General features: G+C 46.2%; 3 protein-coding genes across 10 annotated transcripts in view; 1 reads left to right on the top strand and 2 right to left on the bottom strand.

Moving 5' to 3' along the window:
* LOC131808568 (tyrosine-protein kinase ZAP-70) overlaps window positions 1-12,777 on the bottom strand; it is a 19,391-nt gene extending 6,614 nt beyond the window's left edge. The window contains exons 1-4 of one of the 5 annotated variants that reach the window (XM_059134674.1): window positions 12,622-12,777; window positions 12,328-12,401; window positions 2,799-3,234; window positions 1,926-2,086 (exon numbers count right to left, since the gene is read on the bottom strand). In XM_059134674.1, coding sequence (XP_058990657.1) covers window positions 1,926-2,086; window positions 2,799-3,200 — 563 coding nt within the window. In that variant the 5' untranslated portion in view covers window positions 3,201-3,234; window positions 12,328-12,401; window positions 12,622-12,777. Of the gene's footprint in view, window positions 1-1,925; window positions 2,087-2,341; window positions 2,423-2,490; window positions 2,511-2,735; window positions 2,755-2,798; window positions 3,235-12,327; window positions 12,402-12,524 lie in introns of those variants that run through there. The other 4 variants (XM_059134675.1, XM_059134678.1, XM_059134676.1 and 1 more) reach the window with 4 other exon arrangements.
* Window positions 12,778-19,512: 6,735 nt separating this feature from the next.
* Window positions 19,513-60,827, bottom strand: C9H2orf92 (chromosome 9 C2orf92 homolog). Of its 3 annotated transcripts, none has more exons than XM_059134667.1 (11): window positions 60,091-60,827; window positions 59,096-59,208; window positions 52,974-53,038; window positions 50,652-50,783; window positions 47,511-47,658; window positions 47,334-47,396; window positions 29,517-29,621; window positions 28,520-28,603; window positions 22,831-22,938; window positions 21,355-21,505; window positions 19,513-19,934 (listed from the first exon to the last, which is right to left on the bottom strand). In XM_059134667.1, exons 3-11 carry the CDS (start codon window positions 53,004-53,006, stop codon window positions 19,799-19,801), a joined length of 960 nt encoding a protein of 319 aa, XP_058990650.1. In that variant the 5' UTR covers window positions 53,007-53,038; window positions 59,096-59,208; window positions 60,091-60,827; the 3' UTR covers window positions 19,513-19,798. The 3 variants fall into 3 exon arrangements, with proteins under 3 accessions (XP_058990650.1, XP_058990652.1, XP_058990651.1); XM_059134669.1 differs by having other exon boundaries at window positions 47,511-47,645; XM_059134668.1 differs by lacking the exon at window positions 59,096-59,208.
* A 166-nt stretch (window positions 60,828-60,993) lies between these two features.
* On the top strand, window positions 60,994-69,792 carry ACTR1B (actin related protein 1B). Of its 2 annotated transcripts, XM_059134665.1 has the most exons (11): window positions 60,994-61,237; window positions 63,263-63,327; window positions 64,584-64,659; window positions 65,706-65,831; window positions 66,177-66,301; window positions 66,533-66,749; window positions 66,888-66,980; window positions 67,072-67,246; window positions 68,245-68,306; window positions 68,549-68,589; window positions 68,757-69,792. In XM_059134665.1, exons 1-11 carry the CDS (start codon window positions 61,190-61,192, stop codon window positions 68,857-68,859), a joined length of 1,131 nt encoding a protein of 376 aa, XP_058990648.1. In that variant the 5' UTR covers window positions 60,994-61,189; the 3' UTR covers window positions 68,860-69,792. The 2 variants fall into 2 exon arrangements, with proteins under 2 accessions (XP_058990648.1, XP_058990649.1); XM_059134666.1 differs by lacking the exon at window positions 64,584-64,659.
* The last annotated feature ends 528 nt before the right edge of the window (window positions 69,793-70,320 follow it).

The raw sequence follows: 70,320 nt of genomic DNA, 5'->3' as shown, positions 1-70,320 counted from the left end.
GAGGTCAGGCTGGTGGAGTGGGGTGGGGGAGGGGAATGAGAGGAGATGCAGTGTCTACAGGGAGACACAGTTGTCCAAGAGCCAACATGTGACCATCCACAGGGGAATACTGGCCCTCCCACAGTGGACACTCAGCCCCAAATAGCCTGATACTCAGCCCCACAGCTGAACCCTTGGCCATCTAGGGGAGAACACTGAGCCACCCTCAAGCATACACCTGGTCCTCCATGGCTAAATATGTGGCCTTCCCCAGGGGACACTCAGCCACCCACAGGGGCTACTTGGTCATCCACGAAGGGATATTTGGCCATCTATGGTGAACACACAGCCATTTAAAATATTCTCTTGGGAAGGGCACCTGGGTGCCTCAGTGGGTTAAGCCTCTGCCTTCAGCTCAGGTCATGATCCCAGGGTCCTGGGATGAAGTCCCACATCCTTGCTCCTTGCTCTGGGGGGAGCCGGCTTCTCCCTCTGCCTGCTGCTCCCCCTGCTTGTGCTCTCTCACTCACACACAAATAAATAAATAAAATCTTTAAAAAGAGAGAAAGAGGTTCAGCTTCTGTAAGATTCCCAAAGGGGTCTGTGATCCAGAAGAGGTTAGGAAATACTTAAAAATATCTTCTTATAGACCCTTTGCAGGGGTCAGGTTTCTTTTCAAACTCAACAAGTACCACAAATTCTGCAATAATTCAGAAAGCTTTGGTAGCAAAAAGCATGAGGAACAATTCCAACCGCTTTTCAGCAGCTCTAAACTGTGGTCAAGAACAAGCCTGGCCCTGGTCTTAATTCCAGGCCTGGGTGGCATGCATCTTTCTATCACACCCTACACCCTCATCTTAGAACTGGACCTGTTCCGGCTTGTGACAAGCATCAGGATCCCACAGGGGTCTTTCCCTCCCCACTGTCCCATGCAAGTTTCTATGCCTATAGCTTTGACCTTTAGACCCCTATTTCCATACTGAGAAAGCAGTTCTTGACTACAGGAACTGAAAGAAGATTCTACAACAGCCTCTGTCCAAAGCATGCTTTGCCTAGTTTTCCAGTGGTCTCGCTCAAAGTAGCTGATCTGGTCTCTTCACATTGTTCAGTGTGAGTCACTGTCCCTGATAATATTAGTGCTCCAACTGCTTCGGAACCTGTGTCAGCTGAGGTTGGAAGGTTCTTTCATCTTCTGGACCTGCCATGCTATACCCAATGCTAGCTCCCTCAGCCTCAGCCTCAGCCTCCTATGGCTCATGCTGGTCCTCCCTTCCTCTGTGACTTCAAGCTTGACATCCAAGACACCCACAGGTGGTCAAAGCCGTTGGCCCTGTCTCTCCTGACATTCCTCTTACCTCAGTTGACCAGTTAACTGTCATACACTCTACAGAAAGTTTGCAAAATTTTCCTTGGGGCATGGAATCTTCCATGGAAGCTTAAGACATGAAAGAGCTCAAAGTTGAGGTAGGAAGAGGACAGCAACTGGTAAGTAGCAGAGTCTGGATTCCCACCCATACTCTATTTTCATTGTGATTTATCATTTTTGTCTTCCTGCTCCACAAGGACAGGGAATTGTGTCTGTTTCATTCCCTGCCATGTCCTCAGTGCCTGAAACAACAGTACGTGGCACATAGAAGATGTTCAGTAAATATTGGTTGAATGGAGGAGAGGAAATTGAAGCAGGCAGAAGTTCAGCTTCTCACCCAGCATCCCCAGCTGGGAAGTAGCAGGGCCTGGATTTCCACCCAGGCAGCCCAGCTCTGGAGTCCCCCATCTGCAGATCCCTTTCCATATAATGTCCATGTGCACACTCAGAAACACAATACCGCCTTGCTCATGTTAGCACAGGCCCATCTGTACGCTGAGGTCTGCCCCAGCCTCCAGGATTTCCGCCAACAAGCCCCAGCCTCACCACCTCAAACCCCCAAGCCTCAAGCCCCACATACAGAAACTTGCCGTCTGTCTGCGAGCCGGAATAGAGTTTGCGCTCTGCCTCCTCGCGGGTCAGGCTGCTGTGGTACCAGGGCATCCGCTCGTGAGCTGTTGTGGCAATGAGCTTCTCCACCTGGGGAGCCTGGCTGATGATGGCCTGTTCCAGGGCCTCGCCCTAAGGAAGGGAGGATGGAGGAGACTTGTAACTGTGACCATGTGTCACCAAGGGGCCAAGTGCATGGCCACAGGAAGGTTCTTTCATCTTTTGGACCTTCCTAATTGCCTCTGTTCCCGTGAGACCCTTAACCCTAGGCGGACCTAAGGTGAGTCCTTTGAGCTGTTGAGGACAGCTTCCCCCCTCCAATCCCCAACTCCAGGGTACCTCTCCAATCCCGCACCCATCCAGGACACGTCCCAGGCCCCTTCTTACAGACAGCCCCAAACTCATCTCCAGCTTGACGATCTGGTTCACTGGTTGCCGTGTACTGCAGGCTGTCAAAGACCACCACCCACCACCCCCGCTGGCAGCGCCCCCAGCATCCTCTCAGGCCCAGCCCCCCAGGCCCGGCCCAGCGTCACCTCCACAAGCTGGTCTGGGCAAGGACGTGCACCAAGGAGGGGCATGAGGCCCCTCCCTCTGAAGCCTTGTCCGAGATCCCGTCCCCACCCACCCCTCCAGCTTCCAAATCTGGCGAAGCACACCAAAGCACAGGCTAGCAAAGAGGACAGCTCTCCACGGTGCCCGCCCCTCGCCCCCGCCCGCCAACACGGCTCTCCAGGCTCTTGAGGCCAGCTGGGCCCGGGCCAGCTATCCCCAGGCCCACCTCCTGGCCCCGCCTCCAGGGCCCTCCCACTCCGGCCCCGCCCCCGAGGGCCCGCGCTCTCACCTCCAGCTTCCATGTCTGGCGCACGTAGTCGCGCACCATGGCGTCGCGCAGGCAGTCGAAAACGCCGGGCTGCGGCTCGAGGCCCGACGGCCGGTTGCACGGCTTGCGCAGGTTGCAGGGCAGCCCGTCGGGATCGCGCGAGTAGAACTCGCACAGCTCCGCGGGGCCACAGTGCGCCTTACCGCCGGCGATGGCGTAAGTGCCGTTGAGCTGGCGCTCAATGGGGAAGTGGTGGAAGCGCACGTCGTGCACGAGCGACAGCACATAGCCTCCCAGCGAGCGCAGGCACTGGCGCAGCAGGAAGAGCCCGTCGGCCATGCCCGCCAGCTTCAGGTGCTCCTCGGCCTCGGCGCGCGAGATGCTGCCGTAGAAGAAGGGCAGGTGCGCCGCGGGGTCCGGCATCGCCGCCGCCGCTGTGCCTCGCCAGGCCCTGCGCCTACAGAGGGAGGTAGAGGGCACGTCAGGGTCTCAGCTTGCCTTCTTCAACAGCGCGCGTTGGGCCCAGAGATAGTGGGAGAGAGGCCGCATTGAGGGGCGTCCGCGCCAGTCGTGCAGAGCCTGCTTTATGCCAGAATCAACTGGGAGAGGAGTCCCAGCCTGCTGGGCTGAGCCCGGAGAGTCCCCAACCCTCTCCTGACTTTCAGACTTTGTGCGGAGCGCCCAGACAGCCCCAGCGGGCCCCCCACACCAGCACCTGGAAGCGTTCATTCATTTCCCAAACACATGTTGAATTACTGTGTTTCAGGCCGGTGTTGGAGATAAGTGTGAATAAGATAGGATCCTGCCCTCCTGAAGACAACAGTCTGGGGGACGTGGGGGATACAGTAAACAAGAGGCAGAAATAATTACAGACTGAGGTCCATGTCGTAAAGGAAATAAATGAGTGATACTACGAGAAAAGGCCAGTGTCGCTGGGATGGTCAACTTCTCTGAGAAGGGAGCATCTGAACTGAGATCTGAAGGATGAGGAGGAGCCAGCTTTTCAAAAGTCATGGAAGAACACATCACGCAGAGGGACAATAAGTACAAAGGTTCTGAAGCTAGAACCAGCTTTGTTCTTCAAAAGAACCTTACTCCATTGACCTTACCTAGAAGTCCCCTGGCCTTAGAAATTCCCCTTTGCCCTGTCCCCTTCAGCCTTCATGGACAGATTTCTAGAAAGCATAAACTAATCTGAATATCCATCAATAAGAGACTGGTTAAATACATTAGGGTTTAATTCCAGTGTGAACGATACAATCACTAAATAAAATAAAATGCATGACTAAAAAGTACGATCCAATGTGGGGAGAAGGAATTAAAGTTATTTAGATAAATATCTAGTAAGGCAGATAACCTAAAATTATCTTTTTTTTTTAGCTTTCTGGGGTTATAGTATAATGACTGATATCTTGATAAGCACTAGGTTTACAGGTGTCTGAATTTCTCAGAATGTACTAAAATTTGTTCATTGCAGTGTATTTGGACCCTTAAGTTAAAAAAAGAAGAAGAACCATAAAATATTGAATGCTGTTAACAATCTGTATGCAGAAATATTTAGTCTGGTGGCTACTGATGATTGTAATTTACTTCAAAAAGCACCCAAAAAATAACATCAACTGATGGATGGACAGATAGGTAGACAGAAACAGTCAAGTCTTATAATTCAGAGTAATTCTATAAAGTTATTGCAAACACCGAATTAACAAAACTAAATGATTGCTGCTAGAGGAAATCCAGCGTTAGGTGTCTAAAGTCCCTGCTCACAACATTTTCATCAACTGATCAGTACATAGCCCTGTTTCTGCTTAAAGACACTTTTTGATATGTATTGTTGACTCATGAACACGGAATGCTCAGCCAACAGCAGTACAACTATAAGATTATCTAACACATACTTTTCCTGGAAGGCACATCACAGCCTTCTTGCACTTAGGAACACAAGACTGCACATCAGCACTAGACTGCCATCAGTGAAATTGCCAACAAAATGCACAAAAATGTGGCACCAAACAGAGGACACTTGTTTCCAGCACGGGAATTAAAACAAAAAGCAGAGGAGTATCCTCTTGTTTGACCTCCATGGGAATGTGCACATCAGTTAACTCAAATTTCTTGCTTCTCTGCGTGTGTTCCTGAGTGACTATGAAATGCCTCAAGTGTCTGGGGGTTACAAGTAAAGATTTGTGTGTAGGCTAAATATAGAATCTGCTAATGTAATCAACTGTATGTGATAAAGTAAATATAACAATATTGTTGACTCTATGGGGTGGCTAATGGATATACAACTACTTCTTCCCATTTTGCTGTATATTTGTAAGTTTTTATATAATACTGAAAAAACTTATCTCCCCATAACAACTTCTAGACATTTCTCTAAGGTGGGCCCAGCAAGACCACTCAGGCACAGACTGTGTTGAGGGGAAGATCCTTGAGTGCCTTTCTTAATTAAGCAAATATAAGCAGGGGGTGCAAAGAAGGCTTTTGTGGCTTGAAAAAGGCTGCCGTTCCTTCCGGGTGTCCAGGGACAGGCAATGACAGGCACAGGGACTGAGAGAAAGATACTGGAATGGGAATCAGGTGATGTTTGGGTTGGGGTAGCCAGAGGAGTAAAAGAATCTGTACTCTAACCTGATGGCTCCTGACACTGGGGTTGGGAAGGCCAAGCTAAAGGGAGTTCCTGGATGTCCCAACAGTTACAGGCAAGAGATTAATCAGGGACCACATTTGTGTCCCCACCTGGAGATGCAGATCACCAATTCCATCAGAGCACTGAAGAGTCAAAAAGTTTCCTAGGCAGTTACCTTAGAGAAATGGAAACTTGCATTCACAGAAAAACCTACACAGGAAATGTTTATAGCCACTCTGTTCACAACTGTCAGATTTTGGAAACAAATGTTATCTCCGCAGATGAATAGATAAACTGTGGTACATCCCAACCATGACCATGGGATACCACTCAGCAATAAAATGGGAGGAAATGCTAAGACCCACAACACATGGATGAATCTTAAAGGCATCATGCTGAGTGAAAGATGCCAAACTCAAAAGGCCACAAACTGTATAATTCCATTAAAAACTGTATCAGTGGAGAACAATGCATCAGTGGTTGCCAAAGGCTGGGAGCCAGGGGAAAGGGTTGACTAGAAGGGGCATGAAGGGATTTGGGAGAATAATCAATATTTTGATGGAAATGGTAGTGCTCAGCTATAGGCATGTGTCAAATCTCACAGAAGTTTTCACTAAAATGAGTGAATTTTATTGTATGTAAATTATACCATAATTTTTTTTAACTAAAGAAACTGGATCGGGGCGCCTGGGTGGCTCAGTGGGTTGGGGCCTCTGCCTTCGGCTTGGGTCATGATCCCAGGGTCCTGGGATCAAGCCCCGCATCGGGCTCCCTGCTCAGCGGGGAGCCTGCTTCCTCCTCTCTCTTTGCCTGCCTCTCTGCCTACTTGTGATCTCTGTCTGTCAAGTGAATAAATAAAATATTTTTTAAAAAAAAGAAACTGGAAAGTATAGACAAACCAGACACTAAAAATAACTTATATAGGAAAGAAAGTGCTGTTTATGCTCCTGCTCTACTTTCTTGACTTCCACCCCCTCACCAGCCTTACAGTCTGCTCTCCACCCCCACCAGGATGCTCTCCAGGCTAGAGAGGAAGCACTGGTATCTCCACCTGGTGGGCACAAAGCAAGAACCTAATGCCCTTCTCAATGCTGGGTTCCTTGAGTGATGGACATTAGGGACCCTCCCTCCTGCTTGAGTCTCTTGGCTCTCCCCAGTCCTTCACAGGCTCCTTGATGTGTCTCCTCCCTCTCTGACAGTTCCTGGTCTGTCTCTTTCCCCAGCCCTGGTCCCCTTACTTGGGACATTCTGTCTGTGGCTATAAACAAACCACCATGCCAACCTGCCTGGTCCAGATCTCTCTTCTGACGTCTGATTGTACTGGCATCACCTCCTTTGATCTCCACCTGCTGTGTCTATTAATAAAACCTGAGATCCAGATCTAACTCACATGGTGTTTGTGGTTGGCTAAACCCCACAGTTTGTTTCGCATGAGCTGAGACCCAGGGTCTGCAAGTTGCTTCTCGGCAATTTATCTCTGAGGCCTCCCTTGCTCAAGAACTTACTGTGGCTCCCTCCACTTCATTGAATCTAACTAAACTCTTCAACCTTCCCTTTGTTCCAACTGGGCTGTGCTATTCTCCTTCTTTTAAATGCACTTCCATACTTTTATCCATGCAGTGGCCTCTACTGAGTACACCTTCCCTACTCCTCTCCATCCTCCCACATCCAGCCATCATCCCTGCCTCACAGACTCATATCACTCATATCACTGCTCCTTATACACAGGACAGAGGACCAGGCAGCAAGATGGGGGCTTGTCCAGGGGCTGTGGGTAGGGGTGGGGGTAGTGAAGCTGGTCTCCGGGGCAGGAAGCTGTGGCAGGAAATTGTCGGCAACACAGTTTGAGAAGATCCGCCCCACAGTGGCCACAGGTGCAACCTGGGTAGCCAGAGACGGGTTAGTGCAGAAGTGGGGGTGGGGAGAGACTGGCCCTTGGGGCCCGGTTCAGGGCCATAAGCCATGACTGACCATCTCAGACCAAAGGCCGAAGCATCCCAGAGGCAGGAGCCTTACCTGTACATTCTAAGCTTTATCACAGCCTCCCTGTCTCACTGCCAATAGCGACAATGATAATAATAACACGACACTGCACGGCCTGTGGGTCCGGGGGTTAGCCAGCCCTCTGTATGCTTTTGCCTTCCTATGCTTTTCTGAACTGTCCTCACTAGTAAGCCAGGGGGATAAAACCCAGAGTGACTAACTTTCCAGTTCCCAGAGATGCTGGGGAGGCCAGAGGAAGTAGACAGGAAGAAGTAGAAGATAGAGAGCCGGGGAGACAAGAGGCTGGACCAGGCATGGACCCTTTGCTTTCAGAGGAGCTGGGCCTGTGTGCAGCCTCCTGATGGGGCCCTAGATGTGGTTGGGAAGATGACATGTTTCTATCCTGAATCATGACTCCACGGCTTTCCAAGGAGACAGGCCCACCATGACACTTCCCTACCCTATTCCTGCCTGGACTGACCCCATCCAGCCTCCCCATGAACTGTGAGTTCAGAGATCCTAATTTGACCTTGCCAGAGTTTGAAGCTCCACTGAGAGATAATGGGACAGCAGCCTTGTTTTCACAGCCCAGGCCATGGGAGGAAAAAGAAGAAACCTGTGGTCCTCTGCCAGAAGGATCTCCCCGAAATTCCACCATTCAGGCATCCTCCCTGGGTAAAGGTAGGGTTCAGAGAGACCTGATAGCCCAAACATACTTCAAAGGAAAAAAGGCTCAGGTGGTCAAACACATTTTCAAAAGCTGTGGAAAGCATATTAGCATAGTAAAGGCTCTGAGAAGTGCCTGGGTGGCTCAGTCAGTTAAGTGTCCAACTCTTGGTTCCAGCTCAGGTCCTGATCTCAGGGTGATGAGATGGAGCCCTGAGTGGGGGCTCTGTGCACAGCAGGGAGTCTGCTTGAGAGTCTTTCTCTCCCATTCCCTCTGCCCCTCACCCCCCACTCCCCTAAAATAAATAAATAAGCCTTAAAAAAAAAAAAAAAAAGGCTCAGGGTGCCTGAGTGGCTCAATCACTTAAGCGTCTGCCTTCAGCTCAGGTCGTGATCTCACGTCCTAAGATTAGCCCATGTCAGGCTCCCTGCTCAGTAGGAAGTCTGCTTCTCCCTCTCCCTCCATCCCTTCTGCCACCGCTCATGCTCTCTCAAATAAATAAATAGAAAACTTACCTAGAAAATTGAATTAAAGGCTCTGAGAAGACCTGCATGGCAGGACCATTTTAACTTTGTCTTAGCCCCACTCCTATGTAGCAGAGCCTTAAGGATCTACTATTCCACAGAACATGCTCTGAGCATCAAAAGCCCCAATTAGATGTCCACTGTTAGAGCCCAGAGGGGAGATTGAGGCAGTCAGGCTGTAGAGGGAATGAGCCTATCCAACTGGACTTGGTGGGAGGGGAAGGGAGTTGCACCAGCCAAGCTTAGAGGCTTAGTCTTCAGCCACTGACTCCACCAAAGGCAATGCTGGAATGGGGGCCCAGCCCCTCTCTGCCCATCCCTCCTCTCACTGACCCCTAGACTTCTGCCTGAGACCTGAAATCCCCCCTAAAGCCACACTTCCTGCTCTCTAGTCCAGAATCATCATGGGGACTCCTCTGCCCACCAGGAGAGGCAACACAGGCAATATCAGCCAATAAAATGCCACCTTGCTTACGTTCTAAGTCACAATGACAGCAGTTGGCATTGGGCCAGGGGTGGCGATCAGCTCCTTCATGTCTTCTTCCTGACACCAAGGAATCAGATTTCAACCATAGAGTCAGGAATCCACTGTGCAGTAGTACTGTGGTCCTGGGCAGTGAGTTAAGTTCACCAGACCCCACCTAGAAAACAGTGCAAGCAAAGGTGCCTGGCACAGGGAGATGATGAGGATCCCATGAGCTAAGACTCACCAAGCACCAAGCACAGCACCTAACCTTCCATTGTGCTATCCTGTCCTTCGCTGCTCTCAGTCCTCTAGGAGACTTCCACCTCACTCAGGGGTAAAGCCCAAGTCTTTACAGCAGTCCCCACGTCCTTATGCAAGCTGCTGAATCCCTTCTTTGTCCTCATTCACGCCCTACCAGCCACATGGGCCTCCTTATGTCACTTGTTCAGGTCACTTGATCAAATCAGGCATGGTCCAACTGCGGGGCATTTGCACAGTCTGTTCCCTCTGCCTGGACGCTCTTCCCTCAAAATCGCTCACTTCATTCAAGTCTCTGCTTAAGTACCACCACCTCCTCCAAGAGTTCTTTTCTGACCTCCCTCTCTAAAATCACCTCTCCTTCTTCAGGATAGAGATGTCCCTGTCCCAACTTTATGATTCTTCATCACCAAAAATATGATTTATCCACCAAGTTTTTGACATAAGACCTTTGCTCCCTGCGTGAGAGTGGAGATTCTGTCTTGTTCCCTAACCCAGACCACAAGGCACATAGTAGGTGCCCACACCCTTCTCCTGGCTATATGCTTCAGTCCCCTCTGTTGTTCCCTCCTCCTGAAAGTATGCCATGATTTCCACCTCTCATGGCTGAGTCAGGCATCTCCTCTCTCAGGGCCTGTCCTCCCCCATCACAGCCCTGGTGGCCATGTGTGACCCCTGTCTTTTGGCTCCTCTGTCTGTGACCAGGCTGAGCACCCCCCCACCCCGGTAGAGCCTATGGCTGTCTTATTTTCTATGGGAGCCCCTGTTTCCTCCCTATAAGTACGTGTCGAACAGGTAACAACAACAGCCGCCTCTGTGCCAGGGACTTTAGCAGGAGCATGGCCCACTTAATCTAAACCTCACCTCAGGGAGGTGGGAACAGTTAGCCCCATTCCTCAGCTAAAGCAGCTGAAGCTCAGAGAGGTTAATGTCAAGTTCAAAATCATGCAACCTGCGAGGGGCAGTCCCGATTTGAATGCAGGTCTCTGACCCAGCAGCCTGCACTCACCACTCTGGAGAATGTCCTTTAGGAGTCGGAATTCCTTGTTCTGAGCTGGATCCCTTGGAGCTCTCACCCCAGGCTGGCAGGTGTCCCTGTACTTCAAGCTTCCTTCGACTGTCAGGGCCCAGGATACTGGGCCTTTGTGGGGTTGGGGATAGGTCCCTGCATCCAGCAGACTTGCTAGGTGTTCACTGATCCACTGGACAATTCTGTGACAGCAGTCCACCCACCCCAACCTCTGCCGCCTTGGTTTTAAGGGCTGTGTGACCTCAACAGGAGCTTTCCCTTTCTGGGTGTCAGGCTCTGTGACTGTAACATGGAGATGAGAAGAGTTTTAGGGGGCGGGAAACGTGGGAGGGTGAGTTGGGAGGACAGCAGGGTGCTGTCCTGTGCATTGTGCATTGTGTTTAGCATCCTTCCTGGCCTGGATCTACTAGATGCCAACAAGACCCCCTGAGACCTGATCAAAATGGTTGACACATTATCAAATGTCCCTGGGGGCAGGGAGGGTCGTGGAGGGGCCACAATTGGCTACAGTTGAGAACCACAGCCTTAGGGTGCTGTAGATCTACGGGTGACCTCAGAACAACACGGGTTCGAATGGCTCAGGTCCAATACAGTGAATGTCTTTTCTCTTAGAATTTTCTTTATGCTATTTTGTGTTGTCTGGATTCCTTTATTGTAAGAATACAGGATATAACACATATGACATACAAAATATGTATTAGACTCTGTTTTCAGAAGGCTTCCGGTCAACAGGAGGCTCTTGGCAGTTACATATTTGGGGCAAGTCAAAAGTTATATGCCGGTTTTCAACTTCATGGGGTTTCGGCACCCCCTAAGCCCCCTGTAGCTCAGGGGTCAACTCTGTCCATTCACCTAATCCTGACAAGAGCCCCAGGAGTGAAGGATTTATGGACCCAGGACCTGACATACAGAAAAGTGCGGGGACCTGCCTAGGGGACCTGCCTAGGGGACCTGCCCAGGGGACCTGCCTAGGGGCCACACAGCACACGTAGTAAGTAGATGGCAGAGCCAAGACTTGAATCAAGGCTGCCTGGCTCCACAGTACATGCTTAGCATCATCCAGACTGCCTGCCGGCTCTGTGTCCCTGCCAGGGCTGCGTGCGGGAGACAGGAGGACAGGCACAAAAAGGAAAGGAAGTACCACACTGAAGGAGAAAAGCCTTCCAAGGTGTCATCCAAAGATTGTTCATGCCAGGAGTCCCTGGTCCTAAGCTCTTAGCAAAACCCACTGTGCCACACTCACCACCCTGAGTGAGGCAGGAGAATTGTTGAATTCTCCTGAGAATTGGTGAACTTGAATTGTTCACCACAGGACACCTGGTCCCTCCTCCGGAGACTCTCTCCTGCCTGGGACATTTTTCCCAAACTCTTACCCAAGAGTCAAGAGTCAGGCACCAACAAGGTGCCAGTACTTGCCTCTGCATTTAACAGACGCACAACAAACTGAGGCTCAGAGACAGAAAGCAACCTGCCAAGGACACACAGCAGTTGAGCAGGACTCAGACTGTTTTCTCTTTCACCTCTCCAGGTCCCCCTTGAACCTGACCTCCCTTACAAGTGGCTCAAGCCTGTCCTGGGCCCTGTGAAAGGAATTATCTCTGTTTGTTCTAGTTCACAGTCTTGTTGAGCCACCCTCCTCTTCACAAAGCTGGTGAGGGTGGGGGCCCGAGCACATGTTTGCTCTCTCTGGAAGATTCTATGCTTCCTGGAGCTAAGGGTGTCACCCTGATGGGGCTCAGCAGGAAGGAGGGGACTGAACAGGCATCGCTGTGTCCCCCAGACATGAGCACTCAGCTGACCCTCTGGCAGGGAATCTTCTTCCCTCAGGGTGGCCGCAAGTGGTGTCTGTTTCCTTTTCCAGCTGGACACCACCCATGCCAGGCTTACGGCCCTTCACGGTCCTTCCCAGTGGCCTCCTACCTCTTCCCCCACCACCAGACCCAGGCTACCCATGGAAATGGCGGCCAGGTGCTGTTCCATCCAGATGACTTACCTGGGGTTGTGCAGATGATATCGAGGCAAATGGGCCACAGGTCTCTGGTCCCCAACGTCAGCAAACAGCTGGTTCTAGGTGAAGAATTGAGACCCAAGAAACTAACTTGGGTATCTCTGCAGCCCAAGCCCACAGCCTGAGGCCCTACGGCTGATCACTCCCTCCCGTGCCCAGGCAAAGTGTTAAGTAGGTCATACCCCACGGAGTCTTCACCCTCCGCCAGCTGTCCTGAGTCGCCCGGGGTGTGTCTGCAGTGACAGGACAGGGGCAGAAGGCCAGAGAGCGGCCACTCACCTGGGCACACCAGCTGCCACACAAAGACCCAAGCTAAGCAGGGACCAGGGCCGGAAGGCCTGGTGTGCGCTCGGCAGCTGGTTTCTCTGAAACTCAACTTATTTCCTTGTTGTGAAGACAGGAAAGGGGGCTGCGTCTGAAGTTTACGCCAAAGTCATGAAGTGCTGCGTTCAAGGAAAATCAAAAGTCACGTGTTCCAGGGAGGGCAGAGGGCATTTCCGGGGCCAAGCAGGGCCTGTTCTGTGCTGGGGAAAACTCAGGCTAGCTACAGGTGGGGCTGATGCAAAGTGACAATTCCAACAGCATCCTGAAAGCCAGGGAGAAGGAAAGCAAGGACGTGAATGGGGGGTGGGGGTGGAGAAATGGGAGGCTGATCCCCAAGGCTCATTGGAAACAGGAGTCCCCCCAGTCAGACTCCCTCCCACAGGACATGGACCCAAGGCCTGCCCAGCCCAACTAAGAGTGATTTATTTATTCCACAGGCAGGTTGAAGCTGGAGAGGGGAAATTTGCTCAGGAGGGCCATACCCCAAAGGTTCAGAGCAACTACTGTGTACCAGGCACTGGACCAGCAATGACAACCGTGTCCCTGCGCTAGCATGGGTCACAGGCTAGAAGCAGTCGAAGCTGATTCAACGGGAGAGCAGGGCTGGGATGGTGGTAGCCCGGGAACTATGTGTATTCAGGGGAGCCCCAGTGCATGTGGCGTGGGGAGTGGGGGGTACCAGAGAAGGATTCTGAGAGGGATCGGTCATTTCATCACGACACGGTGACAGTGTGTCCCCAGTGCCCACCTGCTCCCAGCCTGCCCCGCCTCGGATGTTCCTCACAGGCTGCACCTAGCCGGTCCCCACCTCCTGCTCTAGTCACAACCTCCTCCCATACTCTTCCTCTCCTTCCCCTCATACTGGCCTACGCCCATGATGACCAAGGGGTCACCCGTCACACCCATTTCCTGATGAACAGCCACTGCCCATGCTTGGTCTTCTCTCCCTCCAGTGCCCCAAAGCCTCAAGGGGCTCTCCCCCACCACTTCCTTGTTCTCTCAAACACATGGGGACATCTTCAGTGGCTCACCCATGCACATGGCCTCAGGGGTGTTGTGTGGCCATCCTAGACCCACTGTTGAGACTCCAAGAACCTTTCTTCTCTGGGTCCTGTCACCCTGGGTGATGTGGGCTCATCTCCACAACCTGCCTGATGTTTCCTCCATGCTCCACCCCAGGCCTTCTTTCCTGGGGACTTCTCTCCAGTCTCTAGTGTCCCCCAGTTCCGAAAGCCCCCCTCTCTCCTCTCAAGAAATCTTTTTTTCCCCCTGAGTTCCAGGCTGGGATACTTTTTCCCTACATAGGTTTCCCTCAAACTGTTTTTGTTAGAAACCTTCCCTTTCCCCACAGGCATCATGAAACTCAGGATGCAGGAAAAAAAAAAAAATGTCTCCACACTGAATAATTCTTCTGGAAGGAGAGAAGAATGCCCCAGCAGAGTGAAAAGAGCAGGAATCATAGCACCAGAATCACATCACCTAGAGTAATCAGAGCAGCATTTACTGAGCACTTTACTGCGTGCCAGACGACACTGTAAGCAGTTGACAATTTAATCCATATAACTTGCTGAATTCATTTTCCAAATAAGGGAAGAGAATCCCAGAGCGGTTGAATAACAGATATACCAAATGGCCCAGGGGCACTGAAGCCCAGCCATCTGACCCCACAGCCCACCCGCTGGTGGACACAGAAGAATGGAAAGACCTGGAAGGTGAGCAGGCTGTATGTGGAGGGCCTGAGGGCCACCTCCAATCTCTGGGGACATCAGGCCTGATAAGGGAACTCCTCGTCCCCTGTGAGGCACTGGTTCAGCGGCCCCTCCAACCCCCTTGTGGTCCCAGAGATTGCTCTCTGACTCTACAGAAGCCTGGCCGGTGCTCAGAGGCAGACAGTTTGAGATTGGCTTAGAGATAAGGCTGTGTGCTCTGCCAAAGTGGAGGGAGGTCTATGGGTTTTTTGAACGTTCAGAGGAAAGAGCAACGGATGACTGACGGAAATGTGGGCTGGGAAAATTGCAGTGCATTCCTCCTGGCTGGGTCCACACATGAGAAGAGTCTCGGAAGAAATTGGTGGCTTGCTGTCAACGCCTCCAGGCCTTTGCCCACACAGTGTCCCAGCCTGAACTCACTTCCCCCACCTCCTCAACTGCCTGGCTCCTGCTCCTCCTCCAGGTCAATGATTAAATGCGGCTTCCTCCAGGTAGCCTTCCAGTCCTCAAACTGAGCAGCACAGGGGCCTGTATCAGTTTCACCTGACTTTCAAGCAGGCCAGACTCAGCACCACCAGATCACTACTGGGTAAACCTCAGGCATTTGGATGGGGTTAGGGGGGCGGGGCAGGCTCCAGCTTGCCAGAGAGGGTTCACACCTCAGGGCAATGATCCCTAAAGGGAGGACACTCCTCCACCCTCTGACCCCCAGGTCCCTTCTGAATTTCCTCCCATCTGGGGTATCACCTGGGTGACCAGACCACAGTGACTTTAATCTTGTCCTTTCTGTGTCTGCTGCTTAAACCTCAGGAGACAAGCAAGCTACCTGGGCTCTCTGTGCCTTTTCTCATGTAGGAAGTGGGGATGATAACAGGACCTATCTCATAGGGATACTGTGAAAATTAAAAGAGGTCTCAAAGCAAATGCACCATTATTGCCATCCTCAGGGACTACCCAGTTTCCCAATTTCTAGAGTGTGCTAAATTTGGCATGCAGGCCCAAACTCAGCAATGAGGTTCCCTTGCGCCCTCCAGAGGCAGCTCTCTGGTACTACATCCTACCAAACACCACTCAGGATCCTAAAGGTTAAAAGTGACACCCCTTAAAAATAAGTGATCCTGGGGCACCTGGTGGTTCAGTGGGTTAAAGCCTCTGCTTTCGGCTTAGGTCATGGTCCTAGGGTCCTGGGATCGAGCCTCGCATCGGGCTCTTTGCTCAGCAGGGAGCCTGCTTCCTCCTCTCTCTCTGCCTGCCTCTCTGCCTACTTGTGATCTCTGTCTGTCAAATGAATAAATAAAATCTTAAAAAAATAAATAAATAAGCGATCCAGCATGGTTTAAGTCAAAAGAGAATTGATCTGCCACCACAGGCATATGCTGCGCCCTTCCCTGGGAAGTCATCCACTGGCTGGCTCCTTCTTAAACATTCAGACTGCAATGACAGTGTTACCTCTTCAGATAGTCCTTTTGGGCTCCCTATTTATTTAACACTGAGCACCTGCTCTAGGTCACTACAGATCTGCTGCAAACACCAATGAAAATCCCTTCCCTCATGGAGGTGACATTCTACGGGGGAAAACAGAGAAGTAACAAATAAACATTCTATCGAGTATAGCAAGTGGTTTCAAGTGCTAAGGAGTAAAATAAATCAGGAGAGGGTAGAAGAAGTATGTGGGGGTGCAATTTTTGATAGGTCTGGAGAGAGGCCTCACTGAGGTGCAAGCCTGTGAATTAAGACTTGAAGGAGGTAAAGGAGGGAGTCATGGGGAGATCAGGGGGAAAGCACTCTGAGCAGAGGGAACAGCAAGTGAAAAGGCCCTGGGGCAGGACTATGACATCTGTGAGGTGGGAACTGCCTTGTTCCTGGCTGGACCCCCAGCAATGGGAGTGACACTTAGCACATAATAGTGGTCAGTAAATATGGCATGAATGGATGAAAATCCCAGGGATAACTTTTAGGAAAAGGTTGCTCAGGGCTCAAATGATGGTGCCAGATTGTTACCTCCTCCACCTGCTGACTTCATTCTCAGCCAACTTTTCTTTCTGTGGTCTGAGATAGTGACTCAGCTTCAAATCTTACCCACAAAGCTAGAATCTTGAATAAAATCTATGAGATCATTAAAACTATGAGAATGGGATATGATACACTGACATATTTTATATTTAGAAAATGTTGCAATATATATATAGAGAGAGAAAGAGCTGTGATTTATTGAAAAAAGAAGGAGGGGGAGGAAAAAAGAGTCTACCTCTCAATTTTGCCAGCAAATCTCTAACAGAGCCCATTGGCTGAGTGGATCACATGCCCGCCCCTCACCCAGCCAGGGTCAGGTCAGCTAGACCAACCACCGAGCTGAAGGTGGAACCTCTAGCATGAGAGCAGACTAAGAACACAGGGAAACACCTCTTGGATAGAGGAAGAGGTAAAAGCAAGGGGAGGCTCCCAGTGGTCCCAGACCAATGGGGAGACCACTGGCAGATGTGGCTGACCCTAACTTGTTCTTAAAATAGAAGCCTGAGGGAGGGGTGTGAGGTCCACAGGAGGGTGGACTGCCTCTCAGTTCTAGGGTCCCAAGAGGTTGGGATGAAGATGGGATGAGGCTGGGGCTGCAACCTACCAGTAAGCTCAAGGGAAGAGTCTGGTATTTGCTCTGTGCCTACTGTATACCTAAGCCCTGACAACCACATCTCCTTCCAAGTTTCCAAGTAGATCCAGCAACCCACTGCTAGGAAGGCCATTCTACCTACTCTCCATGGTGTCCCTAGCATCCAGCCCAGCACAGTGCCTGGCATACAGCAGCTGCTCAATAAATGGTTCTTGCTGAATGAACCCTGTGAAGGAGGTAAATTCCTAACCCCATGGCAAAAACAAAGACACTGAGCTTAAGAAGTGGTCAAGGCAGAACCTGTACTAGAGTCCAGCTGGGCCCAGCCTCCCAGTGGGCCATTGACGGGACATGCCCGGAGGTGTGAAGTCCCTCCTCCTTCCCTTCCTGCTCAGTGGTGACACTGGTGGGGGCTTGGGAAGATGATGCCTAGGCCAGCGCAAGATGGTCCCAGGGCTCCCAGAGCTCCAGGACTCCTTGTCCACATGAAACTGCCAGCCACCTTTGGGCATCTGAGCTACCTCTGCCCTCAGACATGCCCATCAGCTGCTCCCACAAAAGCCCATGAAATCTGCAATGAGCAGGTACCTCTCACAATCTGTCTCTGGAAGGGTCCCATCTTACAACCATTGATTCAACTCCAGGTTCTCAGAGCTTTGGAAGGAATAAGTTCAAAGAGAGAACACATTTTCTTGTTGGGGTGTGTTTTTTAAAAAGAGGACAGAGGGGGCGCCTGGGTGGCTCAGTGGATTGAGCCTCTTCTTTCCGCTTGGGTCATGGTCTCAGGGTCCTGTGATCGAGGCCCACGTCGGGCACTCTGCTGGGCGGGGAGCCTGCTTCCCCCTCTCTCTCTGCCTGCCTCTCTGCCTACTTGTGATCTTTCTCTCTGTCAGATAAAGAAATAAAATCTTTTAAAAAAAATAAAAAGAGGACAGAGGATCCCACTTCTCAAGGCAAGTCCCTCGGAATTAGAGTGGGATGTATGCTAGAGAGTCCATGGAGTTTGCCCAGAGTTGAAACCAGTAGGGTTTGTCAGGGGTATTAACCTGGACCTAAAGAGTCCCAGTGACTCCTGGTGCTGGTCTATCCTCCAGGCCAAGGCCTGAACCAGCCCTAGTAGGATTCAAACAAGAAGAAAGTGAGCTGATTTTTCACTGGGGAGAGAGAGATAGAGAGGAATGTCCCACTCAGACCCATCCTGGGCTGGACCTGTCCTCCAGTTCCCCATGGCTTAAAGCTTTGAGGGCTTTCCCACTTTAGGAGAGCAGACAAGGAAAACCACATGGGGTGGGGGACAAGAGAGGGAGCCCTTGATATAAGCCACCCACAAGACCTGGTTTTCCAGAACCACCTCTATTTCTGGGGGAAATGTTTCACTCACTTCACCTTCCAAAAAAAGGAGACTAGAAATCCTTCCCAATCATACCTCCTCAGCAGGTCCCAAGGGTGATAGTGGCTGGGCTACACAACGGTTACAGCACAGACCCCTGGTTTGGATTAGAATCCAGGCTGCCTCCTTAGCCTGGGGTCTCTAACAGGTGACCTTAGGCATCTGAGCCTCCCTTTTCTTGAAATAAGATGAGGATAGTCATGCCTAAAGAAATTTACACACGTAATGCGTTCTCAGCAAATGCAACTAATTAAGGTAGAGTAAAGGTCCCGGGCTGAAGGTGACCCAGGAGACCTGTGAACCAGGAAAGGAATGCAGAGGCTAGCAGTGAGGAGGAGGCCAGGGGAAGACCAGCCTGGGCCTGCACGTGGCAAGACTCTAAGTGTCTGAGCAAGAGTGCCCAAGGGTGCCCAGCCACCAGCAGCCCAGGATGGGAGTGGGGGCTGCTTCCACAGGAGCTGGTGAGCACCTGATGTGTCCCTGGCCTTTAGTACATGCCATTGGTCCCGGACATGTCCCAGGTTCTTCGTCTGCCCTGGTTGCCCTCAGTCTACGGGTCCCTCTGGGTGTGATGTGTCCCCCACCCTCCTGAGGCCACCTGCCTCCCTAGAGCCCCATTCACTCCCTGGCAAACCCACCCACCTCCAGATGCCTTCCAGCCAGGCCCCACACGTGTCCTTGCCCGCCTGGACAGGGACCCTTTGCCAAGGCCACAGCCCGACCTTGAACCTCACTCCTGTCCTCGCCCTACCACCGCGGCCCCCATGGGGTCCGCAGAGGTTGTGCAGCCGCTTTGGTTGGGAGGCGGGGTGCAGACCCTAGGGCAGCCTCCAGGAGCCCCTGCACCAACCCCAGGTCCAACCTCTGCATCACCATCCCAGAAGAGAGTGTGTTCCCAGACCCCACCTTCCAACACATGGAGGAAGGCTTCCAGGTGTCCCCACCCCATCCCCTCTGGACCCCTTCAGATTGTAGCTCAGAGGCCTAAGTCCACCACCAAAGAGCTTCAGCTAGCTAGCTGTCTGCCCTCTCCTCAGAAACCCACAAGGACCAGGCCTGTTTCCAAAACCTTTGGTTGCCTCATGCTTGAGATTGTCTACATATTAGGCATTCAATTAATATCTGCTCCCTGAATGGCTGAATCAGAGAATCAATGCTTTAATAAATAAAGAACTTAGTAGTTGGTCAGGTTTGTGTTTGGGCAGATGTGCTGCATCTCCTGCCCTAGCTATCAGTGCCGTACCAAACTCTAAGCACCCTGTAGTACAACATCCGTGTCTTGGTCCATTCGAGACTAACAGGAGAAGGTAAACATTTTGTGGAGCACACCTCACAGCCAGAAATCAAATGCCTCTCCGTGGTGTCTGGGTGGACAATTGCCTGGCATCACAGCTTCCGGTCCTGGTTTGGCGGGCCCCACCAGCTGGCTTAGACAGAGGACTTGCCCTTCAACAACTGTTTCTGTTTCTCACTGTGCTTTTGGGGGTTCTTTTCTTGAAACTTCTGCCACCAAGACTTCCCACGCAGAATAAAAATATTATATGTCATGTTCGCTGGAGGATGTCTGAAATAAAACACACAAAACCACACTGTGCAACAACGTGTGTAGGAATTCCTACTGTCTACGCTTTGGGTGGGGACAGAGGCTTAAGTTTCTGAGGGGTGAGCATTTGATGGCCCCACAGGAAGGTCAGTCATGTGTGAAATTCATTTTGCCTCTGGGCACCAGAGAGTTTCCAAGAAACTCCTTTCCCTGCCCCCAACTTTGTGGTAACACAGGCTCTCCACAGCTTCAATTCGCCTCTGTGGGATGGAGCCACGGTCTTGGCCACTTCTTGTGATACCTTCTAAAGGCACAGAAGGGAAATGACAAAGCTGATGTATAAGCCCCAGTCAGAATTGTGAAGTGCATCAAGCTTCCAGAAGCTCTTGAAATCTTCCATCTCTAACTTCTGCCATATTCTGGGCTCCTCTTTGACTTTCAGTCCTGTCTCCGAGGAGGAAGCTGGATGTGAGGCAGTGGTGGCTGGCCTGAATGGGTTACCAGTCTCGGGAATCATAGTGTTTTAAAAAACACCTTTAGGGAAAGCAATGTCACTCTTGTGGGCAATTTTAAGTACTGCAGCTTCCGAATTGTGGGGGAGGGACACTTCACCCCCCACAGAACACCACAGCTTCCTTTCTCTGTGGACAAGCTGAGCACATAACACAGTGCTGAGCAAGACCCGAGGGGCCTTGGGAAGCTGCTTTTCCCTGTGATAAAGAAGTGTGTCTCAAGGGATGCAGACAGAGGCACATAATTTCAAGATGCAATTACTGCAAATGCATAATCTTGTAAGCCATTTAATTTCTAGTGCCTACTCAAGGTTACAGCCACTGTATCAGAGCCCTCTCATCAGGGGGATAACAGACACATTCAGCAAGTGGTACAGACAGACCTTGACTGGTCAACATGGCCTCTATCAGAGCGGAGCCCTGGAGGGCCACTGCTGGGCTAGGCCCTTCATTTGCAGGACCCCGGGGGAAGACTGAAAAGTTTGTGGGAGGTCCTGGGAGGTGCCGTTTACCAACCAGTAGAGGGATCGTTCAATATTCTAACCAGGGCTGACCCAGGGCGAACAAGCCAAATGTCAGCCCTGTGGTCATCTCCTCCACAACCTCAGCCCTCCCTGCCCTCGTATTCCTCTTTTCCAATCTTTCAGGCAGAGGCTGTACCATCTCCTCTTTTTTAAGTGGCCATCAGTGCGAAAATCTCTGTGACCTAACTTAAGGGATTCTTTATGGAGGCCAGCATGGACCCAGCCAGGAAATCCATACCCGGCTGTGTGTCAAAACCAAAGCAGTGCTTAAAAACTCCTAGCCCGGGCCATCTGTGCCCTATGAATACACAATGTAACTCCAGGATCACCAGGAAGCTCAGGGGCAACATTGGCACGGATACCCAGGAGTTCTTCGGAGGAAGGCAGGAGCTAAGAGCCACTCACGATTGCTGTTTCCTCCTGCAGCACATGGTCAACGCCAGCAGCAACAATGCTGTGACCACGAGGACTCCCGCCACTGAGCCAGCACCAATGATGATGTTCCTCTGGAGGAACTGCAGAAGCTGCTCACATGGTATGGTCTTATCTGGAATATCTAAATGAAAAGACACATGGCAAAGTAAACAGAAAGAAAGTCCCCATACAGATCTGCAGGGACGAACCTGTTAGCTCTGCTTACAGCAGAACTGAAAATATTAGAAACTTGGCCTCTGGCCCCAGAAGTCCTCTGGGGGAAGAAACTGGCTTTGTTTGGGAAAATACACTCCTAAGCTGTTTGGCAGTGACATGAGATGCTGTGTGGTGCTGGAGGTGAGACGCTGAGGGTATGAACCCAGCAAGCAGCAAAGCAACCAAAAAGAAGGGACAACAAGGCACAGTTTGCAGGAGAAGAAGAATAGAGGAAGGTCAGATGGAAGGGGGAGGCAGGGGCCCCCAAGAGGGTGGAAAATTCTGCAATGGCTACTAAAAACAGTGGAATCAAATACTCAGTTTCGAGCTATCCCCCATCAGCCCACCCTCCCAGCTTCAAGAAGTCCTGCCATATATAGCATCTGCCTCAAGTGCATAGGTTTGACAGAATCTCATTCACAAGGATAAGCATGTTGCCAGATGAACTTCAGCTCTTACAGCCTGTAGGGACTTGCCGAAATCCTGAGGGTAGATTTTGAATGCCACCATGTACGGGCTTAGGAGCACAAGACAATCTTAGCTAGAGACCCCAGCTGACATCAGGGACTCCTAGAGCTTCTGTCACTCCACTTGTAATGTGACAAAAGCAGGAAGCAGGGAAATGGGGCAGAGACGTTCCATGATAGGAACTGGATGGTTTGGTGTGAAGAAGCACTGAGGGGAGGCTAGCAATGCAGGCCCAGGGGATGCTGGCCAAGGGCCATCTTGGGTTGTGGGAAGAAAACTGGAAACGTCCAACTTGCCGCTTCCATCTAAGCTACAGTGAGAGGCAGCAGCACCAAGCCACTCCAAGGCTTGTTGGGAAAAGTCAGCACATTGTTGGTAGTGATGGGCAAGTTGCTACTCGTTCTGAATGGGCCCAGGCTCAGGTCATCCAAGGCTGAAGACCAGGGACTAGTCAATATTTGGATTTAATCCCTCCTACTTGTTAGAAAGCCTCAGTGTGCAGTAATGGCAGAGGCTCAGATGATGATGCCCATGTTAGGAAGAACCCTGGCTGTGTAGAAATGACTGAAAGTAGCATCTTTTAAAAAGGGTGGTTAAATCCCGAGTTAGTTTCATTCATCATTTACTGACAGATTGTATGCATTGTGGGTAAATAAAAGGCATGCTGACATCTCCTCTGTTAAAATACCATGAAAGGCACAGATGCATTCTGAAGTTACCTGTTCATGTCTTGTTTAGCTTATTAGCTTATTAGTTCGTAAGTGTCTTGTTATAACTTATTACCTGTCTTAGCTGCTGCTTCAAGTGTTTCTTTATTTATAGCAGTAAATGGTTCATTCATATTCCTGTTGGAGAGAGAGGATTCTTTATCCCTCTTCTCTGAATTGTGATCTATGGAATACAAAAGACAAAATGTGTTCATCTAAAAACAACCATTGGCCTGTGATTAGTTCTGGTTTTTTAAAGATTTCATTTTTAAGTAATCTCTACACCTAACACGGGGCTCAAACTTATAACCCTAAAATACAGAGTCATATGCTCTAATGACAGAGCCAGCAAGGCCCTCCTAAGTAGTTCTATTTTTTTTTTTAAGATTTTATTTGTTTATTTATTTGACAGACAGAGATCACAAGTAGGCAGAGAAGCAGACAGAGAGAGATTTGGAGGGAGGAAGCAGGCTCCCTGCTGAGCAGAGAGCCCAATGTGGGACTTGATCCCAGGACCCTGAGAACATGACCTGAGCCAAAGGCAGAGGTTTAACCCACTGAGTCACCCAGGCGCCCAGTAGTTCTATTTTTATGATAAAAATAACTTCCTCTCGGGGCACCTGAGTGGCTCAGTCAAAGTTCCGACTCTCGATTTCCTCTCAGGTCATGATCTCATGTGGGATGGAGCCCTGCAGTAAGCTCCACACTCAGCACAAAGTCTGCTTGTCCCTCTCCCTTTGCTCCTCCCCTACTCACACTCTTCTCTCTCTCTTTCAAAGAAATAAATAAAATCTTAAAAAAAAAAAAAAAAAGACTTGGGGTGCCCGAGTGGCTCCCAGGATCCTGGAATAGAGCCCCATGTCGGGCTCTCTGCTCAGCAGGGAGCCTGCTTCCCTTCTTTCTCTGCCTGCCTACTTGTGATCTCTCTCACTGCCTACTTGTGATCTCTGTCTGTCAAATAAATAAAATCTTTTTAAAAAGAAGAAGAAGAAGAGTGAGAAGTAATGAACCATGTACCCCCAGCACACTTCAAGGCTGGAGCCCTCAAGCCCAGATGCCTTTGAGCTAAGTGTCAGCTTTGGCGTGAGTTTGGTGAATCTGCCTTGGCCTAGCTCTCAAAGAGGTGGGGATCAGACAATGTGGTTGACACCGCTGTGGTATGAGACAACAGCCTCTCAAGGTCTTAATTATTTCTGGGGAAGGAGAGAAATGTGTTCCTTCTTTAGCCTGGCTTAGAAAAGAGAGAAAACTTCCAACTTAAAGTGAGTCATAATTACTTGACTACGGAAATGCCAGCTTGTCAAATCAGTCAAGAGATTAACAACCACAGAGACACGTAAAACTCTGGACAGTGTAGTTAATCTGCTAAGGGGTTACACTGGCCTTGCTCTTTCACAGAGGTGTGGAAAAGATTGACTCATCATTTGAACACAAATTTTCACCCTCTGTGACTCTGTACCACAGAAACAAAACCAGAATTAGAAGCCACTGTCTATGCTTACCCATCAATGTGGCTTGTGATTTTGATCATTTGTTGCAATTTTTTTGGTGAGACAACATAAGCACAGTTACCAAGTTTTGCCAAATGCAGGCTATTTCCAGACCTCATTTCAATGATAGAAAATCATTAACTATGAGAGAAACAGTAGCCCATTATAGGAGCAAGGACAACAAGCTAAGCCCAACATCCATGAGGGAGACTCAATTCAAGTGCCAGCCACATCCTGGTCAAACCGTGCTAAATGAGTCCAGAACCAAGAAATTTGGGTGGTGTTTTCAGGGAAAAGTTGAAGTCTTACATCATAATTTCTCTGCTTTTCCTCTTAAGAGACTAGTGAAATAAGACTCTGATTGCTTCTCTTAAGAGCACCTTACTAGGGCACCTGGGTGGCTCAGTGGGTTAAGCTTCTGCCTTCGGCTCAGGTCATGATCCCAGGGTCCTAGGATTGAGCCCCACATCACGATCTCTGCTCAGCAGGGAGCCTGCTTCCTCTTCTTTCTCTGCCTGCCTCTCTGCCTACTTGTGATCTCTGTCTCTCAAATAAATAAATAAATAATTTTTAAAATTTAAAAAAAAAAAAGAGCACCTTACTGCTGCACCGTTAACTGAGAACTAGGTTCCCTTCAGCAGAGCTCTATCAGTAATAGCTGGAACTCGCACACACCTATGCACACTTTAACACGACACTTCACTTCTCAAAAAAAAAAAAAAAAATCATTTCCTCAGCCATCTTCCTACCCAGCTCTTTTCACCATTAATTTTGGCATGGGGCGGGGGGCAGGTATGGTTACGGCTGCTAAGGAAGATGTGTGTGGTCTGGATTTCCTACTCCAACAGAACGGCTTCAGAGCAGCTGGCCTCTGACAAGAGGCCTGGTCAACCTCTTTTTCTTATGTGGCGTGACCTCTACTACTGTGTGCAGTAATTCACTCTCTCTACTCAAAAAACCTTGGCAAGCAGACCCTCATTTCTTGTGCTCTCAAAGCTCCATTCAAAGACAACCTGAAGCACTTTTTACATCCCTTCCATTTTAGCATATTTATAGCTAATAATTTTGGATGATGCTGACTTTCCTATTGGCAGTGAAATCTTGGAGGACACAAGTGCCTTCCTTGTTTAGCTCTCAACTCCTGGCACAGAGCCTCTCACCAAGTAGGAGATCAATAGCTAGGTCTTTAGTGAGAGAAGGAATCCTGAAGACTCTTGACTGAAACCTCATGAGAGACTCTGAGCCAGAACCACCCAGCTAAGCCTGATTTGTTGGCCAAGGTTGCAGTCCTTTGAAGGCTTACTGGTACCAGAGGGTCTGTTTCCAAGACGGCTCACTCACACAGATGTTGACAGTAGGTCTCATCTCTCCACTGGCTGGAGGCATCACAAGGGCCTCTCCTTAAGTCAGTGGACACTACTGGAATGTCCTCACAACATGGCAACTGACTTTCCCCAGAGTGAGCCATTCAAGAGATAGCTGGGCAGAAAACAAAATGTCTTTGATGACCTAATCTATGAAGCAGAACACCATCACTTCTATCATGTTCTATTCATTTGAAGCAACTCACTAAGTCCATCCCACACTCAAGAGGAGGGGGACCAAAGAATTTCTGGACCTATTTTAAAGCCACAGTAGAAATGAAATTCCAAAGAAGATAGCTGAACAAAGGAAATATTTGCTTATATCCATATAACATAAGGATTTTAATCAGCTCCCTCCGGTTTTGTGGATGGAGAGAAGTGACACTATTACAAATGGATTTACACTCTACAGGAAGCCTGGACTTTGGTATATGACCCATCCCATTAAGCAGAGACCCCTGAATGATTGAACCACATGTTGAGGTCAAACCATATGAAATATGACCGATTTTTTTTTTAAAGATTAATTTATTTATTTTAGAGAGAAAGCAGGGAGGAAGAGCAGAGGGAGAGGGAGAAAGAATCTCACGCAGACGCCCTGCTGAGCGCAGAGGCAGACACAGGGCTTGATCTCATGACCCTGAGGTCATGACCTGAGCTGAAATCAAGGGTTGGATGCTTAACTGACTGAGCCACCCAGGAGGCCCTTAACCATTTTCGACCTATAAAAAACAGTAAGTTCAGATGATTCAACTTGACATTATACTCCCAAGGTAAGTTTTCTAATCTATGTATTTCTTTTCATTGTGAGACTCCTAGAAACTCAATACCATGGATTATCAAGATGAGTGTAATGATTGATTTTTAATATGATCTTTGTGTATTGAAGAAAAAAAGAAAAAAAAAGAATGGCCTCCAAACCTAGTTTAGATTGGCCACTGTACACCTTGGGGGTCTGGGAAGATAGAGGGAAATAAATCCATTTTATACTTTGGCCACTGTACACCTTGGGGGTCTGGGAAGACAGAGGAAAGTAAATCCATTTTATACTTTGGCCACTGTATACCTTGGGGCTCTGGGAAGATAGAGGAAAATAAATCCATTTTATACTCCAGGCAATGAGTCAAGCTCATTGGAAGGATATAAGGAAGAAAAATCACACACTGAAGGAGCCAAAAGTAAACTTGAAGAAATAGAAAGACATCCCCATTCCAGCACAGAATGACTTACCATCAGTTTTCCCAAAGTGAGTAGTCATGTCTGTCTTATAAATTTAACGCATAACTCTTATAAATTTAATGCAATGCTAATAAAAATATCGACAGGCTTCTAATGAAGTTACACAAGTTGATACTAAAATTTATGTAAAAAAACAAACATGCAAAAATTGCGAGGAAAATACGGAACAAGCAAAAACTGCAAAGAAGGGGCTAGTCGCATAAGGCACTAACACAAAGTAGTTCAGCTTCTGTAATTAAAATAGGGTGGATGGATGCCTGGGTGGCTCAGCCTGTTAAATGACTGCCTTCGTCTCAGGTCATGAACGCAGGGTCCTAGGATTGAATCCCGCATCCGACTCCTTGCTCAGCAGGAGCCTGCTTCTCCCTCTGCCTCTGCTGTTCCCCCTGCTTGTGCTCTCTCTAACTCTGACAAATGAATAAATAAAACTTAAAAAAAAAAAAAAAAACAGTGTGGTACTGTTTTATACAGCAACCAGTAGGCCAGTGGTTAGGATATAAAGCCCAGGAAGAGACCTAGGACATATGGAAATTTAGTATAAGATAAAGGAGGTATCTCAGATCATCGGAACACAGATGGACTTTTTAATAAATGGTGTAGCCATTTCAGAGAAAAATGGCATGACTTGGACTGTGTTGATTAAATCATTCAAACCCGTGTATGGTTCTCAGTATAAAATCATTCTCTCACAGCTGCTGGTATAGACCTAGGTGCCAAAGAGATGCTCAACTACATTGAATTTATGATTATCATGAAATCCACAGAAGGAAATTTATAGGACAAATTCAGGAATGTTAGAGGTATTCATTTTAAAGAGAATTTGGCAGTAAATTAATCTCCAAAAACCATCTAGGTCAATGATTCCAAATGTTACCTGTAGGTAAGTCACTTGGAAAATAGGCATAATTGTGTGGAACCCCGGACTCCACTTTTAGAAACTCTAGTGGGTTCCAGAAAAAAGGGTTGATAATCTCTTCCCATTTCTCATCCTCTACCCCATGGCTGATGCTTGGTCCAGGTTGAGAACCACTGACATAGTTCATATTCTTATTCCCAGGAAAGACCACATATTTGCCAGCTTGGACAGTGACATAATTAGCCTATTTTTCCTTTTTAATCTTTCTAGCTGCTTCGGGAAGAAATGTTTCATGGGATGCTAGTTTCTTATCCTGTCTTCAGAGCCCATCTGCTCCCCCCATAATTGGGTCTGTGTGGTGAGCCTTTGCTCATCAGCTAAAGGAGAACACTTTCCCACAGTCCTCATGGTGGGGAGAGAGAGAACCCCTCTGGGCTATCACTTCAAGAATGTGTTCTGTACCTCACCAGTCCCTGCCCGCAGGGGGAGAGAGGGACTTCACGAGTAAGTTTGGGAAGAGGATTCAGGTACCTTTAGCCATCCGCTTCCAGAGAGCAAACATTTTGACCTGCTCTTCAATGCTGTGAATTTTACAGAATCAAACTCTCTTGTGGTGGGGTTGGGGGAAACCATAGTTACTCTTCCTAATTCGAAAAGAAGGCCCCACGTTACCCAGCCAAATTTTCTAGAGAAGATAGTCTGAGCTTCATCTATAGGATCCTTAGCTCAGTGTCACATTTGCTTCCAAACTCAGGTACAAGAAGATGAGGTATTACTTATTGGCCCCCAACTCCGAGTACGTCCATTTGCATTTACCATTAGTAGAAATTCTGTCCACGCTGCCAAAGAGAAACCTTGGTGCAGTAGAATACCCAGCAACATTGGGTCCTTTGATGAAAACTATGGTGGGGGGTGGGGAGATGAAAGAGAAAAATTTGTATCAGTACACACGTACACACTTTTGAGTGAGCACTTTGGGTCCATATTTTGTTTTAAGTGTTGAAATGCTGACATAGAATTCCACTTGTATTTGGAATGCATATTTGAAAGTTTACATGTCAATGTAGAGCAAGGCATCAGCTAGCTGCTGACTAGAGAGGCTGGTGCCCGCGCAGAGTCTGTGGGAAACAAACCTCAGGAATTGAAATTCACATCTGTATGCAAAATTCCAACACAGTGCCCATTTCTTGGCTGCCCGGGGCACTTCCCTGTACTGCTGGGAGTTTCTGATACATAATTCTATCCTTACAACCTATGATCAAACAACTGTCTTAATTCTCAAACTACTACTTAAAAAAATAATAATAATCTGAAGCTGCTTTGGGGAAGAGTATTTTTCTTTTTTGTTATTTCTCCTGGCGTGCTCTAGGTCAAGTGATTTTTTCCGGCCTGGGTCTTACCATTGAATGCAGGGACTAATGACTGCACCAGCTCTCCCCAGGGGCTAAGCAAAGTATCAAAGTATGCAGGGGGGGGGGGTGTACATAAAGTGTGTGCAGGACAAAGTTATGACGTTACTCAGGGCTCCTGTTGTAATTCCAGTTCCTATCTTCTGAACAGCCTCCAGAAAGTGAGAACCTGCTTTATACATGAACTCCAAGGATCCCCCACAAAATAGAAGGATAGGCACATCTGAGACCATAGATTTGAAGGTTATAGAGAGGTTTTCAGACAATTCTTTCCTGCCTTTCTTGATTTGTCTTTGCCACACATGGAGCTGTTTTAACAAATGCTAAAATGATAGCACTGTATATATCACATACAGAGACCTATAGGAATACATGCACCAATAGTTTAAAAGACATATACTTGCTTTCTGAATTCATGTCTCTCTTCGTAATTGATTTGCCTGCTGTTCTGGCTTCATCAAATGGTGTCCCATACGGAGCCTTGTAGAACACTTGCTGTAGAATTTCATCTCAAGTGAAGTAAAAAAGACGTGTTAATACCAGCCTTGGGGGATTGACATTTTTCTCTGTGTAAGTACCTAAAGCAGTCTACAAATACAGTAAATAGATGATATTAAGCTCAGGGGACATATGAAATTACACTCTGCCTTCTACTTGTCTTGGGAAGGGAAATCCTAACTCCTACAATCATTTCTGAAAAAGTGTGATTGAGCTAGATGTCTTGAGCAGTAAATATTTCCCATGAAAAGATATGCAGCTAGAAACTTTGCCCCAGACCTCATGACATTTAGTGTCATTATCTTCCTTCTTGCTCCTGTTATCATTCTGACCCACCTCTGAGACTTCCCCAAGAGGGCCCATGTATTTTTATAGGATGAAGTCCTTCAGGGCAAACATAAAGCAGAACAGATTTTTAAAAGTCAGAAAGCTCTTTATAAACTGTTCCTAATTTCTCATGGTTATACATTTTTAAATGTACTCCTCTTTCTTTCCTTTTTAAAGTTTTCAGCCTTCTACTTTTCCCTGGGGACAGCAGTTTCTTGTTATTTCTAGTTCTACTTAGCACAGCCACGGAAAATAACCTTCACAAATTCCATCCATTCTGTATATATTTTGAGCCCTTTTTCAAGGCTGTTGGTACATGGGTGGCTGTTCCACTCACCTGACAGAATATGCTTAAGGACCCAAAAAATTAGCTTTCAAATTTACTTATTCAAAATAATGAGTTTTTGTCACCAGCCCCATTTTTTTTCACACTATGATCCCATTTTATTAAAAAAAATTTTTTTTTAACACAATGCAACCTAATTTCTACAGGTACATACACAGGTCTGTAAATGTAGGATAAAACTACTGAAATGGGGCACCTGAATGGCTCAATAGGTTTAAGCATCTGCCTTTGGCTCAGGTCACGATCTCAGGGTCCTGAGACTGAGCCCGCCTTGCATCCAGCTCCCTGCTCAGCAGGAAGTCTGCTTCTCCCTCCCCAGTCCCCACTTGTGCACTCTCTCTCTCCCTCAAATAAACAAACAAAATCTTAAATGGGGGGAAAAAAAACCCCTATAACAGTTATCTTTATGGAGGTAGGGAACAAATAAAGATCAAATAGAACTTCAGCATTAAATAAATGTAAGGTTTTAGTTTCATGTATAAGGAGACTTATCACTTGTGTAAATACCAAACTTTTTAATTCACCAGAACTGACAAGGCACTATTGAGAATGATCCCAATTTTGTAAAAGCAGTAGAACCAACAAAAAATCTCTGCACAAGCACATATGTTTTTACTGGCACAGAGACAGATGGAGAGAGAGGAAGAATGCACACCTGGCCGATGGAAAGGGTGTAGGGAAGAGACTATTAACTTTTTCTTTACCCATTTCATACTGATACCTTTCTACCTTTTTAAAAAGGAAGTTAATTTTTTTAAAGAGATGTTATTAATCTCAAACAGCGCCCATTTTTGATAGTATAGAGAGGGTGACCATCTCTCCCCACCTTGTCACCTATCTGGCAGAGGTACTCAGCCTTTGCCATCCTGTCACCAGCCCCTTCCTTGACAGATGCGTTGACCTGTAAATTCCTCAACTGTTGCTCAGAGAGAACCTGGAAAGTTTACTGGTGGCCCCCCAACGCCAAGGCCAACACTAACGTGGTGCTGGGCAGGTCAATAGGCCTTTGGGGGTATAATGGGATCCTCCCAAACCCCAAACCAGACACCCACCTTCACACTCACTCACTCCCCTTCCACACATGTGGGGTGGGATTCAGAGACATGGGGCTTCTGCAAGAAGGAGAAAAGTCTCTGATTCCCGGGTGAGAATTCCCAGCACAGTAAGGTGGCTGCAAGAGCTATCTGCACCCCTTCACCCATTCAGTCATGGTAACTACCCAGCCTGCAACCAGCCAGACACTCAGTGCAGGTCCCCTGGAGCCTCTTTAATAGCACACGTGGAGGAAGAACAAACCCAGAATTCCCAATATGCGGCAGTTCCTGGAAAAAAGGCCCATGCCCCATGTAGAGAGAAGGCCCTTCCAAGCAGGATTGGCGGGCATAGTTCTGCAATCAGAACATCCAAAAGGTTCTAACCCAGAGGGAAGCATCAGTGCTCACACTCCTGGGAGCTCTTTCTCAGACCAGATGTAACTCTCAGTGTCTACCCCTGACCCAAACACACCACCAGGGAGGAGAGCTTTCTCTGGATTCTGGTTGGCTTCCATACTGCATCTGTGGTTTCAAACATTTTCCCTCATCTCAGCTCTCTGCAAAGACCTCCCTAGACCTTATTTTGTTGTTGCTGCTTTTAAATTTAAAAAAAATTTATATATATAATTTATGGTGTGTATACATTTATTTATTTATTTATTTATTTATTTATTTATATAATCTATGTTGATTATATATAATTTCCTATTTAAGCATTTTTAAGTGTACAATTCAGGAGCATTAAGGATATTCACACTGTTGTGCAAACCTCACCACTATTTACTTCCAGAAATTTTCCATCTTCTCAGACAGAAATTCTGTACCGTTAAGCAGTAATTCTCCATTCCTCCCACCCCCTAGCCCCTAGTAACCTCTATTCTACTTTCTATCTCCAATAATTTGCCTATTTTAGATACCTTGCATAGGTGGAATCATACAATATTTGTGCTTTTGTGTCTTTATTTCTTTTTTTTTAAAGATTTTATTTATTTATTTGACAGAGAGAGAGATCACAAATAGGCAGAGAGACAGACAGAGGGAGAGATGAGGAGAAGCAGGCTCTCCGCTGAGCAGAGAGCCCAACGCAGGACTCGATCCCAAGCCCCTGGGATCATGACCTGAGCCGAAGGCAGAGGCTCAACCCACCGAGCCACCCAGGCGCCCCTTGTGTCTTTATTTCATTTGGTATAATGTCTTCAAGGTTCACCCATGAATTAGCATGTAACAGAATTTCATTCATTTTTATAATCAAATACTATTCCATTGTATGTCTGTACCACATATTGCGTATTCATTCATCTGTGATGGACACTTGGATTATCTCCACACTCTTGTCTATTGTGAATAATCCTGCTATGAACATTGGTATACAATTATCCGTCTGAGCTGGTTTTCAATTCTAGTAGGTATATATCTAGAATATATTCTAGATCATATGGTATATTCTGGTCTTATGGTAATTCTATGTTAAACATTTGGAAGAACCACCAAACTGTTTTCCACACACACCATTCTCACCACCATCTTAACATTCTCACTTATTTCCTACATCCTCACCAACACTGACTTCCCTAAGGAAAAAAAAAAAATACACACTCTAATATGTGCAATGTTTTATCTTATTGTGGTTTTGATTTGCAGTTCCCAAATGACTAGTAATATTGAGTAACTTTTCATGTTCTTATTGTCCATTTGTGTATCTTCCTTGGAAAATGTCTATTCAAGTCCTTCACTCATTTTTAAATTGGGTCATTTGGTTGGTTGGTTTGGTTGGTTGGTTTGTTGTTGTTTTTGAGTTGTAGTAGTTCTCTATATATTCTAGATCTTAATCCCTTATCAGATATATGATTTGCAGAGATCTACTTCCATTCTGTAGGTTGTCTTTTCACTGTCTTGATAGTATTTCTTGATGCACAGTTTTTAAATTTGGCAAAGTCCAATTTATCTATTTTTCCTTTTGTTGCCTATGCTTTTGGTGCCAAAATTAATGCACCTTTGCCTAATCCAAGCTCATGAAGATTTTCTCCTACGTTTTCTTCTAGAATTTAAAGCTTAGCTCAAAAATGTAGGTCTTTCACCCAGTTGTTTTAATTTTTGTGTATTACTATTTACTATTAAGTAAAGATTCAACTTCATTTTTTTGCATGTGAATACTCAGTTTTCCCAGGACAGTTTGTTGAAGAGACTGTTCTTTCCCCTTGAATGGTCTTGACACCCTTGTTTAAAATCAAATGACCATGGATGTATGCATTTATTTCTGGACTCTCTGTTCCATTCCATTCGTCTGTAAATCAAGATATCCTTATGCCAGTGCCATACTATTTTAATCACTGTAGTTTTGTAGTAAGTTTTGAAATAGGGATACTTCCAAATGTTTTGTTCTTTTATTTTTTAAGATATATTTATTTATTTATCTTAGAGAGAGAGAAAGAGAGGGAATCTCCAGCAGACTCCCCACTAAGCACAGAGCCTGATGCGGGGCTCAATCCCACAACCTATGAAATCATGACCTGAGCTGAAACCAAGAGTGGGAGGCTTAATCAACTGAGTCCCCCAGGAACTCTCCAAATTTATTCTTCTGTTTCAAGATTATTTTGACTACTTTGGGTCTACTGAGATTCTATGGGAATTTCAGAATGAGTTCTTCTATTTTTGCAAAAAATGCAATTAGAATTTTGATAGGTTTGCACTGAATCTGTAGATCACTCTGGGGACTATTGTCATCTTTACAACAGTAAATCTTTCAATCCATGAACATAGGATATCATTCCATTTATTTAGGTCTTCTTTCATTTCTTTCAGCAATGTGTTGTCCTTTCCTGCGTACAGGATGTTTGCCTCCTTTGTTAAATGTATTCCTAAGTATTTTAATCTTTTTGATGCCATTGTAAACAGAATTGTTTTCTCGATCTCTTTTCCTTTATTTTTTTTTGGGGGGGCTATTCATATCAGAATATAGAAATACAAATGATTTTTCTGTGTTGTTTTTATATCCTGCAAACTTTCAGATGGAGCTAGAGAGTATTATACCAAGCAAAATAAGTCATTCAGAGAAAGACAAATATCATATGATTTCACACATATGTGGAATTTAAGAAACAAAACAAAGGAGAGAAGGGAAAAGAGAGAGAGAATCAAACCAAGGAAGAGATATTGGTGCCTGGGTGGCTCAGTCAGTTAAGCATCTGTCTTTGGCTCAGGTCATAATCCTAGGATCCTGGGACTGAGTCCCACATTGGGCTCCCTGCTCGGTGGACAGTCTGCTTCTGCCTCTGCCCTGCCCTTTGCTTGTGCTCATGCGCTTTCTCTCTCTCAAAAATAAATAAATAAAATCTTTTTTTTTTTTAAGAAAAATTTTTTAAAGACACAGACTTAACTATAGAGAAGAACTAATGGTTATATGAATTAATTTTTTAGCTCTAACAATTTTTGTGAACTTTTTATGGATCTATTTTAGATCCTTTTATTTCTTTTTTCTTTTTTTTTCTTTTTTCCTAATTTCTCTGCTAGGACTTACAGTCTATGTTGAAAGAATTGGCAAGAATGTCTCATGCCCAATATTAGGAGAAAAACTTCCATTCTTTCATCACAGAGTATGATGCCAGCTACATATTTTTCATATATGGCATTTATCACATTGAGGAAGTGCCCTTATATTCCTAGTTTATTGAGTGTTTTTATCACAAAAGGATGTTAGATCTTTAAATAAGTTTTATTTTTAATTATATTAAAAGACACATAACACAAAATTACCATCCTAATCATTTTTTTAGAGATTTTATTATTTTTATGTAACCTTTACACCCAATGTGGGGTTTGAACCCACAATCCTGAGAACAAGAGTTGCATGCTCCACTGATTGAGCCAGCCAGGAGCTCCTACCATCCTGATCGTTTTTAAGTATACAGTTCAGTAGTAGTATTTATTCTCCTTGTTGTATAGCAGACATCCAGAACTTTTTCATCATACAAAACTGAAACTCCATACTCATTAAACAACTCCCTGTTTCCACCTCTCCTACCCCAGCCCCTGGCAACTACCATTCTACTTTCTTTCTATGAATTTGACTTGGGATATCTCTTATTAGGGGTGCCTGGGTGGCTCGTGGGTTAAAACCTCTGCCTTCGGCTCAGGTCATGATCTCAGTGTCCTGGGATCGAGCCCCACATCGGGCTCTCTGCTTGGCGGGGAGCCTGCTTCCCCTCTCTGTCTCAGCCTGCCTCTCTGACTACTTGTGATCTCTGTCTGTCAAATAAATAAATAAATAAAATTTTTAAAAAGGTATCTCTTATTTATAGAACCATACAGTATTTGTTTTCCCGTGACTGGCTTATTTCATTTGGCATAATGTCCTCAAGGTACATTCATGTTGTAGCATGTGACAGAATTCCCTTTCTTTTTAAAGCTGAATAATATTTCATTGTATATATATGTGTTTATGTATATGGAATATACATACACACATACATACATTCCATATATACACACATTCCATTGTGTGTATATATGTGTGTATGTATATATGTTAAAGGGGTTCACTGTCACTTGTGGGATTTATGTTAGTCTATTCATCCATGGACACCTTTTGGCTATTGTGAAGAATGCTGCTATAAGTATGGCAAACATCTCTTTGAGACTTCCAATTCCTTTGGATATATAACCAAATATAGGATTGCTGAGTCATATAGTAATTCTATTTTTTTAATTTAATTTTTTAAAGATCTTATTTATTTATTTATTTATTTGTCAGATAGAGAGAGACAACAAGAAAGTGAGTACAAGCAGGGAGAGGCAGAAGCAGGCACCCTGCTGAGCAAGGAGCCCAATGTGGGACTCAATCCCAGGACCCTGGGACCATGACCTGAAGCAAAGGCAGATGCTTAACCATCTGAGCCACCCCGGCCTCCCAGTAATCCTATTTTTAATTTTTTGAAGAACATCCATACTGTTCTCCATAGCAGATATACCATTTTACATTCCCAACAAGAAAATTGGATTTTCTAGCCAATATGCTAATCTCTGCCCTTTAATAAGAGTTTGATCTATTTACACATAATGGGATTACTGATTAAAAAAGAATTATTGTCTGCTATTTATTTGTTTTCCGTGTCCTATAAATTCTTTGTTCCTTGGTTCCTTTATTACTGCTTTCCTTTGGGAGTTTGTTGATTTTTTTTAGATCTTAATTAATTAATTAATTAATTCACACAGAGAGAGAGAGAGAGAGAGTGAACAAGCAGGAGAGAGAGAGAGAGAACAAGCAGACGGAGCTGCAGAGGGGAAGGGAGAGGCCAAATCCCTGCTGGGCAGGGAGCCAGTTATAGGATTTGATCCCAAGACCCTGGGATCATGTCCCGAGCTGAAGGCAGCTGCTTAATAGACTGAGCCAGCCAGGCACCCCAATTTTTTGTAATGTTATATTTCAATTGCCTTCTTTGTTCCTTTTCTGCATATGTTTTAGTTCTTTTCTTCATGATTATTTTGGGAATTACAACTAAGATTTTAAACTTATAACAACCTAGTCTGAATAGTACCAATGTAGTATATGTACACTCTGCTCATATATATCTCTACCTTCCCCTATATTGTCACAAATTACATCTTTACACACTGTATGTCCATGAACATAAATTTACAATCATTGTTTTATTCATTGCCTTTGAAATCACATTGTAAAAAGGAATGAGGTAACAATCCAAAATTACAATAATATTGATTTTTACATTTACCTATGTAGTCACCTTTACCAGTGTTCATTTTATTCTCAAACTTTTAACTGTCTAGTGTCCTTTCATTCAGCCTGAAGTACTCTCTAGCATTTCTTAGGGGGCAGATCTCTAAGCTTTTGTTTATCTGGAAATGTCTTAATTTATCTTTTATGCTCAAAGAATAGTTTCGTCAAATATAAAACTATGGATTGACTGTACTTTTTTTTTAGGACTTCAAATGTGTCATATCATTTCTTCTGGCCTCCATGATTTTTGAGGAGGAATCAGCCATTAATCTGATTGAGAATCCCTTGTAAACACTGAGTAGTTTTTCCTTTGCTGCTTTCAAGACTCTGTCTGTGTCTCTGGATTTCAGCAATTTGACTATAATGTGTTTCAGTGTGAAACTCTTGCATTTATGCCTGGAGTTTCTAGAGCTTCTTGGATATGTAAAATAATCTAATTTGAGAAGGTTTTGGCTATTATTTCCTCATGTATTTTCACTGCCTCTTTCTCTCTCTTCTCCCACTGGGATTTCTGTAATGTATATGTTGGTACATATGATGCTATCTCACAGGTCCCTCATCCTCTGACCATTTTTTTTTTTAATTTTTTTCTTCCTGCTCCTCAGACTGGACAATTTCAATTGTCCAATTTCAAAATGATTACTTCTGCTTGCTGAAATGTGCTGTCAAATCCCACCAGTGAGTTTTTCATTTTAGCCACTGTACTTTCCAACTCTAGAATCTCTCTTTGGTACCTTTTTATAATTTGTTTCTTTATTGATATTCTCATTTTGTTCATTGTTTTCCTGATTTCCTTAATCCATCAAAGACAGTAAACACACTGAAGATGGGTTCCTATATTGCCCATTCTGACACCAGCAAACTGCACTGAGAATGCAGGCTGCTGACTACTTGGCCACCTGTTAAGGGCCTGGGGGAAGGAGAATGGTAGGATATACATGAATCACTAAAATTCACTAACATTTACCAGTCTCTTCATTAAGCATTCCTCTGGATGATGCAAGTGCTCCACTAGAATCCAGTTGTCCAAAATAGTTGCTTCAGATACTTTTTGGGCAGTTCAGTTGTAACATATTCTTAGAGCTTCCTACCATCTTCTTTCCAGGCCTTGGTTTTCTCAAATGTTACATGTGAGACTTGGAACATATCAATGAGTCCCAGCCTGGAATCACCTGGAGAGCTTTAAAAACTACTGGTGCAAATATCTCATTCAATGCTAGGGAATCTGATCAGGTGTCTTTTTAACAATCTCTCCAGGGGATCCTTGTGCTCAGCTAGGGCTGAAGACCTGGGGAGAAGGTTTATCTCAGCCTCAAGCCTCACCATCCATTGCTACAGGACTCTCCCAGGCCCTTCATCAGGCAGATGTGATGCTGCTAATCTAAGGTGGGGTCTGGCTCAGCACCTGAAATAATTCCCATGTGGTAGTCCTGCTCTGCTGCACAGAGCCCTCTCTGAGGACCAGAATCCTTGCCAAGTGTTTACCTCCCATACTTTCCTAATTCCCTAGGACTCTGACACTTGAAAGAACTTGCTACAGCGTCAATGCCAGCATTTTCCCTCCCATCAAAACATAGGGTTAGCTGAGATATGACCCTGGAGAAGAATGAGACTCTTCAAATACAGCCTGATGGCTTCACATGAGGAGATCACTTACCAAATAGTTTAGAAAAATGTTCTTCTTGTTTATTTGAACTTGATACAAATTCACTATTTTTCAAGCTCTTTTTTTGAGGATAACCTATGGGGAAATAAACCTTAGCTGTGATTAAATCATTCATTGGACCGACATGAAATCTTTTTAAATCTCTACTTTTTTACATGGTGTTTCCAGAGAAGCATCACACACTTTACCTGCTCTAGGAGGAAGAGCACCGAACTTGGTTTCTAGTCCACCCTCTGAGTGCCTTATGATCTCGGGCAGTGAAGTTCTGAGGGACTTGGTTCTCCCATCTGAGACTGGTAGGAAGATACCTGTGAGGAGGGGCTGAGATGAAATTTGCTGATGTCATCTGTGGACAGAAACGTGCTCTCCCCTTATTACACACCGGTGTTAGGAACTACAATGACCAGCAAGAAGAAACACTGGATCCAAGCATGGTTGTGCTCGGTGCTCAGTTTTGGAGAGGAGCAAACACAGATGGACACACTCAACAAGCACTTTCCCCTTTATAGGAAACGATGCCAACAAGCCATGACTTTGACCATCTTGGAAATGAGATGCCTTCTTGTTTGGGAGGACAGGGAACAACACTGCTGAGTATGCTGCACTAATCCACACAACGGTCTATGTTTGGAGGGGATTCAGAGGACCTCAGGCCACCCCTACCTGACCTGTTTGATAAGCACAAGGAATTCCTGATGTTGTCACTGATGAATAAACAAAGGAAGGTATAAATGGAAGAGTACTGGGTCAACAGTCTCCCCTAGGATGCCATGGACTGATTTCAAGACTGCCGACACTCAGGTGGCCGCATCAAGGATATGGATTAACTGTGCTAAAAAACTGTAGCAACTCATATTTTGAACTATATTTTCAGGATATTCTTTACAGACATTGTGATACCTATGTGTCTGAACACATTTTCTTGATTCCAGGTCAAGGCCAGGCCTTTTCTCTGGCCCTGGGGGAGTAGGCACAACCAGCAGGGAGGAGAAACTTGTGCCCTAATGAAGAATTTTCAGGGTCACAGCAGCAGTCACCTGTCATAAGTGACAGAGCATTCATGAAGTGTCTACAGAACCTCAATTTTTAACACAAAACCAGGGACACCAGTTTTCACATGGTTTCAATATGGTAGATCACAGATCACAAAATCAATATGGTACATCACAGATGATCTACACAGCCACTGAGTGATCTGTGTACATTAACTTGTATACATTACAGCTTTCAACCCTACAAAAAAAAAAAAAATTGGTAGGGAAGCCTACATGGTGGATGCCAAAGATTTAAAGTATGACGACTTTGATCCAACTAGTGACAAATACAGTTTTCTAGAGATGAAACAGTGGTGAATCATGAGGAATAGATACACTCAGTCATTCAAGCACTTTGTCAAAAATGTGTTCTTCCTATTGTGTCAGCCAAGGGAACATAAAAACATCGTGCAGAATACACCATCATTATTATACAGTAAAATATTCACTTCAATCTGTAGTTTATAAAATGCAATGGGAGGACCATTGGCTATAAAAATGGTTTACTAATAGGTTTATAATTTCAACACAGCATACATGCCTGGATTATCCTGATAAACAATTCCTCAATCTAAACATTTCCTAATGCACACAGTGTCCACCTTAAAGGGGTTCACTGTCACTTGTGGGATTTATGCTAATGTACATGTTTTCTGCATTTGAGACCAGCTTCTTCCCCTCAGCTTTGGCATTTGAGCGTCAGTCCAAAGGCAGAGATCTCTGTCTCTCAGTGCAAATATTTTCCAGAGGCTAGAGTGTAGGGTGGGGAGATCATGGGGAGGAATGTGGGAAAGCTTTACTATCCCATGCCAGTGCCCAGGGCGTTCATGCACATTGAACTATAAAGTACTGTTGACTAGAAAGTCCTTACACTACCCACACCAAGTGTTACCAAGGACAGTGAGCACCACTTGCAAATCCGGTTCGTATCCTCTGAACAGCCTCCAGAGTGAGAGAACCTGCCTGACACGTGAACTCTGAACTTCAGAGATCTCCCTGCAATACAGTGCTATTTATACTTTAGGCCACAGACCTCCACAGTCGGTAGAAGGTTATAAAGAGTATATCAGATAATTTTTTCTTCCACATCTCAGTTTGGTTTTGCCTCTACATACCTGGGTTAAGAATGCTAAAATGATAGGGTAGTACAAATGATACAATACATAGACCTTTATAAACGTGCACTTATAATTTTGAAGATGTATACTTGCTTTTTTTCACGTCTCTCTTTGTAATTGACTTTCCCGCTGTTCTTGTTTCATCAAATGGAACTTTGGAAAACACTTGTAGTAGAATTTCATCTCAAGTGAAGCGAGAAAGGCATGTTAATATCAGAAGTCCATGATTGATATATCTACTCTATAAGCAACAGAACTAGTCTATGAATTCAGTGAATAAACGATACAAATGCAATGGATATATAACATTATGCTCTAAAATGCCTGGTCTGGGGAAGGAGATTTTGGCCTATCTAAATCATTTCTGAAAAATTGAGATTGGGGGCACCTGGGTGGTTCAGTCAGTTAGGCATCCAAATCCTAATTCTGGCTCAGGTCATGATCTCAACGTTGTGACTTTGCCTGCCATCAGGCTCTGAGCTGGGTGGAGCCTGCTTAAGATTCTACCTCTTCCTCTCCCTCTGCCCCTACACCCTGTGCTCATGTTCCTGCTATAAATAAATAAATAAAATCCCCATGGCATTTTCCACAGAAATTAAAAAAACAACAACCCTAAAATTCATTTGGAACCACAGAAGATCCGGAATAGCTAAAGGAATCTTGAGAAAGGAACAAAGCTGGAGGCAGGCACCACACTTCCCGATTTCAAACTACAAAGCAATAGCAATCACAGCATTAAAAACTGCATGGCACAAAAATAAACACGTAGACTAATGGAACAAAACTGAGAGCCCAAGAACAAACCTTGCATATAGAGTCAACTCATATTTGACACGGGAGCCAAGAATACTCAATGGGGAAAAGAGAGTCTCTTTGATAAATGGTGTTGAGAAATCTGAATAACCACAGGCAGAAGAGTGAAAGTGGACCACTGTAGTACACAACTCACAAAAAATGACTCAGAATGGATTAATGACTTAATAACGGAAGTCACAAAACTCCTAGAAGAAACTGTAAGAGAAAAGTTCCTTGACATGTCTTTTTTTTTTTTTTAATTCAAATTCAATTAAGGGAAGCCAGAGTGGCTCAGCTGGTGAGTATCTTACTCTTGATTCCAACCCAGGTCATGATCTCAGAGTCGTGAGATCAAGCCCCATGTCTGGCTCTGCACTCATGGGGGGGTCTGCTTGAGATTCTCTCTCTTCTCCTTATGCCCCTCCCCCCACTCATAGCCCACTCTCTCTCTCAAATAAGTAAATAAATAAAATCTTTTAAAATAAATAAATGCATAAATTCAATTTAATTAACATATACTGTATCATTAGTTTCAGAGGTGGAATTTAGTGATTCATCAGTTGCATACAACTACTAGTGCTTGTTACTTCAAATGCCCTCTTTAATGCCCAACACCCAATTACCCCATCCTCCTCCACACCTCCCCTCCAGCAACATTCAGTTTGTTTCCTATAGTTCTTGGCAACAATTTTTTGGATATGATATCAAAAGCACAGGAAACAAAAGCAAGAATAAACGAGTGGGACTACATTAGACTACAAAGGTTTTTTGTACAATGAAAGAAACAATCAACAAATTGAAAAGCGACCTACAGAATGGAATCATATATCTGATAAGGGGTTAATATCCAAAATACATAAAGAATTCATACAACTCAGTAGCAAAAAAACAAACAATCGGACTTTTAAATGGGAAGAGGAATTAGATATTATTCTAGAGAAGACATAAAAATAGCCAGGTGCCTGGGTGGCCCAGTGGGTTAGTCCTCTGCCTTCAGCTCAGGTAATGATCTCAGGGTCCTGGGATCGAGCCCCGCATTGGGCTCTTTGCTCAGCAGGGAGCCTGCTTCCCCCTCTTTCTCTGCCTGCCTCTCTGCCTACTTGTGACCTGTCATATAAATAAATAAGACATTTTTTTGGGACGCCTGGGTGGCTCAGTTGGTTAAGCAGCTGCCTTCGGCTCAGGTCATGATCCCAGCGTCCTGGGATCGAGTCCCACATCGGGCTCCTTGCTTGGCAGGGAGCCTGCTTCTCCCTCTGCCTCTGCCTGCCATTCTGTCTGCCTGTGCTCACTCTCTCCCCCTCTCTCTCTCTGATAAATAAATAAAAAAAAATTAAAAAAAAAAAAAATTCTCTCCTGCTCCCTCTGCCCCTCCCCACTGCTTGTGCTCTCTAAATAAATAAAGTATAAAAAAAAAAAAAAAAGACATTTTTTTAAATGGCCAACAGATACTTGAAATGATGTCAACATCACTTATCATCAGAGAAATACATCAAAACCACATTCTTACACCTGTGAGAATGGCTGGTCATCAAAAAGACAAGAAATAAGTGTTCATGAGGATGTGAAGGAAAGGAGACCCTTATGCACTGTTGGTGGAAATGTAAATTTTATGGGCTCCAAGGGAACAATTAAAATTAAAAATAAATTATATATATATAATTATTTATTATATATATGGATTATATATATAATTAATTAAAATTTAAAAAATTAAAATTAAAAATAGAACTATCATATGACCCAGCAGTCCCACCTGTGAGTATATATCCAAAGGAACTGCACACAGGATCTTGAGGAAATTATCTCCATTCCTGTGTTCACTTCAGCATTATTCACAATAACCAAGATGTAAAAGCAATCTAAGTGTCCATCAGTGAATAAATGGAAAGAAAAGGTGATGATATATATTACATAATTTTATATAATACATAATACTATTCAGCCATGAGAAAGAAGAAAACCCTGTCTTTTGCAACAACATAAACAGACCTTGAGGGCATTATGCTGAATGAAATAAGTCAAACAGAGAAACACAAATACTATATGATCTCACTTCTACATAAAATCTAAAAAAAACTAAACTCATAGAAACAGAAAATAGAATAGTGATTTCCAGGGGTCAGGGTTGGGGGAAATAGGGAGATATTGATCACGTTTCAAAGTTCCAATTACAAGATGAGTAAGTTCTGGGTATACAATGTACAACATTGTGATTATAGTTCATGATACCATATTACATACTTGGAAGGTGCTAAGATAGTAGATCTTAAATGTTCTCAGCATAAAGAAGAAATAATTACAGGGCGTGATGGAGGAAATTAGGTTAATACTGTGATGTTCTTCATTTTGCATCATATAATATGTATCAAATCACCATGTTTACACCTTAAACTTATACAGTGTTATATGTCAATTGTGTCTCAATAAATGTGGGGAGGGGTACATAAGGTGGTATCACTGTGAATCATATTGTACTGTTTTGAGGGTAAAATTTGGTCCAACTTCAAATAATAGGACCAAAATAAACATTTGGAACCCAAATTGTTCAAAGAAACTCTGTATAACAGTTGACATACATTGTTGGTGCTGAATGGTTAAATATTTTAAAAATATTTTAAAGAAGACAAAAACAAGGGGCGCGTGGGTGGCTCGGTGGATTGGGCCGCTGCCTTCGGCTCGGGTCATGATCTCGGGGTCCTGGGATCGAGTCCCGCATCGGGCTCTCTGCTCAGCAGGGAGCCTGCTTCCCTCTCTCTCTCTCTCTGGCTGCCTCTCTGTCTACTTGTGATTTCTCTCTGTCAAATAAATAAATAAATAAATCTTTAAAAAAAAAAAAAAAAAAAAAAAAAAAGAAGACAAAAACAAAGCAGATGGAAACACACTGCCTGGTCTGCAACCCTGAGCCATCGAGACATGTGGGAGAGGCAGAAGTACACACAGACACAAGCAAACACAGTGACACAGTTGCACAGAGCAATTAGACAAGGGACAGAGCAGACAGGAGAGGAAAACCAACTCAGCCCAAGAAAGCCAGAAGGCAGGCACTAAGCTAAGCAGACTGAGAAGAGGAAGTGGGTCCTGCCAGGTAAGGCTGAGTTCTGAATCCAGTTGACCATGATGTTTACACCTCAAAAATCATTCCTGTGTGTAGATGTCAGGTGTCAGTCAACTCCCTTCACCTATACACTGGTGCTCACCATGATCTCGGCAGCCCTGATGGGTCAGTACGTGACATGCAGGAAACTTGGGACTAAGGACGCTGATTCAATGAGCTGCAAGCATCATGAAAAGTCTTTGAGGTAGTCTTGGGAGGACTGCTGCAGACTGGTGACAGTCCCCACCAAGATCCCAGGAGTGAGGGAGGGGCTGACCCAGAGAATTCCATGTCACATCAGGATTGCCACAACATGACAAAGTCAAAGGGCAAGGTTCTCCTCAGAGGGTTTCAAAATTCACTTACAAATGCTGTATACAGGGGCACCTGGGTAGCTCAGTGGGTTAAGCCTCTGCCTTCGGCTCAGGTCATCATCTCAAGGTCCTGGGATGGAGCCCACATCGTGTTCTCTGCTCAGCAGGGAGCCTGCTTCCCCCTCTCTACCTACTTGTGATCTCTCTCTCTGTCAGATACATAAATAAAATCTTTGGGGAAAAAATGTTGTATATGAACACTGTACCTACAAAAATTGGGTGGAGGCTAGTGGCAGGGAAAGAAAAGACTCAGCACTTATAGATAACAGATTCTGTAAGTTCAGAAAACTCTTCCTTTATAAAACTGTTAGTACTTTTTCATAGTTCTATTTTTTGAAATATATTAATTTCTCCTTTTATTTGTATTTTATTTTTTAAAAGATTTTAATTTTTTATTTTATTTATTTTTGTTTATTTAGAGAGAGAGAGCATGATTGGAGGGGGAGAAAGGGAGAGAGAGAATCTCAAGCAGACTCCCCACTGAACATGAAGCCTGAGGTGGGGCTTGATCTCACAACCTTGAGATCATGACCTGAGCCAAAACCAAGAACTGGACATTTAACTGATTGAGCCACCTAGGCACCCCTCCTTCTTTTTTAAAGGCAGTGTCTATTTCTCCCTGGGGGACAACGGTTTCATTTTTCCCCTTCTAGGTTAACTTTGCTAAGCCACAAAAAATAATCAAAATTCCATTGATATGATATTTATACTGAGTTCTTTTTTAAGGGTTGTTGTTACATTGGTGGGTAGTCTACTCTTGATAAAATAGGTGCTTACAACAGCAACACCCAAAAATCAGCTAAAGGAATTACTAGTAAAATGATAAGTTCTTGGGCGCCTGGGTGGCTCAGTGGGTTAAGCTGCTGCCTTCGGCTCAGGTCATGATCTCAGGGTCCTGGGATCGAGTCCCGCATCGGGCTCTCTGCTCAGCGGGGAGCCTGCTTCCCTCTCTCTCTCTGCCTGCCTCTCTGTCTACTTGTGGTCTCTCTCTGTCAAATAAATAAATAAAATATTTAAAAAAAATGATAAGTTCTCATTACCAGCCCTTTCCATGACAGATGTGCTGACCTACAAGATCCTGAATTGTTGCTCAGAGAAAACCTGGAAATTTTATTGGTGGCCCCCCAATGCCAAGGCCAACACTAATGTGGTGCTGGGAAGGTCAATAGGCCTTTGGGGTATAAAGGGATCCTCCCAAACCCCAAACCAGACACCCACCTTCACACTCACTCACTCCCCTTCCACACATGTGGGGTGAGATTCAGAGACATGGGGCTTCTGCAAAAAGGACAAAAGTCTCTGATTCCCGGGTGAGAATTCCCAGCACAGTAAGTTGGCTGCAAGAGCTATCTGAATCCCTTCACTCATTCAGACATGGTAACTACCCCTGCAACCAGCCAGACACTCAGTGCAGGTCCCCTGGAGCCTCTTTAATAGCACACGTGGAGGAAGGACAAACCCAGAATTCCCAACATGGGGCAGTTCCTGGAAAAAAAGGCCCATGTCCCATGTAGAGAGATGGCCCTTCCAAGCAGGACTGGCAGGCATAGTTCTGCAATCAGAACATCCAACAGGTCCTAATCCAGAGGGAAGCATCAGTGCTCACACTCCTGAGAGCTCTTTCTCAGACCAGATGTAACTCTCAGCGTCTACCCCTAATCCACACACACCACCAGAGACGAGAGCCTTCTCTGGGAAAAAAGTCCCAGAGCAAGATCATCCCCCACCAAGGAATCTGATCACTGGTGTGGGAGAGAAGGGAGGAGGAGCTGTCTGCCTCTTTTTAACAATCTCTCCAGGGGATCCTTGTGCTCAGCTAGGGCTGAAGACCTGGGGAGAAGGTTTATCTCAGCCTCAGGCCTCACCATCCATTGCTACAGGAATCTCCCAGGCCCCTCATCAGGCAGTTGTGATGCTGCTGGTCTAGGGTGGGGTCCAGCTCAGCACCTGAAATAATTCCCATGTGGTAGTCCTGCTCTGCTGCACGGAGCTCTCTCTGAGGACCGGAATCCTTGCCAAGTGTTTACCTTCCATACTTTCCTAATTTCCTGGGACTCTGACTCTTTAAAGAATTTGCTGCAGCATCAATGCCAGCACTTTCCCTCCCATCAAAACATAGGGTTAGCTGAGAGATGACCCTCGAGAAGGGTGAGACTCTTTCAAACAGTAGGGTAGCTTCACACTAGGGAGGTACTTACCAAATATTTTAGCCAAACCTTCATCCGTATTTTTTGAACTTGATGAAATTTCAGTATTTGAACCTGTGGAGAAAATAAACCTTAGCTGTGATTAAATCATTCATTGGACCGACATGAAATCTTTTTAAATCTCTACTTTTTTACATGGTGTTTCCAGAGAAGCATCACACACTTTACCTGCTCTAGGAGGAAGAGCACCGAACTTGGTTTCTAGTCCACCCTCTGAGTGTCTTATGATCTCGGGCAGTGAAGTTCTGAGGGACTTGGTTTTCCCATCTGAGACTGGTAGGAAAGGCGCCAACCATAAGATACCTGTGAGGAGGGGCTGAGATGAAATTTGCTGATGTCATCTGTGGACAGAAACGTGCTCTTCCCTTATCACACACCGGTGTTAGGAACTACAATGACCAGCAAGAAGAAACACTGGATCCAAGCATGGCTGTGCTCGGTGCTCAGTTTTGGAGGGGAGCAAACACAGATGGACACCTCAACACTTTCCCCTCCATAGGAAATTATGCCAACAAGCCATGACTTTGACCATCTTGGAAATGAGATGCCTTCTTGTTTGGGAGGACAGGGAACAACACTGCTGAGTATGCTGCACTAATCCACACAAGGGTCTATGTTTGGAGGGGATTCAGAGGACCTCAGGCCACCCCTACCTGACCTGTTTGATAAGCACAAGGAATTCCTGATGTTGTCACTGATGAATAAACAAAGGAAGGTATAAATGGAAGAGTACTGGGTCAACAGTCTCCCCTAGGATGCCATGGACTGATTTCAAGACTGCCGACACTCAGGTGGCCACATCAAGGATATGGATTAACTATGCTAAAAAAAAAAAAAACTGTAGCAACTCATATTTTTAACTATATTTTCAGGCTTTCTCTTTATGGATGTTGTGACAGGTCAAGCCCAGTCCTTTCTGCAGCCCCAGGGGATTAAGAAAACCACCAAGGAAGAGACACCTATCCCCTAATGAAGTGTTGTTAGGGCCATAGCACCCACCCACTGAGTGCCCCAGCATTCATAAAGTATCTGGAAGAATTTGAACTTCTTACAACCAGTGGCAATGCTGATTCTCACCTGGTTTCCTGGCAGAAAATCTGCATAGCCATTGGTAATGTGTGCTCATAGAGGCTTTCAGCTCTACACAAAAACTGGCAATAGTACATAGACATTGCTTCCAGGTCTGATGGCTCTTTGGTAAACGAAAGAAATAAAAAGATCTCTTTTGCTGAGACATTAATGAATCATTAAGAATCAATATGGGCGGGGGGGGGGGGTGCCTGCCTGGGTGGCTTGTGGCTTAAAGCTTCTATCATAGTCCCAGGGTCCTGGGATCAAGCCCTGCATTGGGCTCTCTGCTCAGCGGAGAGCCTGCTCCCCCCACACACACACCTCTCTCTGCCTGCCTCTCTGCCTACTTGTGATCTCTGCCTGTCAAATAAATAAAATCTTTAAAAAAAAAAAAAAAAAAAAAAGAACCAATACAGTGGCAGTGGAAGAAAGCCCAACGTTTGTTCCCAAAAACCCTTTGGTTTTTAAAGTGCCCTGATAAAGAGTAGTCACATTCCCCCCTTTTCCTGATGTCACCCCCGATGGACAATTTGTATGATGTACCTCCTGTCCTTTTTGCTTTGCTCCACAGGCCTAGTATCTTTATACCAAGAGAATTTGCCAGAATGCTATCAGCCAATTAGTTTAGTAAATATCAAAAATAGTTCCAAACGCAGTAAAATCCTAAAATAGAGGATGTAAATCAAGTATTCACTTGAAAAATCAAGTATTCACTTGAAAAATCTATGTTCCTAAAATATTCACAACAGCATTATTCAGATAGCTAAAAAGTGGAAATTACCCAACTGTGGCATAGGCATGCAAGGGAATATTGTCGGGCCACAGAAAGAATTGAAATACTGACACAGGCTACAGTGTGACTGAACCATGAAACCTATTACACAAAAGAAGCCAGTCACAGAAGATCACATGCTGTGTGATTCCATATACAAAATATCCAGAGGAGACAACTCTATAGAGCAGTCAATACGTGAGTGGTTGCTAGGGGCTGTGGGAAAGAAGGAATGGGGCATGAAAGCTGGTGAGAGTGACAGTACTTCTGGAGTGATGAAAATGTTCTAAAATTAAGCAGTGTCGGGATGCCTGGGTGGCTCAGTCAGCTGAGCGTCTGCCTTCGGCTCAGGTCATGATCCCAGTGTCCTGGGATCAAGCACCATGTTGGGCTCCTTGCTCAGCGTAGAGTCTGCTTCTCCCTCTGCCTGCTGCTCTCCCTGCTTGTGCTCACTCTTTCTCTCTCTCTCTCTCTCTCTCTTTCTGGCAAATAAATAAATAAATTCATTTTTTTAAAGATTTTATTTATTTATTTGACAGAGATCACAAGTAGACAGAGGGGCAGGCAGAGAGAGAAGAAGGGAAGCAGGCTCCCCACTGAGCAGAGAGCCTGATGCAGGGCTCAATTTCAGGACCCCGGGATCATGACCCAAGCTGAAGGCAGAGGCTTTAACCCACTAAGCCACCCAGGCGCCCCTAAATAAAATCTTTTAAAAAATAAATTAAATTAAATTAAGCAATGGTGATTCACAATTCTGTGAATATACTAAAAAGCACTGAATTATTTATTTAAAAGGGTAAACTTTTGGGGCACCTGGGTGGCTCAGTGGGTTAAGGCCTCTGCCTTCAGCTCAGGTCATGATCCCAGGGTCCTGGAATCGAGCCCGACATAGGGTACTCTGCTCGCCAGGGAGCCTGTTTCCTCCAATCTCTTTCTGCCTGCCTCTCTGCCTACTTGCGATCTCTGTCTGTTAAATAAATAAATAAAAATCTTTTAAGAAATAAATAAAAGGGTGAATTTTATGTTATGTGAATTATATATCAATAAAGCTATTTTTAAAATGTGTGTGTGCGTTTGTGTGTGTGTGTGTGTGTGTTTATATGAGGGGATAGATGAAACAAGATTTGCCTAATTAGTGCATAGAGGTTCATACAAATCTTTCTACTTTTGTATATTTTTGAAAATTTTTATAACAAAAAGCTTGGTGCCTATGGGCTACCCTCCCACAGAGGTCTTTTGAGAAAGCTTCAGTCAGGAAAAATGTTAAAGTTACCTGCTTCTGAGCAAGAAGTCCTATGGTAAATTCAGGAGGTAAGGAAGGTAGAGGTGGAGAGAAATCCTGTGTTCACCATTCCACCTGGAGGAGGACACTATCCCTGCCTAATTAGGTTCACACTGAGTCTCTTACTTGGGTATCTGCCATACTACACTTGTGAGCGGACCTTTGAGAGGGCAGAGCTCTGTACCTTGCCAATAGTCCAGGAAGAGAACAAAGAAGAGTGTCTCTGCTCCTCTCTTCTTTGCCATAGTCCGTGTATCTCCTGAAATCCTTCAGCCATAATTGCCTCGAGCTCCAGGATACTGCGGAACCAGGAGGTCTGTGAAGTCACACCAAGAAGCAAGGTGGGGGGGCAGTTCTACAGGGGATTGGGGGAGGGCCTGGTGTCTGAGGACAGGAGCCACTGGCCGCCCGAAGGAAACAGGCTTTCCACCCACTTCCTTTGGCTCTGAAGTGCCTTCCTCCATCCTGTGTGCACTGTAGCCTAAAGATAGGAGGATATTAACCAGGACTCTTAAGTTGTACATGACAGAAAAATCAACTTCATCAGCTTAAGTGAGGGCCACCTGGCTGGCTCAGTCATTGGAGCATGTGACTCTTGATCTTGGGGTTGTGAGTTTGAGCCCCATGCCGAATGTGGAGATTACTTTAAAAGCACACATACGCATACACACACAAACATAGATCAGCTAGTGTAGCCAGAAAAATTCATGCTAAATCAAGATAGCACATTAGGAAAGTATTGTTATTTATTGTATTACATATATATTATGTATGATTCTAACTCTAGGGCACCTGGGTGACTCAGTCAGTTAACTGTCTGTGGCTCATGTCATGATCCCAGGGTCCTGAGATGGAGTCCCGCATCAGGCTCCCTGCTCTGCAGGGAGTCTGCTTTTCCTTCTCCCCATCCCCCACTCGTGTGCGCGCTCACTCTCTCTCTCACTCCCTCTCTCAAATAAATAAATAAAATCTAAAATATATATGTATATGATTATAACTCTGAAAATACAAACAGAAGTATAAGTTGATGTTGTCACATGTGTATCACTGTTTCCCCTACTATGTTTTATAAATATTAAACTTTTAAAAAAAATTTTGTTTATTCATTTGTCAGAGAGAGAGCACAAGCAGGGAAACAGTGGGCAGAAAGAGAAGTAGGCTGCCTGATGAGCAGGGAGCCCAATGCAAGATTTGATCCAAGACTCGATCCCTGGACCTTGGGATCATAACCTGAGCTGAAGGCAGACACTTAACTGACTGAGCCACCCAGGTGTCCCGATATTAAACTATTTTTAAAGAAAAAGTCTTTATATTTTAGCACCTTTAACTGTACATTTTTTTCTTGCATTTTTATCTTACACTGGATCCCACAAATTATGTAGCCATCCCTGACCTTTAGCCTTTAAGCTCATGCACTATATGCAGTCTGGGACTAAAGAGGTCTTTAGGGGACAAAAAGTTACACAAAAAGTTAAACAACAGAATTCTGAGTGACTCAGGCATTACTTTGTGGGGACTGCCATAAAAAAAGCACCACAGGGTGCCTGGGTGGCTCAGTGGGTTAAGCTGCTGCCTTCAGCTCAGGTCATGATCCCAGGGTCCTGGGATAGAGTTCCACATCAGGCTCTCTGCTCAGCAGGGAGCCTGCTTCCCTCTCTCTCTCTGCCTGCCTCTCTGTCTATTTGTGATCTCTCTGTGTAAAATAAATAAATAAAATTAAAAAAAAAAAAAAGCACCACAAAATGAGGGAAGGAGCACTTAAATAATAGACATCTATTGTTTCATACTTCTGGAAGCTAGAAGTCCAAGATCAAGGTGTCAGCAGCATTGGTCCTTACTGAGGCCTCTCCTCTTGGCTTGTGAATAGTTGTCTTCACCCTCCATCCTCACATTCTCTTTCCTCCACATGTATACGTGTCCAAATTTCCTCTTCTTATAATGATACAAGTCATATGGGCTTAGGACCCACGCTGATAACTTCATTCTAACTTGATTGCCTCTGTAAAGATAGCCCAAATAAAGCCACATTCTTAGGTACCATGGGCAAGGATATCAACATAAATTTAGGAAAGGGGATACAATTCAATCCATAACATTAGGTAATGGCAGCCCCATAAAAATTACTTCTCTAAAATATCTTCACAAGGGACGCCTGAGTGGCTCAATGGGTTAAAGCCTCTGCCTTCGGCTCAGGTCATGATCCTGGGGTCCTGGGATTGAGCCCCAAATCAAGCTCTCTGCTCAGCAGGGAGCCTGCTTCCTCCTCTCTCTCTCTGCCTGCCTCTCTGCCTTCTTGTGATCTCTGTCTGTCAAATAAATAAATAAAAATCTTTAAAAAAAATAAATAAAAGGGTGAATTTTATGTTGAATCCCAGCGAGCCCTATTCCAGGAATCTTCACCACCTCCTTTCCCATTTACACCTTCCCTTCCCTTGCATTGTTTCACATCACCAGAGGAACAGAATTCAGGCTGCTTTGCAACCTAAGTACATACTAGAGCACTTACCTTTAAGTGATCATTAGACTTTTTCTGCCTCATTTATCTTAGTTCCAGGTGGATTTGTTGAGTATCTAGGCATGAAGGGAAAACATCTATAATTATGCAGTCATCCAGGTCTAGAGGAGGAGTCAATAAACTTTTTCTATAAAAAGCCAAATACAAAATATTTGGGGCTCCACAGACCACATATGTCTCTGTCACACATTCTTCTTTGTTTATTGTTGTTATTGTTACCTTTTTTAAAGATTTTTTTATTCATTTATTTAGGAGAGAAAGAGAGCATGAACAGGGTGGAGGAGCAGAGGGAGAGGGAAACGATAACCGACTCCTTGCTGAGCAGGGAACCCAATGTGGGGCTCAATCCCAGGACTCTGAGATCATGATCTGAGCTGAAGGCAGGAACTTAACTGATTGAGCCACCAGGTGCCCTATTTTTCTTTTAATAATTCAAAAACCACTGAAAAAAAAAACAATGAAACCAAAAGCTGGTTCTTTGAGAAAATCAATAAAATAGATAAACCTCTTGCCAGACAGATGAGGGGGAAAAGACAGAAGACAACAATTACCAACCAATATCAGGAATGAGAGAGTAGACATCACTACAGATACTACAGATGTTAAAGGAAAATGACATTATATTATGAACAACATTTTGCCAATAGATTCTACAAGTTAGATAAAATGCACAGAGTCCTTGAAAGATACAAACAGAACTTGCTCAAGAAAAATAAATAGGGGCACCTGGGTGGCTCAGTCATTAAGCTCAGGTCATGATCCCAGGGCCCTGGGATCAAGCCCCTTATAGGGCTGCCTGCTTCTCCCTTTCCCACTCCCTCTCCTTGTGTTCCCTCTCTCTCTGTGTCTCTTTTTGTCAAATAAATAAATAAAATATTTTTTTAAAAAGAGAAAAAATAAATAACCTAAATAGCTCTACAAAAAAGAAATTGCTTTTCTTTCTAGAAAAGAAAAAGCTCTATATTACAGAAACTGAATTTGTGGATAGAAACTTTCCCACAAAGAAAACTCAAAGTCGATGGCTTCACTGGTTAACTCTACCAATATTTAAGGCATAAATACCATCAACTCTATACAAACTTCTGGAAAGTTGAAACTGAGGAAATACTTCTTAATTCATTCTGTGAGACCAGCATTATCCTGATACCAAACCAGACAAAGATATTATAATAAAAGAAAACTACAGGCCCATATCTTTCATAAAAGATGCAAGAACCTTTTTTCTAAAGATTTATTTACTTATTTGAGAGAGATTCCCACTGAGCAGGGAGCCCAACGTGGGGCTCGATCCCAGAACCCTAGGATCATGACCTGAGCCAAAAGCAGATGCTTAACTGACAGAGTCACCCAGTCACCCAGAAGATGTAAGAATTCTTTTTTTTTTTTAAGATTTTCTTTATTTATTTGATAGAGATTGCAAGTCAGCAGAGAGGCAGGCAGAGAGAGAGAGGGGAGGAAGCAGGCTCCCTGCCAAGCAGAGAGCCCGAGGTGGGGCTGGGTCCCAGGACCCTGGGATCATGACCCAAGCCGAAGGCAGAGGCTTTAACCCACTGAGCCGCCCAGGCGCCTGATGTAAGAATTCTTAACAAAATTTTAGCAAATTGAATCCAACAGTGTTTTTCAAACGGTGACATACCACAACTAAGTGTGTTTTATCCCAGGAATGCAAGTTTGCTTGAACATTCAAAAATAGATAACTGTAATTCATCACATTAATAGAAAAATCATATGATCAACACATTAGATGCAGAAAAAGCACTTGACAAAAGTCAAAAAACATCCATTTAGGATAAAACTCTCATTGCTGTAAAATAAAGGGAACTTTCTCTGGGGCTCCTGGGTGGCTCAGTGGGTTGGGCCTTTGCCTCCGCCATAGGGCATAATCTCAGGGTCCTGGGATTGAGCCCCACTTCTAGAAGGCACTCTGCTCAGCAGGGGGCCTGCTTCCCCCCTCTCTTTCTGCCGCCTCTCTGCCTACTTATGATCAATCTCTCTGTCAAATAAATAAATAAAATCTTTTTTAAAAAATAATAAAGGGAACTTTTCTCAGTTTGATAAAAGACATCTATAAAAAATCTCAAGTAACATATATCATAGCAAAATGCTGTCTCCCTAATCTCAGAATCAGTGCAAAAATATCATTCTCACCACTTTCATTCAACAGTGTTCTAAAGGCCCACTCATTCAATAAGGCAATAAAAAGAAATGAAAGGCATATGAATTAGAAAAGAAAGAGGAGGGTCACCTGGGTGGCTCAGTTGGTTAAGCCTCAGATTCTTCACTGCAGCTTAGGTCATGATCTCAGGGTGGTGACATAGAGCCCTACATGGGGCTCCAGCCTGGGTGTGGAGCCATTTTAATATTCTCTCTCTCCCTCTGCCCCTCCCCTGCCTTCAGCTCAGGTCATTACCCTGGGATCCTGGGATGGAGTCCCACATTGGGCTCCCTGCTCCAAGGGAGCCTGCCTCTGCCTCTCCCCTCCACTTGAGCTCTCTGGTGCTCTCTCAAATAAATAAACTCTTTTTAAAAATAATAATAATAAATAGACAACCAATTTAAAAATGGGATTGAGAGTTGAAGACACTTTACTGAAAAAGACGTATGGATGACAAGTGAGTACATGAATAGATGCTCAGGGGATACCTGGGTGGCTCAGTCAGTTAAGCATCTGCCTTCAGCTCAGTTCATGATTCCAGAGTCCTGGGATCAAGCCCCTAATCAGGATCCCTGCTCTAGGAAGCCTGCTTCTCGCTTCTCCCTCTCCCTCTGCCTGCCACTCCCCCTCCTTTTGCTCTCTCGCTCTCTCTCCCTCTGTGTCAAAAAATAATAATAATAAAATCTTAAAAAAATAAAATAGGGGCACTTGGGTGGCTCAGTCAGTTAAATGTCTGCCTTTGGCTCAGGTCATGATCCCAGGGAATCCAGACCCACATCGGTATCCTTGCTCAGCAGGAAGTCTGCTTCTCCCTCTCCCTCTGCCTATAGCTCCCCCTGCTTCTGCTCTCTGGCTCTCTGTCAAATAAATAAATTAAGATTAAAATTAAATTAAATAAATAATTAAAATTACTAAACACTTAAAAGTAACAAACACATTGCATGCAGTAACATGAAACAATCTCAAAATACATACGCTGAGTGAAAGAAGTTAGACAACAAAAGAAATACATACAGATTAAGCCCACTTATGTAGTCCATTTCCATACAACTTAACATGTCACTATATTACAATTCATTCTACATATTTAAATATATAAATACTGTATTATGCCTGTGTAATCATATACAATAGAAAATTCCAGAAAATGACAATAAATCTATAGTACAGGAAGTTCTGGCTACTGCTTGTCCAAGGATAAAGGGGTGGAAATGGGAGGAAAGGAAGGGATTACCAAGGTGCATGATGAACTGCAGGGCAATGGATATCTTCATTATCCTGATTGGGAAAACGGTTTCATGGTGTGTTCATATGCATCAAAACTCACAAAACTGCCCTCTTTATATACATGCAGTTTGCAGTTTACTATATGTCATTTGTGTTTTCACAGAGCATAAGAAAATACAATGTATAACAAGGTGACCCTATGCTTTCACCTGTGAGATATACAAAAATGAAACAAAATGATAAGGTTCTGATTTGAAGATGGCCAATTACACCCAGGCATCTGACTCTTCAGTTCACCCCAAACTTCCACCCTAGGTTCCCAAGGTAATAATAAGATAAAACCTTAAAAGGAAATCCAACACTCAAGGGAAGTACTCAGGCTACAGCAAGAACTCATCCAATTTTCAGAGTTAATTTAGTTGACAGTGTTTCCTTAATAGTTTTGTTTGATCACTAATTTTTCTCTAATCATTAGTGGCCTCAGATGGGTGCCTGTAGTAGAAAGGATGAGGAGGTGACATGAGGCATAGAACATTCCATTCTCTCTATCTCTCAGGAAGTCCCCAAAGACCTATCTGATGGTTCCTCCATGTGTACTGAGAACTGACCTGCATTGGCTACCTTATTAGTAATGTCGGTATGAGGAAAATACTGACATGGAGAAGATCAAAGGACTCTAAGTGCTAGAGAGACATTCGGGTAAGAAATGGGGGAGATGCTGAGAGCAGCCAGAAGAAGCAAGGAGGGAATGGCTGGCCTTGCGGGTTTGGGGGATTCTCTCACCTTATGACTCTCTCCTGCCCCTCCCTGTGTTTCTTTCTTTTTGTTTCTTTCCTTGTCCAAAGTAAGGTTTCTGAGCTTTTCCTCTTCGTGGTTATCTCAGGGAATAATTGACAATCCTGCCCCTGTAGCTGGGTTCGCTGTATAGCTAACATGTATTTTGGGGGCCCCTTTCAGGCACTCCTCCCTCAGCACTGTTGCCCCAGGTTCATGGAGTTTCTTTGCAAGCAGAACCCAAGCACTTCTTTCATAAATGCTTGGCTGTTTGTCATGCAGATACTTTTTCACTTCAGTTTTCTTACTTCATTTAAAAAGCAATATATCTTAAAGGCTACAGACTAGCAGACTAGAATAGAGAGCCCAGAAATAAGCCTTCACATATATGGTCAAATGATTTTTGACCAGAGTACCAAAACCATTCAATGCGAAAAGGACAGTCTTTTCAACAAGTGGTGCTGGGGAAACTGAATATCCACATGCAAAAGAATGAAGCTGGACTGTTACCCAACACAACATACAAAAAACTCAAAATGGGTAAAAAGACTTAAATATTAAGAACTAAAACTATAAAATCCTTAAAATAAAACAGGGAAAAGTGACTGGGTGGCTCAGTCAGTTAAGCATCTGACTTCAGCTCAGGTCATGATCTCAGGGTCCTGGGATCCAGCCCTTGGTGGGCTCTCCTCAACAGGGAGACTGCCTTTCCCTCTCCCCCTCCCCCGGCTCATGTGCAAATGAGCACTCACGCTCATTCTCTCTCTCTCCCTCTCTTATAAATAAATAAATAATCTTTTTTAATTTTTTTAAAAAATGAAACAGGACAAAAGCTTCAGGACATTGGATTTGGTGATGATTTCTCAGCTATGAAACCAAAGACAAAGGCAACAACAACAAAGATAGACAAATTGGGCTTCCTGAAAATGCAAAGAATTTGTGCATCAGACTACACGATTAACAGAGTAAAAAGGCAGAATGAGGGGAAATATTTGCGAATATCTGATAAAGGATTAATATCCAGAATGCATAGAGAGCTCCTAAAACTCAACAACAAATAATTGATTCAGAAGTTGACAAAAGATTTGAATTGACATTGCTCCAAAGAAGATATATAAATGGCCAATAAGCACATGAAAAAATGCTCAACATCACAAATCATTACAGCAACGCAAATCAAAACGATGATGAGATCCCACCTTAAACCCATCATGTTGGCTGCTAAAAACAAAAACAAAAACAAAACCAGAAAATAACAAGTGCTGATGAAACTGTGGAGAAACTAGAACCCTCTTGGGCTATTGTTAGGAATATAAAATGGTGCAGCTGCTATGGAAAACAGCATGGTTGTTCCTCAAAAAAGTAAAAATAGAATTACCATATGATCTAGCAAGCCCACATGTGGCTATATGTGCCAACGAATTGAAAGCAGAGTTTTAAAGAGGCATTTACACACCCGTGTTCATAGCAGTGTTATTCCCAGTAGCTAAGATGGGGAAGCAACCCAAGGTCCATCAAAAGATGAATGAATAAGCAAAATGTGGTATATTCATACAATAGAATGTTATTCAGCCTTAAAAAGAAAGGAAATCCTGTCACATGCTACAACATGGATGAATACTGAGGACATGCCCCATAAATAAGCTAGTCACAAAAGGGTAAGTATTACATGATTCCACTTCCACTAGGTATCCAAATGCATAGAAACAAAGTAGAACAATGGTTGCCCTGGCCTGAGGGGAGAGGAAATGGGAGTTACTGTTTAATAAGTACAAAGTTGCAGTTTTACAAGATAAAAAGAGTTCTGGAGATGGATGATGGTAGTGGTTGCACAACATTATGAGTGTATTTAGTACCACTCAACTTAAAGATGGTTAAGACTGAAACTTTTACATTGTGTGTATTCTCCCACAACAAAAATATTATATACCTGAACAAGTTAAAAACAATTTAATACCGCTTTTCCACAAGGCCACCAAAGGATGAGGGTGCATGGGGCACTGTCGGCCAAGTGGGCTGGGCAGCAGCATCTGCTGGCCTGTCACTGGGCTCCTCCAGGTGCAACAGAGCCTATGAGGTGAAGATGAATGAAGGTCATCCTGATGTTTTCCAGAAACTGCTCACAGGATGGCTGTGATAAAACCACTGGGAGCACAACTGCATGTAAGGAGCATATAGGTAGCTGCAGATGAATATCCAAGTCCCAAACTATCCTGGTCAAAATTCATTCCCTAGAGGCATGCAGTTGGAAGGAAAAATGAAGAATTGGTCAAGAATCCATGAATTGAAACACATGATGAAAATTAGTATTTTGGGGCGCCTGGGTGGCTCAGTGGGTTAAGGCCTCTGCCTTCAGCTAAAGTCGTGATCCCAGAGTCCTGGGACCCAGCGCGGCATCAGGCTCTCTGCTCAGCAGGGAGCCTGCTTCCTCCTCTCTCTGCCTGCCTCTCTGCCTACTTGTGATCTCTCTCTGTCAAATAAATAAATAAAATCTTCAAAAAAAAGAAAAGAAAAGAAAAGAAGATTAGTATTTTATTTAACATTGATCACCTCACAATAAATTATGTAGAAAAGTACATGTTTGAGAAGTTGTAATTGCTGGGCAATAAAGTCTATTATCTTTAAAATATTTATTTAAAAACCACAATTCGATACCAAAAAATATATATATTGTAAAGAAAAAGAATTCTCCCTTCATTCACCCACATTTACCAGTGGTCCCTTTCCCATAGGAGCCCTGAACTTGCCTCATATACTCTTTGCAGACTCACACATGTAACATTCTGGGCACTGAGTCTGGCTTTCTTTGCTTTGACTTAGCCCTGTGTCCTGATGTGTTTCATATGAAATTACATAAAACTTCATTATTTTTAATGTTTGCACACTGGCCCATTTTATGAGTGCATAGTTATTATCCCATTTGCATAAAGTTCCTAAATATGCAAAACTAACCTTTGGTGGTACAATTCAGGAAAGGAGTCACCTCCGAAGAGGAGCCGGGCAGCAACTGAGGGAAGCGGGTAGCTTCTGGGGTGCTGGTCATGCTCTGTTCTTAAACTCAGTAACGGTTATACAAGGGTGCCCACATTGTAATAATTCACTGAAATGTGATTTCTGCACTTTTCTGTACAATATGCTTCACTTTCACCCAATTTAATTTCACAGTTTAGTGGGGAAAGTTCTAAGGAGAAGCAAATTAACTATGGCTCAGTTTGGCAAATGAATTTGGGACCCGATCCCTTGCACCGCTGAGGCAGCAGACCCCGGCGGGGCGGGAGGCTGCCAGCAAGCTGACCCCAGCTATTGCGGGCTGGAGACCCCCCGGGCTAGTTCCAGAGTTGTGAGGCCCCTCGGTCCCCACATCTGCAAAATGGTAATAAGAATACAGCTACCTAACGGTTAGTGCAAGGATTTCATATAATCTATGTAAAACAGGTAGAAGGGCTCCGCAAACACATAGCAGGTGTTCCACTAACACCAGCTACCAAGTTACCACAGAACTGAAATTTTTCCACGGAAAAGGATTCTCCCCGTGCTCAGTTAAGAAACGCTCTGGGTAAAATATCCAGATCCTGCCTCCTCGGGGCCTACGCGCTCACGAAGTAGCGTGGTCGCAGGTGCTGCCACTCAGGAACGAAGTTTTTCCTGGGCAAGTGACTCTCAGACACCTCCTTGATTCTGCCCGGGTCCCCTTTAAGGGCCGAGCCATGACGTCATCTCCCTGCCAAAAACCCCTCAACACCGCGCAGCCTATCTTGAAAGCGCCCTTGCAGTACTTCCGGGAGGCCGCAATTGGCTGGTCAGCACCCGGAGGCCCCGCCCCTTGGCCCGCAGCGGGCCCCGGGCGCCCGCCGTCAATCCGCGCAAGTGGGAATGGTGATTGGCCGGGATGGGGGGAGCGCCCTCCAGCAAGCCCCGCGGGGCTGGCGTAGGCTGCGCTAGCGGGATGGGAGGGACGCGCCGTGGTGTCTAGAGCGACCGCGGTACTGGTCTGCACGCCGGCGGGTTCCTCCTGCAGCCCCCCGCTGGGCAGGGCCGGCCGGGCCCGGCCATGGAGTCCTACGACATTATCGTCAACCAGCCCGTGGTCATCGACAACGTGAGGCCCGGCAGTTGGGGGGAGGACGGGCGCCCTGCCCTCGGGGGCGCACGCGGTGGCGCCGGGAGGGGATCCTAGCCGGTCTCGACTAGTCCTCCGTGCACTGCCCGCCCTCCACGTCCGCCAGGGGCTCTCCTGCTCAGTTGGCTTTGTAGCCCGGGTCCTGGAGCCAGCCCCTCCAGTGCAGCGGAGTTCCTCGGGCCCGGCGGGGAGGTGCTGGAGACGCAGGGGACCCATAAGTCTGGCGGCACTTGATCAGCATCGGGAGTGCTCGAATGACAGCCCAACGGCCCAGCCATGCCCCCGTGTGTCAGGCCTGAGGACCCACTCTGGACCCTTCTTGGTTGGGGGGGCGGTCACTTGTTAGGTTTCAGCGCCAGACCCTTTAGCTCCTACTTGGGTTCTGGCTGCCCTTCCTCCTAATAGAGGACAGACAGTATTTGCCCCTTTGCTGGCCTGATCTTACAGAGAGAGTTGGCTTGGTGACCTCTACAAGACCACTTACCAAGAGACTGCAGCTCTTAGCAGGATCTCCAGAGTGGGCAGTCCCTACTGTGCTCTTTGACTGGAAAATATGTATATTGTATGTATAGGTTAAGTTCTGCCAACCACATATCCATCATCACCTGGTTGGCCCCTTGGCTACTTTAACCATCTCTTTAATTACTCCTTGCCCATGCCAAGTAGAAATTCCACAGCTAGCAGGACTGTGGGGAGAGTTCAGGACTACTCTTCCCAGGACCCAAAGCAGTTTGGGATAAAGGTTTGGAAGCTTCAGAGAAAAAGTTGCTGGGGTTCCTTGTGGTGGTGTCCTTCAGCACTGGCACAGCATGTTTTCAGCTGCCCTCTGAGGATTTTGACTTCTGAACTTTCCTGTCCATGAATGGAAAATGAAGAGCAGATCTATAGATCTGCCCCTCGCCGGGTATCTGCCTGAGCTGTGTGTGCCTTGGAGTTTTTGATTATGCCTTACTCCTCTTTCTGGGATGTGTCTCCTCCCACATGACCCCCATGTAATCCTGAATGGCGTTTTGTTTGTTTGTTTGTTTTTGTTTGTGTGTTTTGGAGTATGCATGTGGGCTCCTTGAATCACAGCAGGGGATGTTTAATAAGAAGGCTAGATCTGGGCTCGGGGGTCCACTCCAACACGCTGTAGCCTAGAACTATGACACTTCCTTGGTCAGCAGATAATTCATTTAGTCTAACCAACAACTTTTAGGAGTACAGAGGACAACCTGCCTGGTCCCTGTGGGCTTCTAGCCCCTCCTCTCTAACGTGAGGATATTTCTCTCTGCTCTGCAGACCCAAAAGGTTTGACAGTGATCTGTGGGAAGTGAGGTTGGAAGGCTGATTCCTTCATTAGTGGGAGGTTTCTAGATGCCAGGTTACCTTTAAGATCCCAAGTCCAGTTTCCATGCTGGAGCAGTGGCAGGACCAAGTTCTTTACCAGTAGTCTTTGGAGACACCACTAGAAGAGAGGTGTCTGCTGGTGCTATATACACAGTGATCTTCCTGGGTGGGTCCTGTATGTGGTCCATGTCTGCTGGGGTGGGGGTGGCCAGGAGATATTGGGAAAAAAACCATGCCTGGAGTTGCCTCTAGCTGACTTTGGAAGCAGCTTGTGCTGCTATGGGTTCCTCCTGCCTGGAGCTGACCCTAGAGTGTGCAGAGAAGGATGTACGTCATGGTTTTTCAGTCTGCACCATATTGACATTTTGAGCTAGGTAATTCCTGGTGTGAGGGGCTGGCCTGTGTATTGTAGGATATTTAGTAGCATCCCTGGCATCTACCCTCTCAATGCTACAAGCCCTCTACCTCTGCTGTCCCCTCCACAGTCTCCAGACATTGTCACATTTGGGAGGAGGGGTGCAAAATCACCCCCTGGTTGTGAATTACTGGTGTACTTATAAATGATCTTACCCTCTTGGCAGGATCTCAGCCTTCCTCCCTGGGCTGCCTCTACTGCTGGGCACTGCCTTCATCTGGAGGTATATGTCGGGAGCTAAACATTGTTTTTCCTTGCAGGGTTCGGGGGTGATCAAGGCTGGCTTTGCAGGAGACCAGATTCCCAAATACTGTTTCCCAAACTAGTAAGTGTTGCTCAGGCAGCAGCCCTAATCTTTTTATTGGATTCCTGGAAGAACATTGGCTCTGTGTCACAGCTCTGTTGGAGGCCAACTCTTGCCCCCAACCTATAGGGGTAAACACCAGATTTGTGAGGCTAATGCTGTTACTGGCTCTGGAAGGACAAGACAAGTGCCCTGGGCTTCCTCCTCTTTGAAGTCTGATTCTGGTCCCTCCTTGAGCCAGGCAGGAAGGAGAAGCCACCAGCATTCTCTTGGGAACAGGTTTAGCAGCACCAAGAATGGAAGGGAGACATCTCTGGGAGAAAAACCGAAACTCAGGGGAGAAAGAGTGGGGCGTTAATGCACAGCCATCCCTTCCTCCCAGGAAATGTTTCTTTCAGGGCTTATTTATTTTCCAGCTCTAGAAACTAATGGTTTTTTTTTTGGTCAAGGGGAGTGTTCCCTGAATGGAACCAGTGACAGCAGGGCTAAGGTGGAGTCGGAAGCACAGAGTGCTCCTTCGGCTACTGTAGCCCATCAGGAAGTTTTCCCTAGGTGGTGCCTCTTCTCAAATCCTGGAGGCTTTAGAGGGATTGGCCTAAGCAGGGGCATTGGGAGGGCCCCAGAGTGGCTGGCTATACCAAGAACTCCATGCCTGATATGGGGACAGGGCCAGCTTGGAGCACCAGGCGCACAATAGGGCTTCAGCTTTCTTTTCTGAACTCCACTTAGGTACAATTAAAAGTTCCTACTGATGTGCAGGGAACTCAGGTCAGATTTTAGAATGGTAGCTTGTCCAGTCTTCCAAGAACTGAATCTGTATCCTGAAAGCCCTGGGAGTGGGAAGGGGCAGGATCAAGTGAATGAGAGAAGGGTGCACAAGGGAGCCATGACCTGACTTCCTGGGACCTTGCTCCGCAGACAGTGCCAGCAGCCCCGCCCTCCTGAAATCTTAAGTGTGGGCTGAGTCATTGTGGCTACAGAAGCTGACCCTATGCCAGGGCTGGACCATGGAGGGCCAAGATTCCAGAGCTCTCAGCCCTCTCTGGGATGGAGGGCGGGGAACAGAAAGGATACCTTTTCCTCTGATCCAGAGCTTGCCATCCTGCCAAGGCCTGCTCTGTGGGCCCATATCCCTAGGCCTGGGTTCTGGCCTTTGCTGCGTGGCCAGATGCTTTGGAGTAGATTCCATTTTGACCATAGGAGTTAGACTTTGGTTTTCCTGGACGTGGGCTCACCCACGCCCCCACCCACCTTGCTGACTTGACCGGTCCTTGCAGTGTCGGGCGTCCTAAGCACATGCGAGTGATGGCTGGAGCCCTGGAGGGGGACCTCTTCATTGGACCAAAAGCAGAGGTAACACCTGTGGAGCCTGCTTTGCCTGGGCTTGGGGCTTCATAGTCCCGGGAATGTGGGCTCGTGGTCAGAGCTGTTCCTCCCAAGAGGGAATCTCTGTTTTCTGGGGCCATCTGCCAGGTGTCTTACTGGACTCTCAAGGCTCCAGCTCAGAAGTACTCTGAGATGGCATGATGATTCCTGTTAGAGGAACACACTACTTCACGCCCTGTCTTGTAGAGGCAGCTACAGAGGAAAGAGTTGATTAAAAAGGGACTTAAGAGTCTGGCTCCCTCAGCCTTGATGACTGATAGAAATGAGTGTCGTGGAAATGAGTCACCCCACCTCTTACACTCCAGGTGGGGTGACTTGTCTATGCTGCAGGGCCAGAGGGGGCCCCCAAGTGAAGATGTAGAGGGCAGCAGCAAGCAGCACCGGGGGTACGCAGTTCGGGGAGAGGGGGTGAGCCAGGGGAACAGAGATGCAGGCCTTTCCAGAGATGGAGTCAGCAGGAGCCATGGCTCTGGGTGAGAGAGGTCAGGTGGTGTTTGGTGAAAGGGGGCATGCTCTGGGAGGACACAGAAGGGCAGGTCTGTGCAGGACACGTGAGTAATGGTTGAAGAGCTGGAAGGAGCAGTGAGTGACAGGTGACCACAGGAGAGAACAGCATGGAATGGGCCACAGGGCAGCTCCTGGTGCCGTAGCAGCATCATAGAATGGTGGGGAAGGAAACTGGGGAGCCTGAAGAAAGAAGAGGGGAGAACGTGTTGGCAGCGAGTAGAGAAGCCCCGGAAGCACAGCTGGGGAGGATTACAATAGGAGGGAGCATGTCACCACCCTTTCTGTCTCTTGCCAGTTGAAGCTGACTAGGTTCTGAGGGCCTAAGAAGCTGCTGCTGGACAAAAGAGGCCTGTCCTGAGTTCAGGACCTGCCACCAGCCATGGGGACACCCAGGAAGCAGTGGTGGTTCTGTTCAGGGCAGATGAAGGGCGGCTTCCAGGATGGCAGAAAGCAGTTGGAGGAGAGGGGCTGGGCGCTCCTGCTGACCTTCCCCCCTTCCCCTGCAGGAGCACCGAGGGCTGCTGGCCATCCGCTACCCCATGGAGCACGGCATGGTGCGGGACTGGAACGACATGGAGCGCATCTGGCAGTACGTCTACTCCAAAGATCAGCTGCAGACTTTCTCTGAGGAGGTGTGCCAGCCAGCCCCACCTGCCGGCCTCCCAGTTCCCTGTTCTGCCCTCTCCTTGCTCAGCCCTTCCTGCTTATGCTGTCACGCTTCCTCTGCATTTTAAATTAGGGCCTGCTGCCTTTTCATGGTGTTGGGGGGGGGGGGGGGGGTCCACACAGTCGGTGGCTGCCAAGTAGAGTTTTCCAGAGAAAGCTGGGTCTTGGGAGGAGGAACTGCTGGCAGACAGTGGGATGCTACCCTTGGGAATGAGAGCAGGCCGCGGCTACCTGTGCTTGCAGCAGGCATTTTGGCCAGTGAGGATTCTTTTAGGGCCTAGGTCATGTGCCTAAACTTTGCCATCTTATAGCATCCTGTGCTCCTAACGGAGGCTCCACTCAACCCAAGTAAGAACCGGGAGAAGGCAGCAGAGGTGTTCTTCGAAACCTTCAACGTGCCAGCCCTGTTTATCTCCATGCAGGCGGTGCTCAGCCTGTGAGTACTCCCTAAGCCCTAGAGTCCCCTGAGTCCCCGTCCTCCTTCTGGCTATCCTCCTGCTTTTGTCAGAGTAGCCCATAGAAACAGCCCCCCGGTAACTGTTCCTTTCAGGAATTCCTCAGGTTTCTTTTTGAGACCTGATAAAGCAAATGTCCAGGGTCCCTTCCAGGGGTGAGGAGGTCCCCATGCCTCATTGGCTGAGGTGAAGGGATGCTGACTTGGTGACAGGTATGCAACAGGACGCACGACGGGAGTGGTTTTAGACTCAGGAGATGGGGTCACTCATGCTGTCCCCATCTACGAGGGCTTTGCCATGCCTCATTCCATCATGCGGGTAGACATTGCCGGCCGTGATGTCTCCCGCTATCTCCGGCTCCTGCTGCGCAAGGAAGGAGTTGACTTTCACACCTCAGCCGAGTTCGAGGTTGTCCGGACCATCAAAGAGGTGACAGGGCAGGAGGTTATGGAGGCAGGCTGGGTGGGGCGATGGGCAGTGGTGGCCCCAAGGCGCAAGGTTGAGCCCCGGGCGGGCATAGGTTTCCCAGTTGCAGCTTTCTGAGTGTTGTGGCCCTGCCCTCTGCAGCGAGCCTGCTACCTATCCATCAACCCGCAGAAGGACGAGGCTCTAGAGACAGAGAAGGTGCAGTACACCTTGCCAGACGGCAGCATGCTCGACGTAAGTTGCCGGGCCTGGCACTGGGTGGCGGAGGTGATGCTGGCATCTAGAGGAAGAAGAGGTCTGTCCCCCTCAATCTTGTGTTCCAAAGGTGGGGCCAGCGCGCTTCCGGGCCCCCGAGCTGCTATTCCAGCCAGACCTGATAGGTGATGAGAGTGAGGGGCTCCACGAGGTGCTGGCCTTCGCCATCCACAAGTCCGACATGGACCTTCGCCGAACGCTTTTCGCCAACATCGTGCTGTCAGGTGGCTCCACGCTTTTCAAAGGTACCACCATTTGGGAGGTGGTGCTCAAGACAGCACTTAGATGGCACCCCACTCCCTGGAGCTTGGCATGTGGCCCATTTTCTATTGGCTTTTTTAGTACTCGGCATTTGGTGTTTTTTAAGAGAAAGATTTAAAGTTAAGTTTTACTGACTTTCAAGTAGGTGCTGCATTCACATAAGATCTAAAATGTGTGAGACGACATCTCCCTTTTCCCGCTGTCTCGGTCGCCCCGCTCCTGCTCCCTCTCCGGCAGTTACACAGCCCTCAGCTGTGTGGGTATAAACAGATGTGCATTGCCCCTTGCTCCCACTTTTATGCCCATCATAACATGCTCCCCAAGCAGCACACCATGTATGTTTCTTGGAGCCCCATATCTGGAAGATCTTTCCCTATTCATGTGAGCTCCTTCAGACGGCCACGTGGCATTTCTGAATGGATATGCCATTTCCCCTTTGACTTGCCAATGGCCTGTGAGATCCCTGCAGCCACCTCTAACCCCAGAGGTGCTGCATCCAGTAACCTCACGTAATAGGAATATCCCTAAAGGGGAAATCCCAAGAGACTTGCTGAGTCAGAGGGTAGACACAGGTTCTTGTTAGCTGGTAGGTCAGTGCGAGTCCATCAGCGCCCTCCCAACACTGCATGTGATCTTAGCCTCTGCAGTGGGCAGAAATGGTAGATGTTTTCCCCTGATTTGTCATTTACCTTTGATTTTGCTTTGGATGTAAGAGTGCAGAGGCCAGACCAAGCTGTGTGACTCAGGGTTCCCTCTCCTGCTGCCTCTCTGAGGAAGCTGGGCCCATCTCAGGCATCATGCTGGCTCTTTCCTGCCCTTGGGATGGCTTGCCGCCATCCTTGATCCTGGAAAGAACTACTAAAAGAAGCAGCAGCACTACTAAAAGTGGCAGCAGCTAGGGGTACCAGTGGGTGGAGATAGGGGTGCTAGTATAAGGGAGTTCAGATGTGGGCCCTGGGCTCAGCCAGCCTTGTGTTCACAGGCTTCGGTGACCGACTGCTAAGTGAAGTGAAGAAGCTTGCCCCAAAGGATGTCAAAATCAAGGTGAGTTTACAGGGAGCCCCATAGGGCATGCAGGTGCTGGGTAACCTTGACTGGGGGAGGAAAGGGAACATGCCACCTCCAGACAGCTCAGCTCAGCTGCTTCCTCCGTGTTTGGCTGCTCCCACTGCTCCCCACTGATGCACTTGCTGCCTGGCCTTGGGCCCTGAGGGGAAGGCTCTAAAGGCTGGGGTAGGGGCTGCCGTGTGAGGATGGGCAGTTATGCTCCTGCTTTTTCCCTCTAGATCTCGGCCCCACAGGAACGGCTGTACTCCACGTGGATTGGGTGAGGCAGGGCTCACGGGGAGGGCTTTGGGAGGACACCATTGGCACAGGCCAGGTGGCAGTGGGTGGGTTTCCCTCCCAGATAAAGGAGATGGAGCTCTGAGTGCCCAGAAAGGGTCGATGGCCCAGCCCTGGGATCCACAAGAGTCTATCCCTCCCTTCTCACAGTGGCTCCATCTTGGCCTCGCTTGATACTTTTAAGAAGATGTGGGTATCCAAAAAGGAGTATGAAGAAGATGGCTCCCGTGCTATTCATCGTAAAACCTTCTAGTGCCCAAAGAGGTGTAGCGTGTTAGGAGAGTGGGAGGAAAGAGGAATCAGAGCCCTTAACCCTTGCTGGTCGGAGCTCGTATCTCAGGCCTAGGGTCCCCTGCATGCCCTGAACCCTGGGCAGGTGGGGTAGCCATGCTTCCCTGCGGCCCTCCCCTGCAGACGTGCATGCGTGTGCGCGCGTGCAAGCTCACACAGACACAGTAACATTTAGCTGCATGGATGGAGTCATGAGCTGGAATTTAGGAATTGAGGAGCCTAGCTTTGGATTGTTCCAGGGATCTCCCATGGAAAGGTCTTGTTCTGACCCTTGGGGCTGCTTCCCCAGACTCCCAAGGCCAGATACCCAACATCCCCGTTTCCTTTGACAGGATCCCTCCCAGAGCCAGAGTGCCTGGATGCCTGCGTCACTAGGCTTGAGGCAGGGGGTGGGGGGGTAGTCAGCAGCTCCCCACTGGTGCATCACTGCTTCCTGTGCCACACCTAGGCATTCCTTAGCCTATCACATTCAATCCTCCTGTCTTCCCGGGGGGATGCCTTGGTGTGGACTGAGGACTGGGCAGTCTTCCATCCCCAGCCAAGGGTCTGGCCCAGGATGACCCTTTGGAGCCAGAGCAGAGGATCATGGGGTCCGGGCAGCCGCAATTCATTGTGGTCTCCCTTTAAAGCACTTCATTGACACTGCTCCCTCTCCTTTACCTTAGTGCCCTGGATGGGAAGGGTTAACAGTCTTCATTTGTTGAGAGGAAGCCACTTAATCTGGAGTCAGACCTAGAGGGAATAAGGGGGGCACATTTCCTTTTCCCACCTCTCCCATGAAAGTTTTCACTAACCTTGTGGCCAGGACCCCCACTTCCCTCTCCCAGATATGTACAATAATTTAACACAGTTGCCTGAAAACTTTTATAAATCATATAGTAATAATTATGGACAAGCCGTAGTGTGTGACTCTGTTTTCTTGTGGTTCTTTGTGTTGTTTTTTTACTCATCTGTCCCTGAGGACTTGGAGAAAAGGACCAGCAAGAAGGCAGCATGGCACTGGCTCTAGCTCAGAAGCCTGAGGGTTTGAGGGGTTGGCGGGGCAACGTGGCACAGGAGGCCTCAGGAGGTTGGGCTCTCAACGTGGTGGTAGAATTCCCCAGCCTCATTATGCACTTGCTGTAATCCACAAGAAGGAACAGAGAACAAGCCTGTCTTAATTTGGCCTTACTCCTGTATAGGACCTTATGGCAGGCAGCTGGGGCTTGGGGCATCTGCACCTACCCATTCTGTTTGGGCAGCTCTGCTGGCCTGCTCAAACATGGCCGAGGCTGACAGACCCAACAGTGACAAGGGCTCAGGGCTGAGCCAGCTGGAAGGGGACTGCTGGGGGAGGTGAGAAGGCTGTGTTGATGAGCTAATAAGCTCAGAAGGAAGAAACTAAGTGGCAGGGGGTGGGAAGGTACAGACAGGCATGAGTTTG

The sequence above is a fragment of the Mustela lutreola genome, chromosome 9 (assembly GCF_030435805.1).
Source record: "Mustela lutreola isolate mMusLut2 chromosome 9, mMusLut2.pri, whole genome shotgun sequence".
Taxonomy (NCBI): Eukaryota; Metazoa; Chordata; class Mammalia; order Carnivora; family Mustelidae; genus Mustela; species Mustela lutreola.
The sequence above is the reverse complement of the archived record's forward strand: the minus strand, read 5'-3'. Positions and strand labels throughout refer to the sequence as shown.

Coding starts and splice junctions, on each gene's coding strand:
- C9H2orf92 (XM_059134667.1), bottom strand. CDS start 53,006: ATGAGGCAGAAAAAGTCTAATGATCACTTAAAG. Junction 50,784..52,973: donor AGTCTAATGATCACTTAAAG/GTAAGTGCTCTA, acceptor GTGACTTCACAG/ACCTCCTGGTTCCGCAGTAT. Junction 28,604..29,516: donor GAGAGACATGAATTCAGAAA/GCAAGTATATGT, acceptor CCCCCACCATAG/TTTTCATCAAAGGACCCAAT.
- ACTR1B (XM_059134665.1), top strand. CDS start 61,190: ATGGAGTCCTACGACATTATCGTCAACCAGCCCGTGGTCATCGACAAC. Junction 64,660..65,705: donor TCATTGGACCAAAAGCAGAG/GTAACACCTGTG, acceptor CTTCCCCTGCAG/GAGCACCGAGGGCTGCTGGC. Junction 66,302..66,532: donor ATGCAGGCGGTGCTCAGCCT/GTGAGTACTCCC, acceptor ACTTGGTGACAG/GTATGCAACAGGACGCACGA.